Raw genomic sequence first — 65,934 nt, 5'->3', positions numbered from 1 at the left:
GTCTCTGTTCCGACATCCGGAGCTGGAAACCCTTCGGAGATCCAGGTGCAGAGGCTTGGATTCCCCTCGAGCAGTCCCAGTGGGTGGCCCTTTCCTCGAGCAGCCATGCTCGCCATCTGCACGCGGGTGACTTCCTCTCGCCCAGCCCTCGGGCAAGGGTGGACCCGGCTCCAAACGGATCCACCCACTTAAAGACTTTGCCTCCCTCCACCCCTGCACCGTACACCTGGCAACCCATCGTTCAAGCCTTGCTCCAAGGGTGTAGGGTGAATGGGGCAGGACGGGGGAGGGGGAGCCACACTCCAGGGTGGGGAGATGAGTGGGGGAGGGGGAGCTATGCTCCAGGGGTCAGGGGTGAGTGGGGCAGGACAGGGGAGGGGGAGCCGCGCTCCGGGGGTCGGGGGGGTGAGTGGGGCAGAACGGGGCAGGGAGAGCTGAGCTCCAGGGGTGGGGGGTGATTGGGATAGGATAGGGGAGATGGAGCCACGCTCCAGGGGTCAAGAGGTGAGTCGGGCAGGACGGGGGAGGGGGTGCCTTGCCCCATGGTTGGGGGTGAGAGGGGCAGGATGGGGAAGGTGGACCTGCACTCTGGGGTTGGGGGTGAGTGGGAAGGACAGGGCAGGGGAACCCACGCTCCGGGGATTGGGGGGTGAGTGGGGCAGGATGAGGGAGGGGGACCCATGCTCTGGGGGTCGGGGGCTGAGTGGGGTAGGGCCTAGGAGGGGGAGCTGCGCTCTGGGGTTGGGGGTGAGTGGGGCAGGATGGGGGAGGGGGAGCCACGCTCTGGGGGTCGGGGCCTGAGTGGGGCAGGATGGGGGAGGGGGAGCCGCGGTCGGCGGTTGGGGGTGAGTGGGAAGGACAGGGCAGGGGAACTCGTGCTCTGGGGGTCGGGGGCTGAGTGGGGTAGGGCGGGGGAGGGGGAGCTGCATTCTGGGGTTGGGGGTGAGTGGGGCAGGCTGGGGGAGGGGAAGCTGCAGTCGGGAGGTGAGTGGGACAGGATGATGGAGGGGAAGTTGCGGTCAGGGAGTGAATGGGGCAGGACGGGGGAGCCGCCAGTACCCCGCTCCCCCGTTCCCATATGCGTCTCCAGGTTTCAGCAGCTTCTGCTTGTCCTGCCCCCGGTGGCAGTGGCTGCTTATTGCAATTAACTGGACTGTCAGTGGCTAGTGAGCACGGCTGGCCGGACACTGCCAGGTTCCCTTTTCGACCGGACTTTCCGGTTGAAAACCAGACACCTGGCAACCCTTACTCAGACTGAGGCTCTTTAATGTGTCTCCTGCTGCTCTTTGCAGGACGTGATATAAAACACAGTGTGATCGAATTGTGCCCTTCTGCCAGCTGGAGTCGGCAGCCACTAGGGCCGGGTTTAATATCCACAGCCTACACCCAGTAATCTGGGAAAATCAATCTCCACGGGCGCCTGTAAGAGGCAACACTTCCCCTTTCACAAGCACTGAGTCTGTGCATGGCAGAGAAAACATTTAATAAAAATGGGGAAGGAACCCGGCATTAATTGGGGGAAACCCACAACCGTGATTCGAACACATCTGACCATGAGCAAAACTCCCACCCCAGAGGACATTGGGCCGTGTCCTTTGCCTCCGTTTTTCACTGTGGTGTGAAAGTCCAACAAACAAATGTCCCTTTAACACGCATTCCCCTCTCCGTCTGCCACACCCCACTCACAGCTGCTGTCCTTGGTCCGTGGAGACCCAGAGCCCAGCGGTGCCTTCACGTGAGTTCACACTGGGGGGGACACATCGAGCAACGCCTTCACTGCCTGCTGCTGCTGCTGTGTGTCGTTCACTCCGCTGCTGCTGTTCGTGTCACCGGTCACCGCACCGCGCCATCCTCTGTCCGTCGCCTCTGGCCCTGTGCCGTCCCCTTCTGCTGCCTCCTGCCTCTCTACTGTGACCTCAGCGGGGGAACCTCACCGCTAGTGCAGGCCGAGCCGCCTCTTCCACAGAAATGCTGTCCCGCAACAGATCTAAGCAGCCCTTGGATCTAATGGAGTCTAGGTACCTCTATCTTTAAACTGGCCTGGCCTGGCCTGGCCCTTCTCCCTCACCACTGGGCTCTGGCATCCGAACCCCCGGCTTAGTGAGCTCAGTTCAGCTGAGGGAGACCCCGTCAGTCAGGGCCGGCTAAGCACAGTTCTGCTGCCCGTTCCTCCCACAATCAGGATAAAAACATTTCAGTCCCCTGAGTTCTAAAGTGATTTGTAACCCAGCACCAGCCAAAACGGATCATGTGGGCAACGCAACTCTGTCTGCTGGATACCCAGGCCGAGCAGGTGTATCTATGTAAAGACCGTCTGGCCCTGAAACCTTCCCCCGCCCCCCGCAGCTCATCACTAGCTGCTTCAGACCTTGCTTCCATAATTATTAACCAATCTAAGTTATTAACTTACCAGGATGCTTTTACTATGTAATTAACCAATTGTAGTTGATAAAACAGTGATACTTGGTCAGTCACTGTGCTGTGAGAATACATATATGTATAAAACGGACATACTGTTTAAATATGATCACAGAGTCCTATAGTAAATGAAACAATGAATTCACCTACTGTGGCTCTCTTGGGTAATGCTGATTGCTAATTTGGCTTCTGAACCCCTGAGGTCTGAGTATCGCTGCTTCAGGTCCAGGGTTTGATCCTGACAACCCACCCGGTTATGTTATCTTTAAAACTAGCCTGGGGAGAACAGAGCTGCTCTGGGATGATGAACCAGATGGGACCTAGCAGGGCTCTTCCCTCTTTGAAGGCGTGACTCACTCAGGGTCACCACCGCCCCGCGCAGGAGGCAGGGTGATGGGTGGTGCTCTGACATTGTCCACGCAGGCTGCACCACGGGAGTACCTGAGTCACTGCGTGTATAAGACACCGCCTTATGGGGCAGGAAGCCCAGTGGGAGCTAACAGCAGAGCACACGGGGCACCCACCCAGCCCGCTACCCTTGGCCCCAAAGGGGAAGACGCCTGCACGACTGAGAGATCTGAGGGGACCCAGAGCAGATGCCCAACCCACCTGGAGAACCTCAGCAGGACCAGGAGGACCCAGGAACATGGGCTGAGGTCTGTCCCCTCTCCGTGGTGAGACAAACCAGCTCCTTTGCTGGCTGATGAGGAACCTGCTGCTCTGTGTATTGCTTGTTTCCTGTGCATGGCAATCAGTTTCCTTCCCTTTTTGCTCCTTTGTGGTCTTGGAAGAAAGTTCAAAAAGCAGTTTAGTTTTTCCTCTTTTCAAAAACAGATCAGAAATGGGGGGTCTCACCTAGCCTGCCATCCCTGGAAGCCCCGGAGGTGACTGGGGAGCTGGCAGGACTGACAGGGTCACACTGTGTGCAGGGGAAAATTCACTGCCTGGCAGGTGACGTGATTATTTTCCTCCAAAGGTTTGGAAACTACTTGACCCAACGTCTGCTCCCAGTTACACCAGTGTGAATCCTGGGTCGCACTGTTGCCTTCAGTCTAGATTTACACTGGTGTAACTGGGAGCAGAGTTTGGCCCTTTGGCTTCATCCTTTTCATGTTTGCGGATGCCCATTTAACTCAAATGCCTGAGACGCAGCGGGGAGAAAAGCTCTTTTAGCTAAAGATGCTACACACAGATCCCTGCCCCTTTAATTATTGTCAGGCTTGATTGAAATTGTGTCCCATTCAGTGCTGGGGGTGGGGGTGGGGTAAGATCTAGGGTGTGGTCAGGACAGGGTTATCAGAGCCATTTCCCCCCTTTCCAGATCGCCACTCTTACGAACCGGCAGCTGGTGATCCCCACCCTGATCATCATGGCCATCAAACTGCTCCTGATGACCCTGGTCCTCCTCTATCGTGAGTATCCACCATGACCTGGGCCCCCTACCCCCAGCAGATGAGGTCTGGTGAGGGCTAGGCACCTTCTGAGACAGCATGGACTAGTAGAGAAAGTACAGGACTAAGCCTTAGGAGACCAGTGTTCTATTCCAGCTATGTGACCTTGGGCAAGTCATAGCAATGCCCGTGCCTCAGTTTCCCCATCTATAAAATGGGGCTCATGAGCCTGACCCCCTTCGCAAAGTGCTTTGTGTGCTCTACTGATGAGAAGGGGGGAGGCATTATTATTATTAGGGTTTGAGATTCCCCCCTCCCCAAATCCTGCTCATCCCTGCACGGAGAAGGTGAGAGCCCCAATGGGCCGGGGGAGCCCCTCGCTGGGATTCCCGCCCCACCCAACTACAGAGATGACAGACCGGACTGAGAAGCTGTCAACCCACCCACTGGGAGAGGCATGTGATGTCCCTGAGGCTCACACTGGGGCTCTGCTCAGTTTCTTAGATGGTCCCATCTTCAGACATGGTCGGGGACCCCAGCCCCACAACTGAGAGGGGCCCGGCCGGTAAGATCAGGGCTGGGGGGAGGGGTAAACGGGAGGTGCTCTCTGGGCTCCTGTTGAATGTTCTTAGTCTTCCTTTCCTTCACGGCCCAGCCTGTGTACTGGGAACAGGGACGGCACCGCATGGGGCGTAGGGAGGGGGATGAGCAGCCAGCGGGAATGGGGGTTGGGAGTGCTGCAGTGTCTCCTTCCAATTTAGGGGTGTAGGGATCAGGGTGGATCAGCCTGCAGATGAGGTGGGGGAGAAAGATGCTGGAAAGTCTTGCTCTGGTTTAGGGGTGCAGGGAGGTGGGGATCAGCGGGGAGGGATAGCTCAGTGGTTTGAGCATTGGCCTGCTAAACCCAGGGTTGTGAGTTCAATCCTTGAGGGGGCCATTTAGGGAACTGGGGTAAAAATCTGTCTGGGGATTGGTCCTGCTTTGAGCAGGAGTTGGACTAGATGACCTCCTGAGGTCCCTTCCAACCCTGATATTCTATGATTCTATGATCAGGCACTAGGTAAGGTTCAGGTGTTGCAGCATCACCCTCTGGTTTAGGGGTGCAGGGAGGTGGGGTGATCAGCACCCTGCGGGGGTGGGGGGTGTATTCTATCTGAGACACACAGGCCGTGCTCAGTTTCCCAGGCTGCCCCTTCTTCCACCAAGCCAGGAGACCCTGGCCCCACAACCCAGGGGAGCAGAGCGGGGAGAATCCAAATGCAGTGTCACATTCTAGCTGGGGTGGGGGGGCCCCCCTTGTGTGGGGCTGTGGAATCTCCCATTAGTGCAGGGGGTGGGGGCTGGGAGCTGGGAATGGGGCCCTGCCACTCGCCCACTCGCCCTGTGAGAGCAGAGCCCATAAGGATGGATGGAGGGGCTGCCTGTGCCCCATGTCTCTGCCTGTAGCTTCTGCTTTCACCTGTGGCTTAGGTTTCCTGTGGAGCACCCACACCTGCTGTGGTTTGGCCTGTGCTCTGTGTGTGCAGGGGGAAGGACTGGCCCCTCAGCAGTGCATGTGGGGGGAGGGATCGGTTGCTGGTCGGCACGTGGGGAGGGTGGGATCAGGCCCTTGTCGGCACGTTGGGCGGGGGGAATTGGCCCGTCATTGCCATGTGGTGGGGAGGGATTAGGGTTACCATATTGCAGTCCTGGAAAAAGAGGACACTCCAAGGGGCCCCGCCCCCACCCCAACTCTGCCCCTTCCCCAAAGTCTCCGCCCCCTCCCCTGAACGCTCCGCCCCCTACTCTTCCCCCTCCCCTGCTTCCCACGAATCAAATGTTCGGAGAACGGAGTGGTCTCTAGTAGTCAAAGACCCTTCTTCCCTGTCCCCTCCAGTCTATGTCTATCCTATTGCTGTCTAACCCACCCCAGCTCCTCATCTGATTTCAACTGCCCCCCACTACCGCTCTGGATTCCTTGTCCCAGTTTCCTGGTCCTGTCTCACTCTCCTCTCTCCCCGCCCCCATCCCTCAGATGGGATGTTCATTCCAGATTGGCAAAATTATAAGGTTTCCCAACATTTCAACACTTCCCATTCTAAATTTTCGGTTGCTTAAATATAGGCTAGTTCTGCCTACAACAAAGCATATTCAGAACTTCTGATTAAAGGGATTATAAGTGTAGCAACCTCCATCATAACTAGTCACCAAAGATTGAACCCGAGTCATCCAGACTTAAAAGCATGAGCTTCTACTACTTGAGATCAAGATATAACGCCCTTAGCTGGTAGCTATACAGTTATCCTCTAAAAATCCACCAGAGGAGGGCACAAAACACATGTTGGACAGTGAATTACAAAAGTGCCAAATATTATTATTAGACCTGCAATACTTTTCACAATGCACATCAGCGGGGGATAAACTGGGAGTTTAAGAATATTTGGGAAACAATTTTAGAATAACATTCAGTGCTGTAGTGTAAAAGAAAAAAAAACCTGTTAAAACTCATAACTTAGCAGCATTCAGTGTTTGAAAAAAACCAACTTCTAGGAGGGATACAAGTGAAGAATGTTGAAACAGGAAGATGTTCTGCTTAGTTACCACTTGGGCAAGGCGGCGTGCTATGTAATACCTGCAAGATTTCACTGTAATGTTTTACAATATAGAGCAGCGCAATGCTGATTCCATTGATATTGTTGAGCAATTCATGCTGATTTTATTTCAGCCCACATCTTAATAGTTTGGAATACAAGATCACAATTTTCAGCTCAGTTGGTCTGAATATGCAGAGCTTTAAAATTGCTATGCTCTAAACTGTATATTAACTACAATTTTATAAACCTGCATGTCCGAGAACTGTGTGCCACTACTACTAGACAGTGGCACAAGGCAATTCAGTGTGAATCACAGCAATGTAGGACTGGAAGGGACAATAACAGGTCATCTAGTCAAACCCCTGCACTGAGGCAGGACTGAGTAATAACATTAGACCATCCTTGACAGGTGTTTGTCTAACCTCTTAAAAAACTCCAACGACTGCTATTCCATAACCTCTCTAGGTAATTTGTCCAGTGCTTAACTACCTTTACAGTTAGGAAGTTTTTCCTAAAGTCTAACCTAAATCTCCCTTGCTACAATTTAAGCCCATTGCTTCTTTTTCATGCATGTCCTGAGTGGGACGGGGGTGGGTCCAGGCAGTGGGATTGGGGGGAGGGAGGTCGAGGGAGTCGGTGGGTGTGTGGGGATGGACCGGGGGAAGCAGGGTGGAGGAACTGAGGGGGACAGGACTGGAACTGGGGGGGGGCTGAGGGGGATGGGACAGGACTGGGATGGGGGGAGTAGGGTAGGGGCTGAGGGGAGCATGAATGGGACAGGGTAGAGAGAGCTGTGTAGAGTGGGGCGGGGCGGGGGGAGACAATGGGGCTGGGCTGGGGAGGGTTGGGGAGAGGGACAGGGTCTGGAGGGGATGAGACAGAGAGGAGCAGTACTGGAATGGTGGGAAGTTGAGTGGGTGGGACAGCAGGGGGAGCGATGGGGGTGGGATGACGGGGGAGGCTGAAGAAGAGATTTGGGGTAGGGCAAGGCTGAGGGCAGTGGGTTCGGGGTGGGAGGTACAGGGGGAACTGCGGGGGAGGCTGAGGGAACAGGGTCAGGGTGGGGGCTGGGGGCAGTGGGTCGGGTGAGATGATGGGGGAGGGACTGTGGGGGAGGCAGAGGGAACAGGGTCAGGGGGGCTGAGCGCAGTGGATTGAGGGTGGGGGCACAGGGGGGACTACGGGGGAGGCTGAGGGAACAGGGTCAGGGTGGGGGCTGAGGGCAGTGGGGCTGAGGGGAGCCCCCCCAGAGGGACCTGCCAGGGGGCCAGGTGAGCCCAGCAATGCTTACCTGGAGCGGCTCCCAGGAAGCATCCAGCAGGCAGGTCCCTCCCAGTCCTTCTGGCTCCTTCCTACGGTTGGGTCGGGTCGAGGGGAGGGGGGCAGGGGCGGGGGGGGGGGTGTCTCTCTGCCCAAGTCTACAAGCCCTGCCCCGCTGCAGCATGCAGGGGAGCGAGACCGCCTCGCTGCCTCTCTGTGTGCCGGGGCAGGGGCAGGGCTGTGCTCTGCAGGCTCCTGCCAGCCGGGCGGCGGGCCCCGTGGGCTGACACCGCCACGCCGGGAGCTCTCAGCTGCGCGCTGCCCCAGGGCCCAGGGAGGAAAGGTGAGTGGCGCCGGCAGCGCCGGCTTGCCGCAGTTCCCCCAGCGCGGCTGCCCTGTCAGTGCTTTTGGGCTTTTAAATAGCCGTCCGGGGTGAAATCCCAGACATTTTTAGCTTTTTACAAATTCCCCCCAGATGGCTATTTAAAGACCCAAAAGCCGGACATGTCCGGGGAAACCCGGACATATGGTAACCCTAGGAGGGATGAGCCCTTCGTCGGCACCTGGTGGGGCAGGGATCGGCCCCCTGTCGGCACGTGAGATGAGGTAGATTGGCTCCTCATCGGCGCGTGTGAGGGAGGGATCGGCCCCGCTTCAGCACATGGGGTAGGGCCATCGGCCCCTCATGGCACGTGGGGCGGAGGGATCAGCCCCTCGTCGGCGTGTGAGAGAGGGGATTGGCCCCTCGTCAGCGAGTAACGGGGGAGGGGCTCACAGCTGTGTTGTCTCCTGCAGGCGCTCCCCGGTGCCAGTCGGGCTGGGACCAGAACCAAGGGAGGTGCTACCTTTTCTCCCGGACTAACCAGTCCTGGGAGGCAGCGAGAAAATCCTGCTTAGCCCAGAATGCTGATCTGGTGGTGATCAACGACTCAAGGGAGCAGGTACGAGCCCTCAGCCCAACCCATCCCTGGGGTGTAATGACCCCTGGGCAGAGGGCCGGCATGAGGCTTCGGCGCTGTTTGGACCTGACGGGAAGAAAGAAAGGGTGGGAGTTCCCGGTGAAGGGCTGGAGCAGGACTCCAGCAGTGATAAGGCCTAGCCCTGGCTCCCACACAGGGCTGAATTTTGCCTGGGTGGGGCAGGAGGGGCTTGGGGAAGCAGCACAGAGAAGGGACGACGTGGAGCAAACAGTGGGGAGGTTTGAGGGCTCAGAAAGCAGAGCTGCTTGGCCGATAAGAGAGGTGGTTACCCGGCAGGGTTGTCAGACTCCCTGGGGTGCTGGGAACACAAAACTATCTTGCCCGAGGAAGATTCCCACCAGATTGCAGAGCCCAGGGGTGTTCGCTGGGAGAGAAGAGCCAGGACTCTACTGTAGTGCCACAGGTGAGGACTTTAATTTTTCCAGGTGGGTGCTCCACCCCCCCTCGGCCCTGCCTCCACTCCACCCCTTCCCCCGCCTATTCTCGCCCCCGCCCCTTCCCCCAAGACCCCGCCCTTGTCCCACCTCATCCCACCCCTGCTCCGCCCCCTCCCCCAAGTACCTCCTACCGGCTGCGCAACAGCTGATCGGTGGCGGGGTGGCCAAACAAATGATGGATGGGTGGCTGGTCGATGCTGAGCACCCACTGGTTTTTCCCCCCCATGGATGCTTCAGCCCCAGGGCACCCACAGAGTCGGCACCTATAGTAGTGAATGTATTTTTTTGGTCAGTGCTTTCCAGCGCCAGGAATGGGCCAGCACCCTGGCTGGTGCACTGCAGCCCTCATTGGCGCGATCCCGGTTGACATCAGCTGGGGATCCAGCCCAAAGATCCTGCAACAGGAACTTGGGTGACAATTCTGTTGAGGCCTGAACCAGACCAGGCCCTGGCTGGCTCTGCTGGGCATATGGGAGGGAAAAGCAGGAACGACTTAGGTTAGACCCTGCAGCCAGCAGCCCTGGCTCTGATACCCACAGGGATGAGGAAGCCCGTCTGGGGGCAGGTTTTTTACAGTCACTTTCAAAGTGGAACAGCCCTTATGAAAGAGGAACTCGGACGGTGCATTCGTAACGCTCACCCTTATCTCCTGCTGGATCCTGTCATAATAACTGGCCTGACAATTTACCCTCGCTGTGAGCGCAGAGCTGTAAAAGTTTGAGCGTTCCTGAGATGGCACAATGACCGAGAGTAACCAGGGTTGATGGGAAAAGGTCCCAAACGGGAGTTAGTCCAAATGAAAGAGCCTCCTGCTGTAACTCAAGGACTGGGTTCAGATCACGCCTGGCAAACAAGAAACGCGTGGAACCAGAAAGGAGTGAATCCAGTGTTGGAGATTAAACCTACTTGGTGGCCAAAGGAACGAGGGGATGGGCTGTTCCACCCATCGCTCCCTTTTGGGGCCCTGAAAGAGACATTGGGGAGAAAAATAGACTCTGGAACGAGCTTCACCATCATGGCTCTGCCCTCCCCCGCATCTTCTGGGACCCTAGACCTTTGTCATCCTGAGCCTGAGACATCCTGACCAGACGGGGCCAGAGAGAGGGACCCAGATGATGTCACCTCTACCGGCTCCAGCTAATCCCAACCACCACCTGGGATGAAACAGGTCGGACTGTAACAACAACAGCCGCTCCAGCCTGTCTCAGCAGCAGGATGGTTGTTACCAGCTCTGATACCATCTAAGAGACAGTGCTGGGTTTCACTCAATCGTAGAACTGGAAGGAACCTTGAGAGGTCATCTAGTCCAGTCCCCTGCACTCAAGGCAGGACTAAGCGTTATCTAGACCATCCCTGACAGGTGTTTGTCCAACCTGCTCTTAAAAATCCCCAATGATGGAGATTCCACAACCTCCCTAGGCAATTTATTCCAGTGCTTAACCACCCTGACAGTTAGGAAGTTTTTCCTAATGCCCAACTTAAACCGCCCTTGCTGCAATTTAAGCCATTGATTCTTGTCCTATCCTCAGAGGTTAAGAACAATAATTTTGCTCCCTCCTCCTTGTAACAATTTTTTTTGTACTTGAAAACTGTTATGTCCCCTCTCAGTCTTCTCTTCTCCAGACTAAACAAACCCAATTTTTTCAGGTTTCAGAGTGGTAGCCATGTTAGTCTGTCTCTCACCGTGGGCCCCCTCAGGGAGTCCATTCGCTCTGGACCCCTGGGGCCTCCACTCCCAGAGGGAATAATGCAACCCTGTTCTCTAGACCGGAGCCACTCTCAGCCAGCGTAAAACAGGAGGTTTTTTTGAGCGTCTGAACACAGCATAGGAAACTCTCAGGGCCCTTGGGCCTGGCCTCCCTCAGCACAGCACATCCAAGTCTCCCCTGCATCCAGGTGGGCTCTGCCTGCTCTCCCTCTCCAGCCCAGAGCCCCCCTGCTGGGCATCTGATATCACCTCTCCCAAGCCTCCGCCTCTATCCATTGTCTTCTCTCCAGGTAAACAGGGTCGCCTGGGCCTCCTCTCATCTCCTGTCCTCTGGCCCCCTCTGGCTGGAACCGGCTGGTCAGGTCACCGTGGTCCTCTCTTCACAGCCCACTGTCTTCGCACTGGCCAGAACCGGCTGTGATTCCTAAGCTGGGTCTCCCGGTGACCACAACCCCAGGTCACCAGTCGCTGGGGTATCCATTCTCCGGTCCTCTGTAACAACAAACTCCCTCTCCCATCACCTCATTAAACCAGTAACACCCAGGGAAACTGAGTCCCACCCCCTCTGCCTGCAAATCATTGGAAAAAAACAAGGAAAAACCAAGAACCCCCCCCCCACTTCGTCACACCTGCCCCCTGTGTTCCACCCACGTTTTGCGCCAACGCCCCACCCCCACCTGGCCTCTCACTGAGGCCCTGCCTGCCACTCACTCCTCTCCGCTCCCTCCCAACTGTGCGAGCGGTGGGCGGGGCCTTGGAGGGGAAGAGGCTGAACAGGGGCGGGGCCTTGTGGCAAAGCGTGGGTGGAGCAGGGGGCGGGGCCACAGTCCAGGTGCCAGGGCTCACAAATGATTAATTTGGCCCTGCTAAGAGTCCGTCACACAAGGGGAGAGGATTCCTTCTAAAAAAATCTGCATCTCAAAGGGGACGGGACCAAGGGAGGCTGTCGGACTGAAAGCCTGGCTTAGTGCTTTACTGTTTAAAGGCTTTCCCTTGTTTTTCCGTCTTCCCTTTGTCTTTGATCAAAGGTTAAAAGGGTTTTTAAGGGAACTAAGCAGGCCGGGTTAGCGCTGTTTAATGTCGGCCAACGGCTGGGTTCTGGTAACACCTTAGGCCCGTATATTCCAGCTAAATTAATACACCAGGCCCTCCTGGACTCCCTGTGCATTACCTTCCCCTGCTGAGATGTGCCCAAGTTTGACTGCAGGGTTGGGATCTGTTTGGTGTGGTGTGTGGGTGATCTATGCCACAGCCCCCACTGCAGGACCCAATACCCTCCCCCCACCTTCCAACACCATCCATCCCCAAGGCTCGGGGCCTCCTCTCCCCACCCCAGGCTGAGACCATCGCCAACCCCTGCTCCTCCGCTGATGTCTCTCCATCTCCCCCACCCTCCACTGGAAGGAGAGGAGAATCGGGTTCCTTGCCTCCTCCTCTGACGTATGCAGCACCGAGCGCACTCGCTGATGGGCCGAGTGCCCAGGCCATCCCTTGGGGTTAGTTCCCACCACGGGAGACGACTCAGGATCTGGCTCCAGTTCTAACCACCCAATTCTCTGTGTGTCATCCTCTCTAGAATTACTTGGCTATTAAAGCTGGTTCCATTCGTCACTGGATCGGCTTCACCGACCAAGGGACTGAAGGCGTCTGGCGCTGGGTGGACAACACTCCTGCAGTATTTACGTAAGCACGGGGCAATCCTCTGCTCTCCCCTTCCTGCCCCTGGCCTTCCCCTGCAGGCACTTTATACCTCAGTAGCTCCAAGGCTGATGCCAGGGATGGATCCACTTGGGTTTGATTTAATGCCCTGAGGACTGAACGACTCGAGGCTTTATTGGTCCCCCGCAGGTCACTGGTTCAAATCTGGCCCAGGTCTGTAGTGACAAAATGGCATTGCTGCTGGGTGACCTCTGTATGAAACGAGCTTGCCGGGTCTCAGCCCAGTTCCCAGTGGGAAAAGCATCCACAGATCGCACTGGGTGCTCGTTGGCCATCACAGCCAATGGACCAAGGATGGAATGGGTCACAGGGACAGAGCGCCCCTCTCAGCTTACAGAGGGGTCTCTCCAAGGCTGGTCTGGTCTGAGACATTGTGGTGAGGGGAAGCTTGTGCTGCCATGGTGTGTGTGGGTAGCAGCCTCTACCCCTGCACCAGGGCCTTCAACAGCGCAGCCCTCCCCCACTTACGCCATTAACTGGTAGTAGGTTGTTATCCTCTAGTGGTCCAATCATGACGCCTGCCCTGTGAGCAGGTAACGCTGTCTCTGGCCCCACATTCATTTGGATACTTCAGAATAAGAGATCTGTCTCCTCTAGGGGGAATGTCACAAACCCTTGAGACTGGGGTGCAAATTGTTCAACCCCGCCACTCCCCATGCAGAGAGTATTCAGCCTGGCATCATGGGCAGCCATATTGGTCCCTCTACTTGCTTTAATCTCCGCTAGCTCTGGATTAAAGTAATGGAATGGGTGTGATGGGTTTGGTCACAGAAACCCCCTTGGGACTGTCACCTGATGTGCTGAGCCCATTTTCTCTAAGGTTGGGCCTCCAGAACCCTGCATTGTTCAGCCAGACATGCCAGTCTGCTCCAACACAGGCCCAGGGTCTGAACCACATGCCACAAAGATGCAGACTTAACTGAAAACATCTTAAGAAGAGCCCCTGTCTCCAGCACCCAGACACCCAGCTCCCAATGGGATCCAAACCCCAGATGAACTCGTTTTACTCTGTATAAAGCTTATACAGGGTAAATTCATAAATTGTCCGCTTTTATAACTCTGATAGAGAGATATGCACAGCTGTTTGCTTCCCCAGGTATGATTAATAAGCAAAAGTGATTTTCTTAAGTATAAAAAGTAGGATTTAAGTGGTTCCAAGTAATAATAGACAGAACAAAATAAGTCACCAAGCAAAATAAAACAAAACACACAAGTCTAAGCCTAAGACATTAAGAAACTGAGTAGAGATAAAATCTCAGCCTCAGAGATGTTCCAATAAAGCTTCTTTCACAGACTGGACTCTTTCCTAGTCTGGGCTAATCCTTTCCCCTGGTACAGTTCTTGTTAGCTCCAGCTCAGGTGCTAACTAGGTGATTTCTCATGACTGGAAACTCCTTTGTTCTGTTCCACTCCCTTATTTAGCTTTGGCACATGGCAGGATTCTTTTGTCTCTCTGGGACCCCAGCCCTCCTTCTAAATGGAAAAGTCCCAGGTTTAAGATGGATTCCAGTACCAGGTGACATGGTCACATGTCCTGTGAGACCCCAAGCCTTCATTCTGCCTGGCCTGACTCACAGGAAGGCTTGCAAGTAAACAGAGCCATTTACAACCAATTGTCCTAATTGATGGGAGCCATCAAGGTTCCAAACCACCATTAATGGCCCACACTTTGCATAACTACAATAGGAGCTCAGAGTTATATTTCATATTTCCAGTTTCAGGTACAAGAATGATACATTTATACAAATAGGATGACCACACTCAGTAGATTATAAGCTTTGTAATGATACCTTACAAGAGACCTTTTGCATGAAGCATATTCCAGTTACATTATATTCACTCATTAGCATATTTTCATTAAATCATATGGAGTGCAACGTCACAATGGGCCTAATACTCCATTGCTTAAGGGCCCTTTAAGCTGCTCTGGCAGCATCAAGGGATTTTGAAGGAGATTTAATCTCCTCCCCAACCCTCGCCAGGATATAAGCAGCATAAAGAGGCTGGAGAAGAGCTGGCACAACAGCCCCTGGAGCAGGGGCGGGGCTGCAGCCCTTCTGGGCTCTGGCTGTTCTAAGCTTCCCAGAACCCCACCAGGGCCTGAGCATAAGTTAAGAACCCTGAGGCTGCTCTAGGTTACACTGAGGGTGGGGCCCAGCTTACTGGGGGTGTATCTCCTCTGGGACGGGGAGTTGGCGGGCTAAGGGCTCATCTCTCTCTTCTCGTTCAGGTACTGGAATGAAGGGGAGCCCAATAACCTGCTCACAAGGAGAAACAGCACTGAGGACTGCGCCCACCTGTTGGACACCGGCCTGTGGAACGACGGACCCTGTAGTTTCTCTTACAGGTGGATCTGTGAAAGGGCCGCCACTGTGTAAACAGCCCTCTCATCCCCCGGCTCTGAACACAGGCTGAAATTCATCCCCTCGCCATGAGGCCTCGGCACGGCTCACGGCCTGCACATCAGCCTGTGGTGCTCTTGTGCTGACCCATTGCCCAGGGCTGAATCTCACACACATCCTTGCTCTGCCTGAGGTATCCTGGCCCCTCTCCCCATTTACTGCTCCCAGTGAAAACACCTTCCCCCCTGCATTTCCCGGTGCCTGGGCCAGGCCCCCTGTGACAGTCCCCTCTACTGTTATCTGGACCGGTGATCTGGTAGGTCACTCCAATCCTTGACTCTGGGAGCCAGCCTTACCCTGCTCTGCTGTAAGAATCCCCATTCCTGGGCTGTTCACGCACAGCCTCCAGCATGTAAGCGGCTTGGATTGTGCAACCAAATGACAGTAGCCAATATCTCCAATCCCAGACACAACCCTAGGAACCTCCCTCTTGCAGTGTCCAGTTATGCCCGCTGGAGGCTGCCAGCTTATATGAGTTCGTCAATTTAACAAAGAAATTGATATGTACCAGGCTTGTTATCCCCAGGGGAGTCTCTGACATGCTTCAAACCAAACACATTGCTTCAGGTAAAATAAACAAACAGATTTATTAGCTACAAAGGTAGATTTTAAGTGATTATAAGTCAAAGCACAACAAGCCGGATTTGGTCAAATTAAACAAAAGCAAAACAGATTCTAAGCTGATCTTAACACTTCCAGTGCCCTTACAAACTTAGATGCTTCTCATCACAGGCTGGCTGGTTGCCCTTCAGCCAGGCTCTCCCCTTTGATCAGCGCTTCAGTCGCTTGGTGGTGATGTCTGTAAATGGAGGTGGAAGAGAGAGGAAGAGCATGGCAACGTCTCTCCCTTGTATCATGTTCTTTCTTCCCTCTTGGCTTTGCCTCCCCCCCCCGCCCCGCCAGAGTCAGATGAACATTACCTCATCACAGTCCCAAACTAACGAAAGGAAGGGGGGTGACTCACTCGAGGGTCCAACAGATCCTTTGTTGTTGCCTAGGCCAGTCTCCTCTGTTCCTGTGAGGCTGGGCTGGGTTGAGCTGAATAAATTTGACCCTGGTGAAAGGTTGGGTTCCTGCTGGAGCGTTCAGCCAGGCTCCAGTCCCTGATGGAGCGTTCAGCCAGGCTCCAGTCCCTAATGACTGTATTGGACCGACTGTAACAAGCTCGGTGCCTCCTGCTGCTGAGAAAGGGGCCCCATTTCAGTGTCACAGCCAGGCCCCAAATCCTGGTGTGTACGGTCTGTACACAGACACGCCAGGCCGAGCTGCACACACCCGCGGCTCTGGCTAGCTTCTGGCAGCTTCAGACACACAGAACATGGTGAGCGCCACTCAAGGCTCCCAAACTAAAGCAGGGGTGGGCAAACTTTTTGGCCCAAGGGTCACATCAGGGAATAGAAATTGTATGGCGGGCCATGAGTGCTCACAAAATTGGGGTTGGGGTGTGGGAGGGGGTGAGGGCTCTGGTTGGGGCTGCAGGCTCTTGGGTGGGGCTGGTGATGAAGAGTTTGGGGTATAGGAGGATGCTGTGGGCTGGGATAGAGGGTTTCAGAGGATCAGGACTGGGGCAAGTGTGCAGGAAGGGGTGCAGGTTCTGGGGTAGAGTTGGGGATGAGAGGTTTGGGTTGCAGGAGGGTGCTCCAGGCTGGGATCGAGGGGTTTGGAGAGCGGGAGGTGGATCAGGGCTGGGGCAGGGGGTTGGGCCGTGGGGAGAGGCTGAGGGGTGCAGGCACCAAGCGGCGCTTACTTCAAGTGACTCCCGGAAACAGTGGCATGCCCCTTCTCCAGCTCCTACACAGAGTGCGGCCAGGCGGCTCTGCATGCTGCCCCATCTGCAGGCACCACCACTGAAGCTCCCATTGGAGCACCGGAGGGGGCCATTGGAGCACGTAGGAGCCGGAGTGGGGCCATGCTGCGGCTTCCGGGAGCCGTGTGGTGCGGCCCACGACCCAGCGCCCCGGCCGGAGCGGGGCCGAGCTGTGTGGTGCAGACTCCAACCCCGCCCCCCGGCAGGAGCTCGCGGGCCAGCTTAAAACGGGCTGGGTTTAAATGGGCAGTAGTTTGCCCACCCCTGATTTAAAGGGATGCGACCCAGTTCCCATACACCACGGGGAGTTTTGTTTCCAGTGTCCAGGGATCTGGCCAAAGCGAAACATGACAGAGATGACATCAGGGCCGAGACCTACAAGATCCTGGATAACGCACAGAAAGGGAACAGTGAGATGCACGCCAGCCTCGGCTCGCTCTTCATGGCAGGGGGACCATTTTCTGTTCTGCGTCTGTACAGTGCCTGGCACAACGGGGCCTGATCGGGGGGGGGGGGGGGGGGGGCTACGGTAATACAGATAATAACTGAATAATTCTCCTCCCTTCACGAACATTGGGGGCCTCCATATTCATTGAAGCCATAGGGAGTGGGCGGGTCTGTAGGGGGCGCTCTTCCCTCGCAGTGAGTGCTGACTGCAATCCCCCAGCGCGATCCTAGGGGGCGCTCTTCCCTCAGAGTTCTATGAAGGATTGTGCTGTAAGAGTCCGTTTAATGTTTCCAGCTGCTGTGACAAAGCTCCGAGCCTGTATTGGTGGGTCCCGCGCTTCCAGGTGGATTCAGTGGCCTCAGAAGCTCACTGAGGCCCTCAACATGACCTCACTTTCCCAGTTTAGCGGCAAAGGTCACCGCTTATTGAGCTACTTTCATCACAGGCCAGGATGGGAGGTGGGAAGGTGGAATACTCACAGTCTCTGTTGCTCCTTAGAGCTCAGTAGGTGCAGTTTGGCCTCCTGCCTGGGCCAAGGTCTACTTCCCCTCTCAAAGGGATCTCTGTAGAGCATGGCGGGAAGGGGGGAACCTGGGCCTGCCCTCTACTCCGGGCTCCAGCCCAGGGACCCTAATGGTAGCAGCTGTTGGTGGCTTTCCCTTCACCACTGACGCTGCTTATTCCCTGGGCCACTTCCCCATAGTTCCCTTTTCCAAGCTTCACCCTTACCTCAGGATTCAGCAATGCTTCCTTTCCTTTCCTCTCCTCTGGCTCCTTTCACCTGGGCTTCTCTGGAGAGAACTGGAAAGGAGAGCTTTTAAGCAGTATGAGTGGGACCTTAATTGGTTCCAGCTGTCTCCCTTAGCCTAACGGCCTTAACTGACCCTTTGCCAGTTAATTGAGGTCAGGTGCCGGCATTAGCCTAATGACCTTAATTGGTTAAATTGGCATCAGGTGTCTTGATTGGCCTGGAGTAGCCTTTGTTTGGCTATCCAGGGAACAGGGACCTGCTCATTCTGAGGCTGAGATACCTGCCTTCCACTACTCTCTTATATCCTTCTGGTCTGAGTCTGTCACATATCCCTCCCCCCTGCTCAACACCAAGGGGTTGGGCAACTTGGGTCGTCATACAGTGCACCCGTGACAGGCCATCTGCGTTGCCATGTCGACTTCCAGCTCTGTGCTGTATGCGGAACTGGAAGGGTTGGAGGGATAAGAACCATCTGGTCACCCTTGCATTTTTTCCTTGTTCCGCTGCATCCATTGCAGAGGGGCATGATCGGTCATGAGAACAAACGGACTCCCTAGCAGGTAGTATCACAGTGTTTCCATGGCCCACTTAACGGCGAGGCATTCCCTCTCGACCACCGCATATTTCTGTTCCCTTGGGAGGAGTTTCCTACTAAGGTAGAGGATTGGGTGTTCTTCTCCGACCATCTGGGATAGTACAGCCCCTAGTCCTACTTCACTGCTTATTAAGCAGTCTCCATCGTATCTACCCATCCATCTCTCTCTTCTCATTAGCTAAGTGTCTAAAAACCTGCTGGCAAGCTCCGAATGGAAATAGTGATTTGTTCCATCGGGAAATGACTCCGAATATCCTCCACATTTGGAAGAAGCATAAATGGGTGAATAATATTCTTCCAGCAGGGCCGGCTCCAGCTTTTTTGCTGCCCCAAGCGGCGAAGCAAAAAAATATTTAAAAAAAAAAAAAAAGATAAAGCCGCGATCGGCGGCACTTCGGCGGCAGCTCTACTGCGCTGCTTCATTCTTCGGTGGCAATTCAGCGGCGGGTCCTTCCCTCCGAGAGGGACTGAGGGACCCGCCGCCGAATTGCCACCGAAGACCTGGACATGCTGCCCCTCTCCATTGGCCGCCCCAAGCACCTGCTTCCTTCGCTGGTGCCTGGAGCCGGCCCTGTCTCCCAGTGGCCTTTCAGCTGAGCCCTTGCTGAAATGCTTTCCTGGGGAAGGGTCTGCTTGAAGGAAGCTCCCACGGTACCTGGCAGCCGCTGAAGACATTCGCTGGGTTTATCCAGGGTGGGGAGCCCCTCCTGCTCATACCTCCCTAGTCACGCGCTGGCTCTGCTGTGTTCTCTCCGACAGGCACTTCCCGGTGCCAGCCTGGCTGGGAGCAGTACTGAGGGAGGTGCTACCTTTTCTCCTCGACTGCCCAGTGCTGGCAGGTGGCCAGAAGGTCCTGTTTGGGCCAGACTGCCGACCTGGTGGGGATCAACGATCAAACAGAGCAGGTACGACCCACCGACCCCCCCCCCCCCCTTGGGTAAAATGCACCCATGCAGAGGGCCGCCATGAGGCCTAGCTTATGCTTCATTTCTAACCACCCAATCCTCTGTGTCATCCCCTCTCTAGAATTACTTGGCCATTAAAGCTGGTTCCTTTCGTCACTGGATCGGCTTCACTGACCAAGAGCCTAAAGGCGTCTGGCACTGGGTGGACAACACTGCCGCGGCATTTACGTAAGCATGGGGCGATCCTCTGCTCTCCCCTTCCTGCCCCCGGCCTTCCCCAGCTGCCCCTGCTTCCACCTCAGTAGCTCCGAGGCTGAGGCCTGGGACAGCACCACTCGGGTTTGATTTCATGTTCTGACGCCTGCCCGACTGGTGGCCCAGTGGTTAGAGCCCTGCTCTGGGACTCAGTAGTGCTGGCTTCCATTCCCAGCTGTGCTGCTGGCCTGCTGGGTGGCCTTGGGCAAGTCACTGCCCCACTCTGTGCCTCAGTTTCCCCTTCAGCAAAATGGCCAAATGATGCTTTGTAAAGTGCTTTTCTCTCCCCTGATGAAAGGTACTATCTACACGCTAGGCGTTATTGAGCCAAAGGAGCAGCTCCATTAACTGGTAGTAGGTTGTTATCCCCTAGTGGCCCAGTAACAAGGCCTGCTCTGCTGTCAGGTGACACTGTCCCCAGCCCTGCGTTCATTTGGATAATTCAAAATAAAAAATCTGTCTGGGGGGGTGCAATTTAATGAACCCTTGAGTTTTGGGGTGCAAATGCCCCAAATCCCCTTTCAGGGAGAGGGCAGCCTGCCTTCCTTGGAGTCCAAGTTGTTCACTCCTATTCCTGAGGCCCCTTCATGCAGCTCCGGTCCCATCAAGGGGCCATAAAGGGAACGTAATCTCCCACAGGCACACTTGCCCAGGCTCAAGGGCATGGAGAAGAGCAGAAAAGCCCCATACGTAGGGGTGGGGCTGGAGCATGGCTGGGCTTTGGCTATTTTTGGCTGCCCACAACGCCGCAGGGGCCTGAGCGTAAGTTAGACCAACCCTGAGGCTGCTCTAGGTTATGCTGAGGGGGGACCCGGTTACCAGGCAGTACATAGATGAGAGCATCTCAGCCGGAACCGGTGGCCCAGTGGCTTGAGGGCTCTTCTCTTCCTTCCCTTTCAGGTTTTGGGCCACAGGGGAGCCCAATAACATGTACAGTTTTCACGTCAGAGGTGAGGACTGCGCCCACCTGCACGAGGGCGGCCGGTGGAACGACGAGCCCTGCCACTTGCACTACAGGTGGATCTGCTAAAAAGCTGCTTCTGTCTAAATGGCCGGAGTCCCGCCCTTGCTCTGAGCACCGGCTGAAATGTACCCGGCCCACGAGGCCTGTGTGACGTTATTGACTTGAACTGTGACCGTATAGATCATTGTTGCAACCGAGGTCCTATAGTGGCTCCAAATCTTGTACAAAGGAGGTCTAGTAAGGTGTCTATGAAAAAGTTGTAATTTGCTGGTTATGATTATGCTGTCTGTACGTGTATCATTTTTGCATTTGAAGTTATGAATATTGGCTATGGACTTGTATCTCAATGTGTTTGATTCTAAGTAGCATCAGTGAAGCATTTGACCAGTTTATTGAGAAGAGACTCTTCAGATTAAATGCCCAATCAAGAAACACTTAACTAACAATGGACCTTGGGAGGCTCCAATCCACATATGAGTTGCCCATGTGACTCCAAACTCCACCTTGCTGCTGTGATTTTCCACAGGAAGAGAAAAGGGGTGTCCTTCCACTTGGTGGAGGATATAAAAGACCCTGGAAACCCCCTCATTTTATCTTCAATCCTGCTTCTTACTGTGACAGTCAGCAGCAACCCCCCACCCCCTTAATAGCTAGCAGCCGTTATGGCAGCCAGCGGGCATTAGGGGGAAGCAGACACCTCAAGTACACAGTAGCCTAAACTTTTCAACTGTCTTCCCTTTCAAGGCCTTGAGGTAGTTAAAGCTGGTCCCAAACTGGTTTTCACTAACCAGAGAGCAGAAGCATGGGTCTGGTAACCACCAATCAAGTGTTAACACGGCAAGGGCCTTTGTCTGAATGTGTATAAAGGATCTGTAAAATGTGTGTAAGACAAAGTTTTTTGTACCAAGGTGCAAAGCTCTCCTTTCTTCTGCAAAATAAAGCAACCTTTCCTTATCCCTGTCTGGCTGTTATTGGTTCTCAGCTAGGCGAACCCGATATTTCGGTAACATTACCTCTGGAGGAACTGTGCTACAAACTGAAGCTCTGAACAAAGGACTGAATAACCCATCCCAGCTGTGGATGTACTGTACTCCAGAGACTTGATTTGAACCTGCAGTTTATTCCATCACTGCTACAAGCCTGAATCGAGAACTTTGCCATTATTGTATGTAATTGATTACTTTGACTAATTTTAACTCTCATCTATATTTCTTTCTTTTTATGAATAAACCTTTAGATTTTAGATTCTAAAGGATTGGCAACAGCGTGATTTGTGGGTAAGATCTGATTTGTATATTGGGTCTGGGGCTTGGTCCTTTGGGATCGAGAGAACCTTTTTTCTTTTACTGGGGTATTGGTTTTCATAACCATTCATCCCCATAAGGAGCGGTGCTGCTGGTGGTACTGGGAAACTGGAGTGTCTAAGAGAATTGCTTATATGACTTCTGGTTAGCCAGTGGGGTAAAACCGAAGTCCTCTCTGTTTGGCTGGTTTGGGGTGCCTTAATAATAAAGGACACCCAGCCTTGGGTGGGACTGCCCTGCTTTAAGCAATCTGTCCTGAATTGATACTCTCCGTAGTGTCCCGCCAAAGGGCATAGTCAGCAAGATCCACAGAACCAGGTCAATTAAGCTTTGGATCAGAACCCCATTGGAATTTTGGGAATGAGAGTTTTGTTGGGTAAAGATCAGCCAAAAAGCATCAGCAGAAACAAGGACAGTGCAAGCCCTGAGACACCGCCTGCAATTTGAACATAATCAAAAACTGGCAGAAATTCAAATGAGAGAGAAGCAAGCCTTGGCCCAGCTGGAAAAAGATGCTTACAGGGGGCGTATTGAACTGCTGACTGCTGAGGAGGAGAAGGTTCACCCAGGGCCGGTGCAAGGATATTTTGCGCCCTAGGCGAAACTTCCACCTTGCGCGCCCCCCCGCCCCCCCCCCCGTAACATCAGTTCATTGAGGGGCAAATCCCAATGAGCCTTTATAGATCCCAGAGGCCAGCCTGCCCAGGGGCCAGCCGTACCGAGGGGCTGCTCCCCCGCTCCCTGCCCCCTGAACTCCCCTGGAGGGTGCACAGCCCCCCCGTGAGCCCTCCCCACTCCACCCTGGTGGCCCCCGCCCCAAGTCCACTCACTGGCTTTGCCGGGCTTGGGCCGCTGCAGCAGCTCGGCAGGGAGGAGCTGCCTTCTGGAGGCTCCTGGGGGCTCCTGCAGCAGATGCATGCTGGCAGAGGCCCCCGTGTGCCCCCCCAGCTCCCTCCTCGCCACGCTCGGGCTCTGCGGCTCCCGGGAGTGTGAGCCGCTGCTGCCCCTCCTGGAGCAGGTTCAGGGCCTCGGCGGCGGCTCACATGCCCGGGAGCCACAGAGCCCGAGCGTGGTGAGGGGGGAGCTGGGGGGCGCACGGGGGCCTCTGCCCGCATGCATCTGCTGCAGCCTGCAGGAGCCCCCCGGGGGGGTGCCAGGCCGCAGCCTTGGCAGGAGGGGCGGGGAGCGTGGCTGCTCCCTGCTAGCGGCGCTGCCGCCTTTGCAGGGCTCCTGCCCCCTTGCGCCGCGCCGGCTCCTCCATGGCTCGGGCTCGCTGCCCCGCAAGCCGATGCTCTGGCTCTCCGGTGCCTCCGTAAGGCGGCTCCTCCCTGCCGAGCCACGGCACCGCTTTTTGGCGCCCCCAGGGCTGTCCTTAGGATTTATGGGGCCCTATGCAGTAATATTAAACTGGTGCCCCTATGCCCGACGGCAGCCTGAGCTTTCAGCCTGGCGGGGGCGGGGGCAGGGGCGGATGGACAAGGCAGAAAGAATAACAAGACGCCCGGCCAGCCTCACGGTGGCAGAGAGTCACAGTTCCCCGCAGAGACCCCTGCACCCTCTCCCTCACACAGAATGGACATGCAGAAGGTGCCTAATTAAACGCACTAAACTTGGGAATAAAAAATGTCAGTCTTGGTTTTTTTTGATATGCCCTGAAGTTTGTCAGTCATTTATTTGCAAAAACTTTGTAGTAAGGGTGAGTCAGCTGTCTTGCTGAATACAACATTAAATATTATGGAATACATGATGCAGCTCTTCTCTGTTTTACATTTTCTTATTCAGTATTTCTAAGCTGATTTTATATTTTAAATGTACTCTTAAGCCTTCATAAAGTAATCATTCCAGATTACTACATATTTAACTCACTGAAACAGACATTATTTTAAATTAATCAGTCACAGAGGTTTAGTGTGTTCATAACAATGTTCATTGCTTTTAGAAAAAGGGAACACTAATTTACTGTGTGATACCTCCATAACAATAGACATGTTTATGAAATTTCACCAACTTTAAAAAATATGTTTCCAAAGATTTTAGGCATAACAAAGGATTTTATAGCTTACTAAGGTACTGATTTTGCTAGAGGGGTCTCTTAAAACTAGTTCATCAAATAGTTTGAAGTAAAGAAAGGGAAACTCGTTTGTCCAGCTATCTGGCAGGAAAGGGGTGTTGTCCCTTTAAGGGCTGTCTTCAACAGGGGGGTGAAGGGAGAAAGGGATGGACAGAAAGGAGAGGAAGACTTTGGAAGCAAGTTTTTTGTTCTATAGTCATTAAAATTAAAATGTGTATTTTAGATAAGGGGGGTCCTTTGAAGGATTTGTTTAAAAAAATATATGTCTGAAGATCCAAGTGTTTAAGGCTAAAGATGAATACTCAGCTTGTGCATCTAAAAATCTATGCAAGGATTTTTTAGAGATGTGATTTTATCATCAGCAACACACTAATGAAATATTTTTAAAGCAAATTTTAAACTAAGGTCCTTTAGATTAACATGTTCTGAGTAAATATTACAGTGATGCATAACTGTTTTTGTCAGTAAATTCAGAAACTGACGGTATATACCTGGGGGTTGGCAAATGCCTGTTAAATGGCTTCATTACCCCTTGGATGGCTCTTTAACAGTTTCAGTGTTGTGCTAATAGGTCTGGCAGGCTGGAGGCTTTTTTCACTTTTAAGTTACTAGATTCCCCTCTGGAGGAAGACTCACCAGGCTGTGGTGGGAGCCTGCAGGAAGGGTCAGAACAGGGATAAGAAGAGCCGGGAGGGTGGACACTAAGACCCAGGGGTGCCCCAAATTTTCGGGTGCCCTACACGGCGGAATAGCTCTCTGCTCTTACCTGCTGTGCTCCCCTTGGTTGTGGGGCCAGGGTCTCCTGGTTTGATGGGAGAAGGGGTGGCCTGTGAGTCTCAGAGCCATCGATAGGATGCATGTCCCCTCTATGCACATTTTGTCGGCAGAGCGCATCCTCACTAGCAGGGCTTGCATCGACTCACGGAGCGATGCACTGTGGGTAGCTATCCCAGAGTGCATGGAGCCGATTGGAATGTTGGGTTGGGCTCGCAATGCTTTATGGGATGAAAACATTTGTGCAGGTGGTCATGGGAACATGGCATCAGCATCCCATGATGCACTTACCTCCCTCCCTCCCTCTCTGAAATCAACGGCAAACAAACCAAGCCTTTTTCGTGTCTTTTTTCCTAAGCCAGGGTTACCCATGCAGATGCCATAGCACGGCAAGCATGGACCCCACTCAGCTCTACATTGTTGTTGTGAGCATTGAAAACACCTCACACCTTAACCTGCGGTATTTGCAGAGCCAAAGCAGGAGCTGCCGTGTGGAACAATGTGACACGCATCACCTCGACACTGTGGAGCACCGCTTCTGGGCCCAGGAAACAAGCACAGACTGGTGGGACCACATCGTTATGCAGCTATGGGATGACAAGCAGGGGCTGCAGAACTTTCAGATGTGTAAGGACACTTTCATGGAGCTGTGTGAAGAGCTTTCCCCAGCCCTGAAGCGCAGCAATACCAAAATGAGACCTGCTCTGACAGTTGAGAAGCGAGTGGCGATAGTTCTGTGGAAGCTTGCAACGCAAGACTGCTACCGGTCAGTGGGGAATCAATTTGGAGTGGGTAAATCTACTGTGGGGTCTGCTGTGATCCAAGTTGCCAGGGCAATCAATAGACTTCTGCTAAGAATGGTAGTGACTCTGGGAAATGTGCAGGATATAGTGGATGGTTTTGCTGCGATGGGGTTCCCTAACTGCGCTGGGGCGATAGACGGAACGCATATCCCTATCTTGGCACCAGACCACCTTGCCAAAGAGAACGTAAACCGAAAGGGATACTTCTCAAAGGTGTTCCAAGTGCTGGTGGATCACAAGGGCTGTTTCACTGACATCAATGTGGAATGGTCGGGAAAGGTACATGACACCCGCATCTTTAGGAACGCTGGTCTCTTCAGAAAGCTGCAAGCAGGAACTTTCTTTCCAGACTGCAAAATAACCATTGTTGATGTTGAAATGCCAGTCGTTGTCCTTGGAGACCCAGCCTACCCCTTGCTCCCATGGCTCATGAAGCCGTACACAGGCAGCCTGGACAGCAGTAAGGAGCAGTTCAACCACAGGCTGAGCAAGTGCAGAATGGTGGTGGAATGTGTCTTTGAACATTTAAAAGCCCGCTGGTGTAGTTTGCTTACTAGATTAGACCTCAGCGAAAGCAATATTCCCATTGTTGTTGCTGCTTGTGGTGTGCTCCATAATATCTGTGAAACAAAGGGAGAAAAGTTTCCGGCGCGTTGGGGGGTGGAGGCAGATTGCCTGGCAGCCAGACACCAGGGCAATAAGAAGAGCACATCGAGGCGCACTGCGTCTCCATGAGGCTTTAAAACTAGTTTCATCCATGACCCACAGGGATGTGAACCTTATGATGCATCTGAAGAAGTGAGGTTTTTTACCCACAAAAGCTTATGCCCAAATAAATCTGTTAGTCTTTAAGGTGCCACCGGACTCCTTGTTGGTTTTATGTGTGTTGTTCCTTACCACGCTGCCCCCTTCATTGCATGTCCCCCCCTGTAAACTACACCTCCACTCACCACAGTGTGCTGAGCGAATAAAGAGCCTTTTCTCCTCAATCCATTAACTTTTATTAGGCTCACAAGCACTGATGAGAGACAGCAAAGAAAAGTAAAGATAAACTGGGGCTGATAACACTGCGGGGTGGGGGAGAAACAAGGACAGGTTGCTTACAGTTTGTACTGCAATAACAATCAAAGCTGTGGGAATGGACACCTTCTGTTCCTTGTACCTTCCCCTGGAGTTGAGTACAAGGGATACTGGAGCTTCCCCTCCCACCTTCCCCACCCCTGCATCCTAGGATGTCTGGGGAAGAAGGATGTGGAACTTGGCAACTGGGGCAGCAGGTTCAGCATAGGGTGCAGTGGGACTCTAGCATCCAGCTGCCTTTCTTGAACCTCAACCAGATGCCTCAACTTGTCTGTTTGCTCCCTCATAATCTGCACCATCTCGTCCTGCGTATCACGCTCGTGTTCCCTGCATGGTCTCCTGTCCTCACAGCCATTGTGCATGTTCTCCAACAGTGCAATCCTCCATGCACTGAGCTGGGTCTTGTCACTCTCGGAGGCACGTATTAACTCATTGAACATGTCCTCCCGAGTCTTCTTTTTCCACCTTCTAGTCTGGGAAAGTCACTGTCCCGGTGTGGAGGATGCGCCCACGGACAAGGTTTCAGCTGCAAAGAACGCAAAGCACAAGGGTAGCATTGACAGTGCAGACATTGTTTGAGGTGCAAGGTTAAATCTTTTCATATAAGAAACAGCCCTCAATGCACTGCCCTGCAAGCCACAACATAAGCAGAACCGCTGGCTACTGCAATGTACTGCCACATGGTGGCTGCCACATGCACCAATGTCAATAATGTCTGGAGCAGTCCAGAGCACCCTCATCCCTGGGCAGGGCCCACCACGATCCCCTCCCCCCCGATGCTCTGTCCCCCGAGCAGGGCCCCCCATGACACCCTCCCTCCCTGATCCTTTCCTCTCTGGGCAGGGCCCACCATGAGACCAAGCACCTCCTCCTCCCTCCCTGGGCCCACCACAATGCCAAGACCTTCCCCTCCTCTGGGCAGGGCGGCCAAGCCCAAGGCTGCCAATTTAAGCCCTTCCCTGCACCCTCAGCAAGTTCGCAGATGACACTAATCTGAGGGGAGAGGTAGATATGCTGGCGGGTAGGGATAGGATCCAGAGTGACCTAGACAAATTGGAGGATTGGGCCAAAAGAAGTCTGATGAGGTTCAACAAGTACAAGTGCAGAGTCCTGCACTTAGGACAGAAGAATCCCATGCACGCTACAGTCTGGGGACCATCATGGAAGGCAATTAGGTTAGTCAGGCATGACTTGCCCTTGGTGAATCCATGCTGACTGTTCCTGATCACTTTCCTCTCCTCTAAGTGCTTCAGAATTGATTCCTTGAGGACCTGCTCCAGGATTTTTCCAGGGACTGAGGTGAGGCTGACTGGCCTGTAGTTTCCCGGATCCTCCTTCTTTCCTTTTTTAAAGATGGGCACTACATTAGCCTTTTTCCAGTCATCCAGGACCTCCCCGATCACCATGAGTTTTCAAAGATAATGGCCAACGGCTCTGCAATCACATCCGCCAACTCCTTTAGCACCTTCGGATGCAGCGCATCCGGCCCCATGGACTTGTGCTCGTCCAGCTCTTCTAAGTAGTCCTGAACCACTTCTTTCTCCACAGAGGGCTGGTCACCTCCTCCCCATACTGTGCTGCCCAGTGTAGCAGTCTGGGAGCTGACCTTGTTCGTGAAGACAGAGGCAAAAAAAGCATTGAGTACATTGAGTACTTTTTCCACATCCTCTGTCACTAGGTTGCGTCCCTCATTCAGTAAGGGGCCCACACTTTCCTTGACTTTCTTCTTGTTGCTAACATACCTGAAGAAACCCTTCTTGTTACTCTTAACATCTCTTGCTAGCTGCAACTCCAAGTGTGATTTGGCCTTCGTGATTTCACTCCTGCATGCCTGAGCAATATTTTTATATTCCTCCCTGGTTATTTGTCCAATCTTCCACTTCTTGTAAGCTTCTTTTTTGTGTTTAATATCAGCAAGGATTTCACTGTTAAGCCAAGCTGGTCGCCTGCCATATTTACTATTCTTTCTACACATCGGGATGGTTTGTTCCTGCAACCTCAATAAGGATTCTTTAAAATACAGCCAGCTCTCCTGGACTCCTTTCCCTCTCATGTTATTCTCCCAGGGGATCCTGCCCATCAGTTCCCTGAGGGAGTCAAAGTCTGCTTTTCTGAAGTCCAGGGTCCGTATTCTGCTGATCTCCTTTCTTCCTTGTGTCAGGATCCTGAACTCGACAATCTCATGGTCACTGCCTCCCAGGTTCCCATCCACTTTTGATTCCCCTACTAATTCTTCCCGGTTTGTGAACAGCAGGTCAAGAAGAGCTCTGCCCCTAGTTGGTTCCTCCAGCACTTGCACCAGGAAATTGTCCCCTACACTTTCCAAAAACTTCCTGGATTGTCTGTGCACCACTGTATTGTTCTCCCAGCAGATATCAGGGTGATTGAAGTCTCCCATGAGAACCAGGGCCTGTGATCTCTTACATACAATGCAGCTCCCCCACCTTTTCTGCCCTGCCATCCTTCCTGAACAGTTTATATCCATCCATGACAGTACTCCAGTCATGTGAGTTATCCCACCAAGTCTCTGTTATTCCAATTCCATCATAATTCCTTGACTGTGCCAGGACTTCCAGTTCTCCCTGCTTGTTTCCCAGGCTTCTTGCATTTGTGTATAGGCACTGTAAAGGTTATGATCTACTGAATCTATTCATCCTATTTGTATGCATGTATCATTTTTGTATTTGAAGTTATGAATATTGGCTGTGTACTTGCTTGATTTTTAAGTAGCCTTAATAAAGCATTTGGTCAGTTTCCTGAGAAAGGAATGTGCAAATTAAGTGCCCAGTCAAGAAGCACTTAATGGACAATGGATCTTGGAAGGCTCCAATCCACATAAGAAGTCTCCCTGAGGACGTTTAAGGTAGCATGTGAACCTCGGCTGCTACCTGTAGGTTCTGAGTCTTGCATGGACATGTGACTTACCCATGTGACTCCAAAACTCCATCTTGTAGCTGGAATTCTACACAGGGGGAGGGAGGGTATCCACCCACAAAAGAAAGTCTATTTAACCCCCTGGGAGACCCCTCCATTTTGTCTTCAGCTGGCTCAAGAGATAGCCTCTCCACCCTCAAGGATACCTGAAAGAAACTGGAACAAAGGACAGTAACCACAGTGGGTGTGAGTGATTGCTGGACCTAGACTAGAAGGAGACTAGTCTGTAAAAGAAACTTACTGGAACACCACTGAGGGTGAAGTTTTATCTGTATTCAGTTTTCTTACTGTATTAGGCTCAGACTTGGGTGTTATATTTTATTTTACTTGGTAATTCACTTTGTTCTGTCTGTTACTACTTGGAACCACTTAAATCTTACTTTCTGTATTTAATAAAATCACTTTTTACTTATTAATTAACCTGGAGTATGTATTAATACCTGGGGGGGGGGGGGCAAACAGCTGTGCATCTCTCTCTATCAGTGCTATAGAGGGTGAACAATTTATGAGTTTACTCTGTATAAGCTTTATCCAGGGTAAAACGGATTTATTTGGGGTTTGGACCCCATTGGGAGTTGGGCATCTCAGTGTTAAAGACAAGAACAATTCCTAACCTGTTTTCAATTAAGCCTACAGCTGTTAGGGGACGTGTTTGGACTCTCACTGTAGGAAACAGGAGCTGAGATCCCCAGGGTCAACCTGGGTTAGCCCTAAAAGACATTCAGTGCTGACAGGTTACTACAACTCTGTCACCTTTTGGAACCATAGCGTGTAATTCATTTGCGTGTGCATGCTGCCTGCTTTAACTCTCTTATTTCATTTGCCTAGTTAATAAACCTTTAGCTAGTTTATTACAGGATTGGCTACAAGCATTGTCTTTGGGGTGTGATCTAAGGTCCAGCTTGCCTGGCAAGATAGACTGGAATGCCCACAGGGACTGTGACTCCGCGGTAAGACTGTTATAGTGCTTCAGGAATTCACTCTTCTTACTGGGTTAGTGAAAGCTAATCAGAGACCATACCACCAGTTTGGGGTCTCTGTCCTGAGGTTGGTATTCAGGGTTGTGCGCAGCTCCAGACAGCCTGACAGTGACCATTTGTCTCCAATATTCTCACTCTCAATTATGGGAATCTGTTTGATGATAAACTTATTCTTGTTTTCACAACAGTAGAACCTCAGAGCGGTTAACCACACACCTCATTTGGAACCAGAAATACGCAATAAGGAAGCAAGAGAGACCATTCCTTTGTTAATGGTTGTGAGATTGCTTCAGCAGCTAGTTCCTTAGGTAGGATGAATTGCATTGAGCCCTGCCGTCTTGGATACATCTAACTCGTGTTCAGGTCTGATGAAGGTAAACAGAGTGACCAAGAGTTCAGTCAGATCATCATCCAGTCTGTCTGCAGGTGTTTTTCAGGGTCATCCTCCTCCTCTCTCAGCCTGATTTGATGTCTGTTATAACAGAAGTTAAAGTCTTTTTTACATGGTTTAAGCAAGATTTGTTTTATTTTTTTAGTGCTAAAAATTGTATCTGGATTTCATGTATATATATATATATTACCTGATTGTTATTTTTTGTTTTTATTTTTAGTAGCGTTGGGGGATCTGTGTCTCTTGTGGGATTTGCGGGATCTAAGGTTTTTACGGGTGGGAGTGGGATAAAAACGCAAGAAACCATGCGGGAGCGGGTGGGCCTGCGTATTGCAGAGCAGGACTAGAGCAGGATTAAAAAAATAGTCCCATGCAGGGCTCCCATACACACCCCAGGTCGTGCCATCCGCAGCCTTGTCCCCAATGCCTTTCCTAGGCCCAGACATACATGTCCTGCCTGACGTGTTTCAGCTCCGGAATCCTGCTGACCAGGCATCATGACCCTGGGTTCTGCAATGGGAAGGCGTCACGTGCTCCCTGGGTAGAAACAATTCTGCATTTACAGCGGATTTTCAGTTCTTTTCTTTTTCTTTTTTATTTTCATTACTGGGAAGCGAAGGGGGGGTGATATGTGGGATGGGGCTGATGTGGGGGTTGGGGACACAGTTGCTTCCTTCCCCTCCCCCGCCCCCGCTGACAGGAGCACAGAGGGCTGATGATAGGGGGTGGCTGGGATGTACAGGGCACTGTACAGGGAACAACCTTCTGAGCCAAGGACTGGTCCCTGCCTCTAGGAGGCTACAGCAGAGGGGACAGCAGCACAGAGCTGGGGGCAGCCTCCCTGGCTGGGGGTCTTCCTGGCACATGAGTCTTTGGCACAATGGGGAGGATTCTTGGGGGACAGCGTCGGGGAAGCTCAGGGCACTGGGAGAGGAGGCAAGGGCTGGGGGACAGGCAGCCATCAAGAGGGGATCACAGATCGAGCAGGGGATGTGGCGGGGGCAGGGGAAGATGTACGCAGAGACCTGAGCCATGAAGCTATGCAACGCCCGGCCCGGTTCCCCGAAGGATCCTTAGGAAAACACAAGGGACTCCCAGGAAATGGGGTTCTCTTACTGCTAGGGCAACAGGAGTGATGGAAACCTGAGATGGTGGATGGACTCTAGATATCCTGGAGACAGAGAGATTAGATAGAATGGGGATGGCTGGATGGAAATACACAAAATCATGTTCCAGTTCCTACTTGATGTCCCTCCCAATGTCTGGGTGTGAATTGCTCTGCGGTGCCCTGCGGAGTGCTGGAGCAGGGCCGAGCTGCGTGGTGTGGCCCCAGACCCAGCACCCCGGCCCGAGCGGAGCTGAGCCGCGTGGTGCGGCCCGTGACCCAGCACCCCGGCAGGTCTCAGACACCATGGGAAGGAGAAGTTTGTGCTGCCATAGCCCGTGTAGGTGGCTGCTTCTACCACTGATAACGTGACATCCTCCACTGCATGGTTGTGAACTGAGGGCCTGTAACAGTCACGTCCTGGACCAGTGGTTAGAGTCCTGCTCTGGGACTCAGTAGTGCTGGCTTCCATTCCCGACTGTGCTGCTGGCCTGCTGGGTGGCCTTGGTCAAGTCACTGCCCTGCTCTGGGACTCAGTTTTCCCTTCTGCAAAATGGCCAAATGATGCTTTGTAAAGTGCTTTTCTCTCCCCTGATGGAAGGTACTATCTACACACTAGGCGTTATTGAGCCAAAGAAGCAGCTCCATTAACTGGTAGTAGGTTATTATCCCCTAGTGGCCCAGTAACGAGGCCTGCTCTGCTAGCAGGTGACACTGTCTCCAGCCCTGTGTTCATTTGGATAATTCAAGATGTAAGCAGAGTCAGAACGAGCTCTCCCCTGACATCTGGTGGTGAGCTGTGGAAAAGGACTTCAGCGGCTGATCTCGTTTGCATGGGCACACCCACCTAGCATGATGGGACAGCTTGCCCAAATGGTCACTTTGGCTGCTGTGGGATCCCCAGTCTCTTTGTTATTGGGGCAGGAGTAATAAAGGTTTGTTTTCCTGGTTATGTGAATCAAGGACAGTAGAACTGTACTTGGCATTGTATGACTGAGGGACTCACCCTGAACTCACCAGCACTCGCTAGGCAAGGGACATGGGTTCCAAACTCCAGTGAGCTGAGGATTTGTACCAGTAGTGTGGGGGGAAATTGAGGAGTGCTGTTCTTTTTGCTATATAATAACAGCTAATTTAGAGTCAAGTAAGAGTCTTGTTACACGCAGTAGAGCTGAAATCACTGATACCTAGTTTTAAGTATTAGATTTACTCTGTAATAGTTGTTCTGTTGCAAGAAGACTATCCAGGTGTGCCAGCAGGGAGGTTCCCCCACTAACAGCTGAACTCACCAAGAGCTGTGTTAAGTATGGGGGGGCCTGAGGACATATTGGTGAACAGCCAGTAGGATGGCTACTGGAGAGGACTGGAGCAGAACCCTGCAGAGGGGTGTGACAATTGGCTGTCAAGGGCCCCAGTGGTGGAGAGTGTAAGGTGCTTCCATACTTCCCCCTCCCCCACCCTTCCACCCAGGCTGGGAGGTAGACTTCTGAACTCCGGGGCTGCACTGACCAAGGACAGCAACTGTGAGTTGGGTGACTTCTGGGTTGCTGGACTTAAGACCCTGAAGGGAAAAGAACACTGCCAAACTTACCTGGGGGTCTTTTGCTCATGGTTTGTGTTATGAATTCTGTTTGTGGTGTTTCCCCAACATAATGCCACATTGTTTCCCTCCTTTATTAAAAGGTGTTTGCTACACTCAGGGTATGTCTACACTACGAAATTAGTTCGATTTTATAGAAGTCGATCTTTAGAAAGCGATTTTATACAGTCGATCGTGTATGTCCCCACTAAGCGGAGTAGGTCGGTGGAGTGTGTCCTCAATACCGTGGCTAGCATTGACTCATGGAGTGGTGCACTGTGGGTAGCTATCTCTCAGGCCCCAATGCCTGATGGGGCAAAAACATTGTCGCGGGTGGTTTTGGGTACGTCGTCAGTCTCCCCCCTCCCTCCTTGAAAACAATAGCAAACAATCGTTTCACAACTTTTTTCCTGGGTTACCTGTGCAGATGCCATAGCACACCAAGCATGTAGCCCACTCAGGTCAGCGCTGCTGTTGTGAGCATTGTAAACACCTCGCGCATTATCCTGCAGTATGTGCAGAACCTGGCTAGGAGCCGCCAGCACGACAACGATTGTGAGGAGGACATGGACACAGACATTCCTGAAAGCACGGAATGTGACAATTGGGATATCATGGTGGCAATGGGGCAGGTTGATACAGTGGAACGCCGATTCTGGGCCCGGCAAACAAGCACAGACTGGTGGGACCGCATAGTGTTGCGGGTATGGGATGCTCCCTGCTGCCGTAGGTAGTGGGACCCCCCCACAACTGCTCAGCTGCCGTGGGGAGCGGGGGACTTTGAAGTGGGGCAGTGGCAGTGGGGGACCCCAGAGCTCCAGCAGCAGTGGGCGCTGAGCTGAATCCGCCTCCCCATTTTGTCAGTATATTTTTAGTGACAGTCAGGACAGGTCACAGGCTTCCGTGAATTGTTTATTGCCTGCGACATGGCCGTAATTTTTACTAAAAATATCTTAGCCTTATTCATGGTCAGAAGCTTTCAAATCGTGGTTGTGGGGTTTCCCAGATTACTGCCGGATTCCTTTCCCCTTTTTATTAAAAGTTCTTTGTTATACACAGACTCAGTGCTTGTGAGAGGGAATGTGTTGCCTCTTAGAGGCACCTGGGGTGGTCTGAAGTTTTCCCAGATTACTGGGTGGGGGTGTGACGGGTTAGTCACAGAGATCCCCTTGGGACTGTCACCTGATTTGCTGAAATTACCTCTGAGCCTCTTTTCCCTGCCTTGTTGAGCCAGACATGCTGGCCTGCTGCAACACAGACCCAGGGTCTGGGCCATGTCCCCATAGCTGCAGATTTTAACTAAAAAACAGCTCAGCAGGTTACCTGTCTCCAGCACCCAGACACCGATCTCCCAATGGGATCCAAACCCAAAATAAATCAGTTTTACTCTGTATAAAACGTATACAGGGTAAATTCATCATTTTTTCACCCTCTCTATCACTGATACAGAGATATGCACAGCTGTTTGCTCCCCCAGGTATTAATCACTTACTCTGGGTTTATTAATAAACAAAAGTGATTTTATTAATTAGAAAGAGTAGGATTTAAGTGGTTTCAAGTAATAACAGCCAGAACAAAGTAAGTTACACAGCAAAATAAAACAAAATACACAAGTCTCAGCCTAATACCTGTAATCAGTTTCTTAATGTAATATCTCACCCTCAAAGATGTTCCAATAAGTTTCTTTCACAGACTCCTTCCTAGTCTGGGCCCAATCCTTTCCCCTGGTATAGTCTTTGTTAGTTCCAGCAGACATCTCAGGTGGTAAGCAGGGGTTTTCTCATGACCGGCAGCGCTTTGTCCTGCTCCACGCCCTTTTATAGTTTTGGCACAAGGTGGGAATCTTTTGTCTCTCTGGGTCCCTACCCCTCCTGCTAAATGGAAAAGTACCAGATTTAAGATGGATTTTGTTATCAGGTGACATGGTCACATGTCACTGTAAGACCCCTAGTCTCCATCCCCCATTGGCTGGCCCACACGTACACAGGGAGGCTTTCAAGTAACTAAGGCCATTTACAACTGATTGTTTCTGGAGCACCCTTAATGGCCGCCACTTCGTATGTTTTTCAGTGATACAAGTTTATATCTTATTCTCCTAACTTCAGATATAGAAATACATGCAAACAAATAGGATGAACACACTTAGTAGATTGCAAGCTTTCTAAAGACACCATGCAAGGGGTATTTAGCGTAAAGCATATTCCAGTTATGTGATATTCATAAGCATATTTCGATAAAGCATATAGAGTGCAACATCACAGGGGACGCCAGCCAGTTTTGTTTTGTATTGGAACTCCTAGGTATTGAACCCGGCTCTGGTTGATGCCGACTCCGCCTGGCAGAAAAATGACAATAGGTTCCAAGGTCACTTAGAGTGTAATGGGCAGAGTGGCAGGTTGTCTCTGGGAGGCGACACAAAGCCCCTGGATCCTGACCCATAGGGATAATGGAGCCAAGGGAAATTCTTCACTGTGCTGACTGCTCACTGGGGATGATCCGTCTGCACTGACAAGGTTTCAATCCCAGGGGCAATCTGATCGATTCAGATCATTACAGTGCAAGAGCCAATGCTGGCCTAGCCCACAGTGAGTGACCCCTGGAGCTCCCAGGAGAGCCAAGGGAAGGGAACGCGGAGGTGCCAGGACAGGACATCTAGGATACCCCTTGATAGTGACCAACTCTCACTAAAACTTGCAGTGACGTTCCCAGCTGGCTCATAACCAATCCTGAGTCATTCGGGGGGCAAATCACCTTTACAGCAGTGATGAGACGCAGCTAGAGATGACTGGGTCACAGGCTGGTATTGGAACAGAGCAGAGGACCTCTTACCGTCTTGGTGCTGGTGGTGGGGACAGCAGACATGGATAGATCATAAGACTGAGATTTTGTGCTGGACGTTTGGAATCCCTTGATCCATCTCCTGTACTCCTCTCTCACCTGGAGAGTGAGGGATACGGTCACTGCACTATGTAACTAACTTGGAGAAGATCAGACATGGCCACCGCGAGGCCAGTGAAGGTGCTGGGCGCTGACGGGGCGTGGGCATTACCTGGCGATTGAGGAGACAGTGCACCAGGAAGATGAAGGCTCCCTGCAGGCTGTTGATGATGGTGAATAAATACGCCATGACCGTGGCTGCTGGGCCGACTTGGAGGAGACCAAGGCTCCATGTGCAGCCCAGAATGAAGAGCTGGGCGATGGCTTTAAAGGTCAGTAACCTGGATAAAGGCAGATGGAGAGATCCCATTACAGTAACCCTATTGAGAGCAATTGGGTCAGGAGGATCTGGGCAGAGTGGGGTGGAGCTACCGTCCCTGGCTTTCCTGTGTGGGACACGGTTACTGTCAATGCAAACACTATGGGAATTCATTCCTATGGATCCTAGATATGCTGTTCCCCTTCTGCAATCCCTCCCACCCTCCGGTGCCAAGGACCTTCCAAACCAAGGCATCTGACCCTCCAGGATTGTTTTGTGACTTCTCACCTGTGGTCTCTGAGGGTGGACACATCTGCATTGAGGGAGGAGAGTCTGTTTCTCAGGATCCACAGGGTCAGGGCAAAGAACGTTATATTTATCTGTAGGAACAGTGGGAAATATTTCCTGTAAAACATCCGATCCGGGGCCGGTGACTCCAGCTGAGGCAGAGAACGATCCCAGAGAACCGATCCGAACACTGCAGAACCAGGGACTGCTCATTTCTGGTGGGAATCATCCCCTCTCCTGTAATATCCCCTGGCAGCTCTCGGTCCCTCCCCATGCGTGGAGCTGAGAGCACAGCCAGGGCTGAGATGGATCAATGGGATCACAGAGGCCAGATGCTGCTCAGAGTTAAATATGGAGCCTCTCCAGTGGAGTCAGTAGTTAGTCTGGGTTTACACTGGTGTAACTAAGAGTAGAATCTGGCTCAGAGATTCCAGATTCTGCCTCTAGAATACTTCCTGCCACTTTCATGCTGTAAGAAATCCCCCCCCACCAAACTTCCCCAGGGGGTACGGAGGAATATTTAGGGACATTTGTTTCCCCCCCCTACAAAAACCACTGCAGAGCGTAGCCCTCTCCCTTCCTCGTTCCTTGGGTCATTAACTAGACTAGACCAAACTCTTCTGTCTTCACTTGGCAAAACTCCTACTGACGTCCACAGAGTAAAGGCTGTAGGCCAGGGGATACAGCACAGGGACTAATCCCGGGACTGACCACAGCAGATGAGCCAGGTGGGACCTAACTGGGTTTTTCCTTGTGTTTTATGGGCCACGTTCTCCTCCCTGCTTCACTGAAATCAATGGGGTCGCAGAGGTGAGAGGAGAATGGGGCCCTGTGGTTCTGTGAGGTACCCACCAGGATTATGGCACAGACTGGACCCACGAAGCTCCAATGAAAGCCGCTCTCCAGGCTGAGCCAGCAGCTAGAGGGAGGGAGGAAGAAGAAGGTGACGTTAATGGGATTATTGACCTTTTTCAGCCCTGGGGGCAAAGAGGAGGTATCACAGGGCAGCTGGCTCTCAAAAGCGAGATGGATCTCAGCCTGCCTGTGACATGGCCGACTCTCTTGCAGGCAGCAGGCAAACAGCCCTCCCCATGTACCACAGCATCTCCTGCTTTCAGCCCCCACTTCCTCTTCCAGCTCCTCAAATGACCCTTTCTGGTGGATGGGCGCAGTATTGCTGGAGGGCCAGACATGCAGCGGATGGACATTGGCCTCGCTGCACTGAAGGAAGTGGAGCTGCCCTGATTTACACCAGCTGAGGATCTCGCCTGGGGTGTCTAGAACACGCCACGCCCTGTTTTAATGGAGTCGCTCACTTTAGAGAGGGGATCCTCAGGGATCTGCACACAGGAAGAAGGTGCATTTGTTTCCTACCCACCAGCCCCACAAACCCAGTCTGGGACCTGGGCGTCAAGCTGGGATCTTTCTGGCTTGTTCTTCCGCATCATCAGTGGGGTGAGGAGTGTAGATGTCTGACCGGTGGGAAACTCAACTACAGCTCTCGGGGCAGCTTAGTGTGAGTGGGGATGGGAAGGGTTCCAGGGGGACATTCAGCTCCCTGGTGGGGTGAGCAGGGAAATCTTGGTTCAAGTCAGACCTGGGGTGAGCCGGACAACGGCATGGAAGCCACATCCCAGCTCCCCTTCGGGATGGGCGCTGCACGTACTGTGTGGAAGTTCCGTAGCCGTCAGGATTCACCGCTGCAGAAATCGCCACCACCAGGGCTGGGAAGCCGTAGCCGAACGGGTACATGAATCTCTTCTTGAACCGGCTGGCGCTGGGGTAATTCACGACCTTCAGGTTCCTGACGGTGAGGAAGAGGTGCAGCCCCTCCAGGAACATCCAGGTGAAGCAGGCCAGGAAGAGATAGTGTAGGAGCCCAGCAATGACAGCACACGCCACCTGGGGGAGACAGAGAGACACTGCGGTGGGGAAGGGAAATGCTGAGTATGGGGGAGACCTGCCGGGGGTGTGTGTGTGTGTGTCACACTGGGATTATAGTTAGCAGAGCTCTCCAGTTATAGCGCTCCGTGACCCAGAGACGGCAGGTTCCTCGGTCTATGGAGGGTTCTGCGGGTGCACATTGCTGATGCAGGAAGGGAGCAGAGATTAGTGGTTAGAGCAGGGGAGCAGGGCTCAGGGGATCCAGGTTCTGTTCCCAGCCCTGCCACAGAGTCCCTGGGTGACCATTGGCAAGTCACGTAGGAGAGGAATCGAGGCACAGGGAGAATGTGACATAGGGATAGAACTGGCTGAACTCCTGGGGTTGGGGACACTCAGACCACTGTGCCCAGTGTGAAGGGGCCTAATGGGGTGGGAAAATCTCCCCCTGGGAATCCCCCCTGTGTCCTGCACAGCCTAGAATCCAGGGATCACAAAGGGGTTCAAACCACACACCCCAGCCCTGCTGCGAGTGGAGGAACAGAGCAGGGGAGAATCAGGCCGTACCCGACTGCCGGTGCGTGTCACCGGGGTGAGGAAGAGCAGGTCGGCCAGGAAGAGGCAGAGGCAGAGCTGCAGGTGGAGGGAGGTGCTGACGTTGCGGATGGAGCGGCACAGGAGGAAGGTGAGGATGGCGAGGAAGAGGCACAGCAGGGAGAGGGTCAGTCCCACGTAGGTGATGATGGTCAGTGGGTAACTCTCCTGTAACACAGCAAAGGGACAATCACCAGTGACCCCAGCCCAGCCCCCTGGGTTCCGACTCAGCCTTTTCCCCAGCAAAGCCTACAGTCGCTCCAGGGAGAGCTTTGCCCACGGCTGAGTGCGGAGCTCAGGGTCCAGCCCTGTGATCCGAGTCTCACGGTGAGATACCGTCACTGTGGTGGGAGCCATTAGGACAGCGAAGCTGGAGAGATGGTCACAGCTGCAGGTGGTGTGAGTGCTGTTCGTGTGCACGGTGGTGCAGCCGTCCGGAGACCAGCTGCCGCTCTCGGCCACTACTTTCCAGTAGACACAGCGTGCCTCTTCCTCCTCTTTTTTGGCCTGGAAATACATCAGAATCATCCTCATCCTCATGGGACCACGGAACGTCATTTCTGTTATCACAAGTCTATAGCAAACCTGAGGCCACCTACAGCTCCACGGCTCTCCCCACGCAGCCCCCAGTGCCCACTGGGGCCATCCCTGTGACAGTAGAGAGAGAACGGAGATCCCACTGCAGGGCTTTTGGAGCACAAGCGAAATAAACCCTTGCTAGCTGTTGGCACTGTAAGGAACGTGGCACATGGCTGAGCAGTTCTGACTGCATCCAGCAGAGGGCAGTGCTGCATACACACATACATATAAGCACCTTAACCACTTCATTACTGTATCAAAGTGTTTTATGCTGATTCCCTGAACCACAGTCTCTACAGAAAGCGGCTTTCCAGTTATTCCGGCTCAAGGCTGAGCTAGGCGGAGCTGTTACCCTAGAGCACTTTGCGCAGCCATGTATCGTGATGTGACCCCCGGTAACCTCCTCCAGTAAAACAGCCCCAACTCATCAGGAATAAGGAGGCCTCCTCTTCTCAGGACCATCGGTAGCCAGAAAGGCAGCACGGTCCAAATGCCCGGCAGGAGATGGTGCCTTCTATAGGCCCCTCTGGAGCCCCAGATATGGAGCAAAGGGAAAGGCTCTTCCTTCACGCACCTGTCTGTGGTGCAGGGTGAAGTTTGCGGGTCTGGAGAGATGAATGGGTCTCCCGTCTCCGACGGCCCCACTCACCACCCTGGAGTTGAGATGACTCTTCTCCAGCTTCCCACCAGCCGGTAGATTTCCCTCGCTGAGACGTCTCGCACTGATGATGGAGTCCAGGTTGGAGTAGGAAATAAAAGCAGCAGCCCCCAAACCTGCTGGGAGAGGAGATGATCCCTTGTTAGGGAGCTGGGGACGCTATGGCAAAGAATGAGCCGGCCGGGTGCCCAGGGGTCACAGTGAGTCTGTAGCAGATCTGGGAATGGAACCCAGGATCCTGGCCATAACTCTTAAGATTTAGCCACTGGACTGTGCTACCTCCTCCCTCGGAGCCCCCAGGAACGCGTCCGGCTGGAAACGTCGAGCTGCAGGATGCAGAGATGAAGATTCAGTTTTTCTCAGCGAGACCAGGAGAGGGGCGGGCCAGGGATGAGCTTCCCCTGGTGCTGGAGGATTCGGGGCCCTGAATATGGCAGCCGAGGTACACGTTACCCTGGTCCCCACATCTCCATTTGGGGGTCTAGCTAAACTAGGGCGTCCCTGCCCTTTCTATTCTCTGGGCCCACTTCATACCAGAGACCCTCTCATGAGCCGTCTCCCCTCTGTGCCCCCAACTCCTCACTGCTCGGGGCTCAAGCTGTGGGACAGCCAGGAACGAAGGTGTCAGCTCCATGGCCCACAGCCTGAGAACCACTGGCTCAGTCAGCAAGGAGCACTCCAGAGCGAGAGACAGAGGCCAGGGCCCGGCCTGGGAATCCATGGGGAGGGAGGGAAGAACGGGGGAACCCAGACTGGGGTTCAGTGCCCAGGAACCGCTCTGTGCAGTAGTTTGGGCCCTGGGTGTCTCCATCCCCAGGATGGTACCTTGTGTGGCTGCCCCGGTGACTGTATCACAGTGCACGTCCATCGTCTCCTCGTGAGCTCTCAGCGTGAAGACCTCGCTGTCCCGGCTGCAGTTCCCTGTGACGAGCCGCGTCTGGATAGCTGTGGGGGGTAGGGGTGAGGAATGACAGAGCCCCTTGCTGTGAAACCCCTTCCCTGGGAATCTGTCCATTCTGGGCCAGTTCCACCCCCCTCCCACTCCACTTGGAGCCGGGTGACTTCAGGGCACTTCGCACTGTGGGAGGGGGAAGTTTGGAGCCCCCCCCCCCAGTTCCATTGATCACCCCCCCGTATCCCCTCCCCCCATTCTGGCTCTGTCTCCCTGGGGATGCTGCGTCCCCAGCAGGGGGAGTAGTGAGGGTGGGGGGAGGTGACTGGCTCAGCGTGGCAGCCCCTAGTGGTTGAATGCCAAATATTACATTTAAACCCTTCTCGGGCATTACTGTTGCTCCTGGGGGCACTGGCGGGGCTGGGTTATATTTCCTGGTGCAGGGGCAGTGCTGGTCTGTGTCTGTACTGAACACAGGCTCACATCCACAACGGTATATAGGCTCTAACTTCCAGTGGATTTGGGGCACAGTGTATAACCCCGTATCTCACGGCAGCCAGCAGGTGGCGCCGAGAGCCACACGTCCCCCCTCACCCATCAACTCTGTCGTCACATTCTGTGTTGTCCTCTCCGGAGACCGGAGCGCAGTGGCCAGCGCGGCCAGTTCCACGCTCTGCAGCAGGACCGTCACGGCCGACCCCACGTCCCCCTTGTCTCCGCCGTCCCAGAGGGAGGTGCTGTTCAGGAGGGCGTTGAAACGGAGAGTCACGTTCTGGGGACAGGAAAGGAAAAGCCCTGGGAGCGAGGAGTCCGGGGGTTCAGGTGCCACTTCCCGTGTGTTCCCAGTGGGCGTTGGGCATCACAGCCTCTCCCAGTTGAGGGGGCTGCAATACTCTCAGAGGGGGAGCGCTTTACAAAGGGGGTCCACTGAGGCTGAGTCGGGGCCCCACTGGCACCTGAAGCCAACTGGGGCTAGAACCCTTTGTCCTTCCTTCTTCACTCCCGCTCCCCTGTCCCTCTATTACAGATGCCAGGGAACAACATTGTCACAAGCCCACGGCTGCCTAAGCTGTCTCTATGCTGTATCCGGCAGCTGCTCAGAAATGTCTGGCAGGGCAGGGATAGAGCCCAGATCCTGCTGCCTGGAAAACTCAGGTCACTGACAGATGAGCTGAAGGATAATCCCTATTAACTGTTAGCAGTATAGCACCTCTGTTCTGAACACCAGAGGGCGCATGTGGGTGGACAAACACAAATGTGCACTCACACCAGTAGAGGGCGTGTGCACACAGACACAGACAAACACCACTAGAGGGTGCAGCCCCCTCCCCACAGCAGTGGAGGGCACAGATCTTGTCTGAAGAGTATCTACATGTCTCCCTCCCCTGCAACCCAGTGAGACTCCTAACCCAGCACAGCAGCACGCAGGGTCTGGGGCACACGCAGGGGCACTAGTCTGCAGGGCACATTTAAGAGGTGGAGCCTCTCACCTCCAGTGATAACGCCGCACTCCCGTCTCCGTACACGGACATCAAAATGTCTAATGTCGAATTAAAGAAAGAGCAAAAACTGCTGCTTCTGCTGCTCCACTTTCCCTGCAGAGAGACCCAGGGCAGAGGGTGAGTTCTGCAGGCGCTGAAGGGTGACCGACATTGGTGTTTGACTTATGCAGGGGCCAGATCCTGACACCCCTCATGGAGTGAATAAAGCTTTTATACCAGACGTGTCCAGGACATGTACGATGGTGCTGTTGCCACAGCGCGAGGTTCATGTGGCGAAAGGGAACAGTTTCTAGTAACAGCTGGAATACATCAAGGCTTGGGACTAAGCCCCTGTTTGTTCACGTCGGTGCTGGATGCATTGACAGAAAACAGCCAGAGAGTGGCCCCCGGCACATGCCTTTTGCAGATGACGTAGTGCTCGTGGGGGGAGAGAAAAGAGGAAGTTAAAGAAGATGCAGAGAGACATGGAGATGCATATTGGAAAGAAACGGCATGAAAATCAGCAGAAGAAATCAGAGTATATGGTCTGTAGATTCAGTGCTCTCCTGCAGGAAGACAATGGGCGTGTAAGTCTAGGGCCAGCCACTAGCAAAGCTACAGAAGTTTTAGAAGGTTCGATATCAATTTGTAAACACCTAGAAGATAATAAGGTGATAAGTAACAGTCAGCATGGATTTGTCAAGAACAAATCCTGTGAAATCAACCTGATAGCTTTCTTTGGCAGGGTAACAAGCCTTGTGGATGGGGGGAGAAAGTGGTAGACGTGGTATATTTTGACGTTAGTGAGGCTTTTGACACTGTCTCACGTGACCTCATAAACAAACTAGGGAAATACAACCTATATGGAGCCACTCTAAGGTAGGTGCATAACTAGTTGGAAAACCGTTCGCAGAGAGTAGTTATCAGTGGTTCACAGTCAAGGTGGAAGGGGATATCGAGTGGGGTCCCGCAGGGATCAGTGCTGGGTCTGGTTCTGTTCAATATCGTCATCAATGATTTAGATATTGGCATACAGAGTACACTTATAAAGTTTGCGGACGATACCAAGCTGGGAGGGGTTGCAAGTGCTTTGGAGGATCGGATTAAAATTCAAAATGATCTGGACAAACTGGAGAAATGGTCTGAAGTAAATAGGATGAAGTTCAATAAGGACAAATGCAAAGTACTCCACTTAGGGAGGAACAATCAATTGCACACACACAAACTGGGAAATGACTGCCTAGGAAGGAGTACTGCAGAAAGGGCTCTGGGGGTCAGAGTGGATCACAAGCTCAATAAGAGTCAACAGTGTAATGCTATTGCAAAAAAACCGAACCTCATTCTGGGATGTATTTGCACAGTAGTTCCCAAACTTTTCTAGTGCTGAACCCTTTCACATAGGAAGCCTCTGAGTGCGACCCCCTTATAAATTAAAAACACTTTTTTTTACATTTAACACCATTATAAATGCTGGAGTCAAAGCGGGGTTTGGGGTGGAGACTGACAGCTCGCGACCCCCCCATGTAATCCCCTCATGACCTCCTGAGGGGTCCCAACCCCCAGTTTGAGAACCCCTGTATTAGCAGGAGCGTTGTAAGCAAGACACGAGAAGTAATTCTTCTGCTCTACTAGAAGGATGAGGAGGATCGAGTCCCAGCGACGAAAGGAACAAACACAGAATTGCCCTGATCTTGGATGGGGTTTACAGGGGTCACCGTAATACCAACAGGAAAGGTTTTTGTCTGGGAATTTCCATATTGGTGGTACAAAACACAGGGCAAAATCCCCAACAAATGAATGATGGGTTCAAACGTACCCGCAGAGAGAAATTCCTGCACGTCTCTTTGATTCCCTCGAACTCAGCGCTGGAGTTAATGCTGGGGACTTGGAGCGATGGGAAGAGAGGAGCAGACGTTAGAGCTTTCATATCAGATTTTCATCTCAACTCACTCCTGCCTGGGGGAAAATCCCCTTCTCTTCCCAGCCCGATGGCTGCTCTCTGTCCACATGCCAGTCCTGCGCTGCCAATAGTTTAACATGCGGCTGCTACAAAACTCCCTCCCTTCCTCCCTGTCTTACTCTGTCTCTCTCTCCCCTCCATTTACACTCCACTTTGCCCCTCCCTCGTGCTCCCGTCTCCGAGGCTTCTAGACGTGTTTCCATCTACTCTGCAGAGAGACCTGCTGGGTACAGACACCTCTGCCCGCTGGGGAGAACCCACCTTTACACATGCCTTAGTCCCACTGCACTGCCGGCTGGGAGCCACCTGAGGTAAGCACCACCTGAGCCCCCTCTGGCACCCAAACTCCCTCCCAGAGCCTGTATCCCGCACCCCTCCCGCACCCCAACCCCATGCTTGAGCCCCATCCCTGAGCCAGCACCCTGCACCCCAACCCCTATGCCAGCCCTGAGCCCCCTCCCAGAGCCCAAACCCCCTCCCGGACCCTGAACCCCACACCCCCACCTGCACCCCAACCACCTTCCCCAGGTTCGGCCCGTAGCCTGCACCCTCTCTCACACCCCAACCCCCTGCCTCAGCCTGGGGAAAGTGAGTGCGGGTGGGAGAGAGCAAGCGACGGAGGGAGAGGGATGCAGTGGGTGCGGCGGGGCCACGGAGAAGGGGCGGGGAAGGGTGTTTGGGTTTGTGTGATTAGACAGTTGGCAACCCTAGGGAAGAGACACCTGGCCCCTAGCAGCCCTGCTCACCCACTCCCCGGCCTGGCTCTGGTGCAGATAAGTGTAATTCCGGCCTGGCCCTGGAGCCAGACATGGGCACGCTGGTGGCTGTGGCTCTGAGACAACCGGAAACAGCCCAGTGGATGCACAGGCTGGGCTGTGGGGAGCTCAGGGCCTTGAAGCTGAGCCCTCCCTGGCTAGGGTTGAGACCTAGAGGGACCCCGTCCATGCGGGTATGGGGGGCTGGCGCACAGTCCCAGACCAGTTCCCAGTTCGCTGTCCCCTCGGACAAGACCTCTGCCTGTGTAACCCCAGACCCTGCTTAGCCCCCCCAGCTGCCCCCTCCGTGCCCCCCACGACAGGACCCACCTTGGCACAGGGTCGTGTTCCTGTTGGAGGGGACGTAGCCGGCCCGGCACTTACACCAGTAGCTTCCGTAGGTGTTGATACACGTGGCCTTGGGGCCGCAGATATCTGGGGTCTTGCGGCACTCGTCGATGTCTGAGAGGGGAAAGGGGGGGAGGGGGGTGTCACAAACAGCACAGCTGGGGGCACACGGGGGGTGAATGACCATGGAGATCCTGGGTAAGCTCAGTGGCTGTGCATTAACAGCATCGCCAACGCCAAGCAATCAATAAAAGCCACAAACCATGAGCCAGGCTGCAAAAAAGTCATGAAATTGGCTTTGTTTTGTTTGACTCTGGTTTGGGAGCTGTCAGTCACCCCAGCGTAATGTTTGGCAGTTTTCCCTCTGCCATGTGGACCAGGCCCTAATTTTGATTTTAGCCAAAAGCGGAATCACGTGACTCTGGGAGGTGGGGCTTTAAGGCTACGCCACACATTAACAACACTGCAGAAAAGCCAGAAACATCATGCCTTTGCCACGACAGTTTCCAGCTCCCATTGTACCTGTGCAGATCTTAGACCTATCCTTTTGACTCTTCCCAAATCCCCAACTGCATTTACACATGTAACTCCCTGGCATGTTGATGCAGTTCCCTTGGGGCTCACAGATTGTGGCGTTTCGCTGGCACTCGTCAATGTCTGCAAGGAGAGAGAAAGCGCTAGGTCAGGCTGATCTAGGAGCTGTACCTTGGGCACTGGAGTGACGCTGCTGGGGGATAATCCAGGCGTCCAACATGCACCGTGCTCTGGGGAACGGGGCTGGTTAGAGCCAGGAGTTCAGTTACTGGGTCAGCGACTGGGAGCAAGTTGGCTATTGTCCGGAATGAGCCGCTCCAGCTGGGAAGGGAAAAGCAGCCCTGCCAGGACACGCGCCTGCTGCTTGCTAAAGCTACCAAGCGGATCTGGCGATGCCCAGTGCCGCAATATCAGTGCAGACGGCAATGCCTGAATGAGCCGTCTGCCCCTGGAAGGGACAAATGGGGAGCTGCTTTGGAGGAAGGGGATAGAGAATAACATGAGGGCTAGTCTAATGCCTGGTTATCAGTCAGTGATAGAAGGGGCGCCAAGTGCTCGGTTCTCAGTGGTGCGGCCAGAGCTCTCCCCTCCCTCGGGCACATGGGTGTCCCGCGGCTTCCAAACTCGCTCCGAGTTGCAGGGAGCTCTGAGATTGGGTGTCTCTAGGGGCTTAAGTACATGGGGAATTGACGGTAACAGCTCCTGTGGAATCGCTCCCCATCCGGACACTCTGGTCTGGAATAATCAGTGCGCTTCCAAAGAGAACAGCGATCGCCATCAATTCCCCCGGGGGCAAGCCCTAGGGATTCTCCCCACGGCTCCCGATACCAGCTATCCCCGGACAATCCCCGGGACGCTGGCTGAGATACCTGCGGCGCTGATTTCTTCTTGTGCCTAGACCCGCCCCAGGACACTGGCTGGGGTTATCCCACGCGGCCAGGGCTGGGCGCAGGAACGGCTGGGCGAGGTCTCTGCCAGGGGAAGCGTTTGAACCAATGAGCTCCTGAGTTCTCCCAGTTCGACGGGCCCGGTGCTCTGCCCACCAAACGGGGGTGTAGAGGGCGGTTTCCATGGGAACGGCCGGCTAGGACTTGATACAAACTCTAACTACCGGCTAAACGTCGCCAACAAGGGCCTGGAACGCCCTGGCCCCTTCTCCGGTCAGGCCACCCTGGCTGCCTACGGGGGCATAATGGCCCCCTGGGGAAACACCCTCCCATCCCGGGGGCTCCCTGTCAGTGTGGGGCTGGAAAAGGCTCTGCTCCCAGCCCTGAGGGAGGGGGCAGATTGGGGGCGTGGCCGGGGTGCCCTGCGCTGGGGCTATTCCCTGCTCCCCAAGGCCCATAGGGGGCAGAGCGCACTGTGCTGTATGTGGACCCTCCACGAGGCCCCTTCCCAGGCTCAGGGGCACTAACAGCCTCTGGTGCAGCGCCAGGCCTGGAACAAGCATTTGTGTGTGTGAGGGGGGGTCTGAGCAGGTGGGACCAGGGGAGATCTCACCCTGGCAGGTGTTCTCCCTCGCGTGCGTGAAATTGGCTTTCCCAGAGCTGGACTCGTAGCCATCGATGCAGGTGCAGGAGTAATTCCCAGGCACATTGGTGCAGTTTGCGTGGGGTCCGCAATCTGCCAGGCTCGGGCCCTGACACTCGTCAATATCTGCAGCACAAGAGGGGATGTTCTGTACAGTCCTGGCAGGGAGACGTTCCTGTATCACCCACCTGCACTGAGCTGGGTGGTGGGAACCAGGTGACCAGGCCTCTGGGAGCTTAACAATCACAGGCCTGATTCTCAGCTACACTCAGGCCACACTAGGCTGCTCCGGCAGCGGAACAGCCATTCAAGAATATGGTGTATTGAAAACTGCGTTAGCATCACAAGCTCTCACTTTACATCTGCAAAGGGCTTTCCTGAACCTGCTTGCGGGCTAGGGGAGTCGGGTGAGAAGCATATGATCTGGGGTTTTCAGCAGTGTGTCTGCCAAAGAGCCCAGCCTAGAGCAAACTGGGGTTAGTTGTGCCCGTCTGCCTTTAGGAGCAGCCTGCTTTGTCTCTCTCTGTTTGGGGTCCTTGTGTGCTAGGGTTCTGGATTCTAAGAAATAACCCTGTGTTGATCTGCAGCCTGCCAGCGAGATGATGTGATGCGTTGATTCTAACTGTGTGTGTGCCGTGAACATAACAGAGGGAAGGGGACCTTCTGACCCCTGAACAGCCACTGTGGCCTCTATGGGCCAAGCCCCAATGGGGCCAAGATTTGGGGAGATTTAGGAGTCCATGTTTGAAGCTGAGTTGCCCAAGGGGTGGGAACACTGGGACTTGGCAGAAATCCCCCTCAGGTTCCAATCAGAGAGGAACACACAGGCATTGCCAGCCTGGGTCAGCCCCAGGGCCCATCTACCCCGGTTTCCCGTCTGCAATGGGTGCTACAGAGGAAGGTGTAAGAGTCCCGCAGCAGGAGCCAGGAGATAATCTGCCCCCATGAAGGTCTCTCCTGGTCTCTAATAGTCAGAGGTTGGTTTAAGATCTGAAGTGGGAGCTTTTCCCTCCCAGAATTATTGTCCATTAACTAGCACAGCTCCAGGCATTGTCGTTCCCCATAGAAACAGCCAGTCCCTCTTTAAAACTCGACACATTCACAGCCTCCATGGCGCGGTAGCAGTGAGTTCCAGAGGATACTACTTCCCTGTGTGGAGGAGTTTTTCCTTGTATATGCTTTGAATTTGCCCCCTTTTCAATTCAATTCAATCCACAGACTGCCCGTGTGTCCCCGCGCCATGCCGCTGGAAGCCAGGGTGTCTCAGGGAAGCCTGGGGCTGGGCTGGCAATGCCAGTCCCAGCACATGCCCCCTCCCAGCGCTGCCCTGGGGGAGCGACATGGAGTTGGAGCAGAGAGAGCCTGGAGCAGGGGCCTGGTACAAGGCCCAAACCGAAGTCAGCAAAAGTGATGCTCTGAGCAAAAGTCCGGCCCTGTGGGACACTGAGCCAGAAAGGGTTAAGCAACTTGCCGGCTAAATGGCCCAAATTCTAATTTTAAAGCCATGCTAGAAAAGTAGACTGGAGCTGTTCAAGAACACTTTAGTCCAATTCCCGGGGCCACTTCCCAGGCTCCGCGGGGCACTAGCAGCTCAGATGCTCCGTGTGGGGCCAGCGAGGGGCCCCTCCCCTCTCCCCAGCGCATCTCTGCAGCACGAGGAGTTTGCTGCGTGGGTCTATTTCTAACCCCGAGGGTTTATTCCCTGTCCAAGTGCCAGGCACAGGGGTGAGCCCGGCCCCATGCTCTGCGGGAGCAGGCGAGGGTCACGTCTCATCACAGCCTCGCTGACGGCCTCGGGCCACTGCCAAAGCCAGCAGCAGCCCCGGTGCTGCGCCAGGCCTGGAACGAGCATTTGTGTGTGCGAGGGGGGGGTCTCAGCAGGTGGGGCCAGGGGAGAGCTCACCCTGGCAGGTGTTCTCACTCGCGTGCGTGAAGTTGGCTTTCCCAGAGCTGGGCTCGTAGCCATCAATGCAGCTGCAGGAGTAACTCCCAGCCACGTTGTTGCAGTTTGCGTGGCGTCCGCAGTCTGGCTTGCTCGGCCCCAGACACTCTTTAATATCTGCAACACAAGAGGGGATGTTCTGTACAGTCCTGGCAGGGAGACGTTCCTGTATCACCCACCCGCACTGAGCTGGGTGGTGGGAACCAGGCGACCAGGCCCCTGGGAGCTTAACAATCACAGACCTGATTCTCAGCTATGCTCAGGCCACACTAGATTGCTCTGGCCGTGGAACAGCTACTCGAGAATATGGTGTATTGAAAACTGTGTTAGCCTCACAAGCTCTCACTTTACATCTGCCAGGGGCTTTCCTGGAGCTGCTTGCAGGCTCGGGGGCTCGGGTGACAAGCATGTGATCTGGGGTTTTCAGCAGTGTATCTGCCAAAGAGCCCAGCCTAGAGCAAAGTGGGGTTAGTTGTGCCCATCGGCCTTCAGGAGCAGCCTGCTTTGTCTCTCTCTGTTCGGGGTCCTCGTGTGCTGGGGTTCTGGATTCTAAGAATAACCCTGTGTTGAGCTACAGCCCGCCAGCGAGAGGATGTGATGCTTTGTTTCTAACTGTGTGTGTGTGCCGTGAACATAACAGGGGGAAGGGGACCTTCCGACCCCAGAACAGCCACTGTGGCCTCTATGGGCCAAGCCCCAATGGGACCAAGATTTGGGGAGATTTAGGAGTCCATGTCTGAAGCTGAGTTGTCCAAGGGGTGGGAACACTGGGAATTGGCAGAAATCCCCCTCAGGTTCCAATCAGAGAGGAACACACAGGCATTGCCAGCCTGCGTGAGCCCCAAGGCCCATCTACCCCGGTATCCGGTCTGCGACGGGTGCTACAGAGGAAGGTGTAAGAGTCCCACAGCAGCAGCCGGGGGATAATCTGCCCCCATGAAGGTCTCCTCCTGGTCTCTAATAGTCGGAGTTCGGCTGAAGCCCTGAAGTGGGAGCTTTTCCCTCCCTCCCAGAATTATTGTCCATTAACTAGCACAGCTCCAGGCATTGTCGCTCCTCATAGAAACAGCCAGTCCCTCTTTAAAACTGACACGTTCACAGCCTCCAGGCCGCGGTAGCAGTGAGTCCCAGAGGCTACTGCTGCCCCGGGTGAAGGAGTATTTCCTTGTATCTGCTTTGAATTTGCCCCTTTTCAATTCAATTCAAACCACAGGCTGCCCCTTACTCATTGGTCTTTCTAAATCTCGTGATTTTCTAAGGTAATCTGATTTTTTTTAATGCCTGGGATTGTCGTCACGAGCTCAGCCATGCACTTGAGACCCACTGGAGCCGAGTTAAGTGCGTAGCTGGGCAGGGCTGGAGCCAAGCATGTGCTTTGCTGACTCGGGGGGCTCAGGGAGCACAGACAGGGACCAGCACAAAGTGATTTAGCAGCTGGGAGCTTCCAGCGTGCCCCAGTGGAGACACCCGCATGTGGGTATCCCCTGCCAGGGGACTGGCATTGGTGCATGCGCCAGCTTCACCAGCGCAAAGGGGTCTTCAAATCCACTGCTCTGCGAGCCCAGAGAGACCTCTCGGTCTGTGTCCTGGCCAAACTCCCTGCCCTGGGGGAGCGACGCGGAGCTGGTCAGCCCGGGTGTCCCCGTGCCATGCCGCTGGAAGCCAGGGTGTCTCAGGGAAGCCTGGGGCTGGGCTGGCAATGCCAGTCACAGCACATGCCCCTCACAGCGCTGCCCTGGGGGAGAGACATAGAGCTGGAGCAGAGATAGCCTGGAGCAGGGGCCTGGCACAAGGCCCGAACCAAAGTCAGCAGAAGTGATGCTCTGAGGAAAAGTCCGGCCCTGTGGGACACTGAGCCAGAAAAGGTTAAGCAACTTGCCGGCTGTCATAACTATGAAGGGAAGGGTAACAACCCTCCTGTGTACAATACTATAAAATCCCTCCTGGCCAGAGGCACCAAAATCCTTTTGCCTGTAAAGGGTTAAGAAGCTCAGGTAACCTGGCTGACACCTGACCCAAAGGACCAATAAGGGGACAAGATACTTTCAAATCTTGGGAAGGAGAGACTTTTGTTTGTGCTCTTTGTTTTGGGGGTTGTTCGCTCTTGGGACTGAGAGGGACCAGACATCAATCCAGGCTCTCCAAATCTTTCTGAACAAGTCTCTCATATTTCAAACTTGTAAGTAACAGCCAGGCAAGACGTGTTAGTTTATCTTTGTTTTCTCAACTTGTGATTTTTCCCTTTTCTAGAGGGAGGTTTATCTCTATTTTGTTGTAACTTCAAACTACGGCTAGAGGGGGTTCCTCTGGGTTCTTTGAATCTGATTACCCTGTAAAGTTATTTTCCATCCTTATTTTACAGATGATTTTTACCTTTTCTTTTTAATAAAATCCTTCTTTTAAGAACCTGACTGATTTTTCCATTGTCCAAAGACCCAGGGGTTTGGGTCTTTGATTACTTTGTAACCAATTGGTTAGGATATTATTCTCAAGCCTCCCCAGGAAAGGGGGTGTAAGGGCTTGGGGGGATATTTTGGGGGAAGAGGACCAAGTGGTCCTTTCCCTGTTTCTTGTTAAATCACTTCGTGGTGGCAGTGTACCAGGTTTTAACCTAAGCTGGTAGAAATTAGCTTAGGGGGCTTTCATGCGGGTCCCACATCTGTACTCTAGAGTTCAGAGTGGGGAAGGAACCCTGACACAGGCTAAATGACCCAAATTCTGCTTTTAAAGCCACACTAGAAAAGTAGCTAGGAGCTGAGTTTCTGGCTTCTGGGTGAGCAGCACGGTATCGGAGCAGCTGGTTTGTTGCTGGCTTGGTGAATCTAAATATTAGAAATAACGAGCAGTTTGGGGGATTGTCGGCCCCACTCTGCAGTTTGCCCGGATGGAGCAATCTCAGTGTGGCCCCCCCAGGCACCAGTCACACCCTGTCACAAAGCAGAGGGTTGTCTGCAAGTTCCCCGTCCGGTGCATGAACTCAGCACCGGTATTGCCGGCATTGCTACAACACAGTGACTGTGTAACCACATTCCCCTGCCTAGCACATGATAAGACGGTTTGACAGGTGGGGAATGTTTTGTCAGAAGCAGCAGGAGAAAGGCACAAGGGGGAGGGGGAGGGGAGTAACAAGCACTGGGACTTGGCAGAAATCCCCCTCAGGTTCCAATCAGAGAGGAACACACAGGCATTGCCAGCCTGGGTCAGCCCCAGGGCCCATCTACCCCGGTTTCCCGTCTGCAATGGGTGCTACAGAGGAAGGTGTAAGAGTCCCGCAGCAGGAGCCGGGAGATAATCTGCCCCCATGAAGGTCTCTCCTGGTCTCTAATAGTCAGAGGTTGGTTTAAGATCTGAAGTGGGAGCTTTTCCCTCCCAGAATTATTGTCCATTAACTAGCACAGCTCCAGGCATTGTCGTTCCCCATAGAAACAGCCAGTCCCTCTTTAAAACTCGACACATTCACAGGCTCCATGGCGCGGTAGCAGTGAGTTCCAGAGGATACTACTTCCCTGTGTGGAGGAGTTTTTCCTTGTATATGCTTTGAATTTGCCCCTTTTCAATTCAATTCAATCCACAGACTGCCCGTGTGTCCCCGTGTCATGCCGCTGGAAGCCAGGGTGTCTCAGGGAAGCCTGGGGCTGGGCTGGCAATGCCAGTCCCAGCACATGCCCCCTCCCAGCGCTGCCCTGGGGGAGCGACATGGAGTTGGAGCAGAGAGAGCCTGGAGCAGAGGCCTGGTACAAGGCCTGAACCAAAGTCAGCAAAAGTGATGCTCTGAGGAAAAGTCCGGCCCTGTGGGACACTGAGCCAGAAAGGGTTAAGCAACTTGCCGGCTAAATGACCCAAATTCTAATTTTAAAGCCATGCTAGAAAAGTAGACTGGAGCTGTTCAAGAACACTTTAGTCCAATTCCCGGGGCCACTTCCCAGCTCAGTGGGGCACTAGCAGCTCAGATGCTGCGTGTGGGGCCAGCGAGGGGCCCCTCCCCTCTCCCCAGCGCATCTCTGCAGCACGAGGAGTTTGCTCCGTGGGTCTGTTTCTAACCCCGAGGGTTTATTCCCTGTCCAAGTGCCAGGCACAGGGTGAGCCCGGCCCCAGGCTCTGCGGGAGCAGGCGAGGGCCATGTCCCATCAGAGCCTCGCTGACGGCCTCGGACCACTGCCAAAGCTGCAGCAACCCTGGTGCAGCGCCAGGCCTGGAATGAGCATTTGTGTGTGTGAGGGGGGGTCTCAGCAGGTGGGGGCCAGGGGAGAGCTCACCCTGGCAGGTGTTCTCACTCGCGTGCGTGAAGTTGGCTTTCCCAGAGCTGGGCTCGTAGCCATCAGTGCAGGTGCAGTAGTAACTCCCAGCCACATTGGCGCAGATTGCGTTGCGTCCGCAGTCTGGCGGGCTCGGCACCAGACACTCGTTAATATCTGTAATGCGAGAGGGGACGCTCTGTACAGGCCTGGCAGAGAGATGTTCACCACATCACCCCCTTCAGCTCCCCGCACTGAGCTGGGTGACGGGACCCAGGTGACCAGGGCCCTGAGCAGTTAGTGATTAAGGCCCTGAGCCTCAGTTACCCATTTCTGCTGCTGGAATGTCGGAAGCAGCCCCCCGAGCCTCCTGTCACAGGTACGGGGGGGAGGGGTGGGTTGATTCCACAAACACCAGATCCCCCATGTGAGGGGGGGTGGGGAGACGTCCCCCGGGGCTCCAGGCTCCCTGTGTGTTGGGGGGGTGACAGGCTGCCTCTCCTCTGCCCCCTCCCTCCTTGTATCCCTGCGGGCTGGGGTGGGAAGTATAGCCAGGGCTGCCCCATTCTGCTCCCGTGGGGCCCCTCTGCCCCAGACACTCAGGGGCTGATTAGGGCCCAGGCTGGGATTCAGATGGGTCAGTGTGATGGGCCCCCCCACCCTGTGCTCAATCCACGGAGCCCAAGACTCCTGGCTCCTGCTGCAGCGGCTCCTGCTGCTCACTCTGGAGGTCCCTGGTTCGATCCCCAGGAGGGCGGCCCTCACCCGTGCTGCTGCCCCCCGTCATTCCCCAGCCGGGCTGAGCCCCCCCAACAGGCCCTGGAGTCAGTGGAGTTGGCTGCTCCGGCCCTTAATGCCCTGCTCTGTCCCCGCCCCTCCCCCCCAGGACAATGTGGGAGCCCCGTTACCGTCACAGAGCTCCGTTGGGTCGGTGAAGAAGACGGGGTGATTCTCTTTTGACCCATATCCATCCAGGCAGGTGCAGTGGGTGTTGTTCACACACTTGGCGTTTGCTGGGCATAGCACATGGTTGTTGCAGTCCTCAGTGGTACCTGCAGGGGCGGGAACAGCTGGGCAGGGTCAGCCAGCGCAGAGCGGCTCTTCCCCCCCCCCCAAACACACAGCGGGATCGACTCCTTTCACATGCCCCATTTGGTGATTTTCGGCCCTCGGCGCCTGGCAAACAGCTCCGACGCCATCCACCGCCTGGCCACAAGCTGCCCTCGGCTGCACAGGGGCCTTGGCTCCCCGGGGTGCCCCTGGCACAGACAGGCCGAGCCGCCGGAGCCGGGCGTCGGTGCAAGTGAAATGTTTTTGATCTCACCCAATTTTTCTCCTTTTTGTTGCTGTCGTGGTTACTCTTGTTAGCGTCAATTTCAAATCGAAACCTCACTTCGAACCGGAAAACGGGAATTGTTCGTTTTGAAAATTATTTCATCTCCCCCCCCCCCCCCCCCCCGAGTAAAACCAAACATTCCTCTGAACCGAATTGGCATTTTCTGGCAAAAAATGGTTCCTTGGGAAATTCCTGCCCGGCTCTGCTCTGGATTGAGTGAGAGCGGAATCGGGCACGAGGCTAGTTTGGATCCTGAGCTGCCTCCCATTACCCAGATTGTGACCTGCCTACGGGGGCTCCTGGATCCTTTAGCTGCCCCGTGGTTGGGGCTCCGCTGGGATCCGTCCCTCTGGCCAGCGTGGGGGAAGGATCCCAGCGCAGCTTAGCCGGCTGCAGGGTTGGGACGGGAGCAGACGGAGCAGGGTGGGTGCAGCACTGGGGGATTCGCAGCAGAGCTGGGCTCGGGGCGCAGAGTCCTGATCCCCAAAACCCCCCAGATGGGCACGGGGGTCCCAGGTTTCAGTTCAGCCCGATTTTAGGGGAGGGGGGGCACCTACAAATGCCACTTCTAACATCTGAGCCATCAGGGGTTTGATTCGGGCTGCTCAATAACACGGCCCTTGGCTACAAAGGGGATCTGCCCCTCACTCCAGCCCCCAGTGTAGAGCCCTGGGCCCCAGTGTCTATTCTCTGCTGGCCACGGGGCTGGGAAGGGGAGGGGAGGGCTACACAGGGGCTTTCTCCTCTCCCCTGCACACACCCACCGTGCTCTACAAACCCACCCCAAGACACCCACGCCCAGGGGCTGCTCCCGGCTCGCCAGACCCCTGACTCTGCTCTCCTCCCACAAGGGAAAGGGACCGGAAGGGGCGGAGGCCGGAGACCCCGGGCAGCCGGGAGCGCTGGGGAAGGTTAGCCAGGAGGAGTCAGTCTTACCTTGTACGCCATGATTCTGGGCCACGGTGCCCCCCAGGCACAGGGCGATGCAGAGCCCTGGAAGGCAGAGACAGGGTAAGGCACCATGGGTAGGTGATAACCGCCACTCAGCTGCACACACCCCCAGCCGCCCCCGTCCTGCCAATCCTGGGCCAATGGCCAGTCAGTGCCCTGCCAATGGGGGAATTAAAAATGCAGAAACCTGGTGATCTGGGAAATCAGCCCGAGCTGGGATCTCTGCTAATATTTGTACCTGGTTCCAGTTGGGAACTGGACTTATTGGCCAGGGCAACTGGGTCTTTTATTGTGTGTATTAGCAACAAAGACCAGGAGCCCCCATTGTGAGGGCTGGATTTATACTTAGGGCGCCCCTAGGCACAGGGGCTCGGTGGTCATCCCCCCCCCGGCTTGGAGCTCCAGGGTCCCCATCACCTGGAGGCAGCCAGGAGCTGCAGGGTACCCCTCCTGCCCGGAAGCTCTTAACCGCCATGGGTGGCGGGGGAACCCCACCACTTTTAACTTTTAGGTGCCCTGCCAACCAGCACCCCGTCTGCCCACTGCGCAGCGCCCCCCACCCCCTCTCCCCAGAGCTGCCCCATGAACTCCCCCAGGGAGCCACTCTCCAAAGCCCTGCCCCCCAGCCTGCACTCACTGGCCCCCTGGGAGGTGATGCTGTCTGCCGGGTGGAGGGAGGAGCGCTCCAGCAGCAGGGCTGTGTGGGGCTGTCTCCCTCTCAGCTGGCCCTGCCCCCTGCTAGGACCTGGGAGGAGCAAAATTTGAATTTTTAGGCGCCTCATAAAATGCTGGCATCCCTAGGCATGTGCCTACTGTGCCTAATCGGAAATCTGGGCCTGCCCATTGTGCCGTGCGGCGCCCAGAGTCCACCAAAATCAGGGCCCCCATTGTGCCAGGGGCTGCCCAGAGCCGACTGAGATCAGGGCCACGTCACGCTCGGTGCTGCACAGACACACAGTGAGCCAGTCTGTGACCCAAAAGGCTCATGGCAATAGGCAAAGGGAGGATGGGGAAACTGAGGCACAGCGAGGGGTAATGACTTACCCAAGGTCACCCACTTGGAAAGGGGAAGCACCGACGGGGGGATGGGGTAAAAAGAAAACACAGGCTGCTTTTGAGCTGCTTTTCACTCAGGTATCACCCCAGATCTGCCCCCTCCTGCACGTGTTTATTTATAGCCTGTTTCTCTGAGTCATTAACCACACGTGGTGCGAAGAACCAGATGTTAAAGGACCCGGGGGCCGAGTGCCTGAGGTGATGTGAAAAGGGGAAGCACAGCGGGCTGTGGAACCGCATTGTGCTTTCCTAGGAAGGGAGCTAGAAAGGGGGCCCAGCTTTGAAATTCAGCTTCGGTCGATCTCCCCCGGGGAGACTCTGAAGGACGAGGGAGCTGGGGAGGTGACGGCATCACCGTTCCCCTGGGAGCGAAGGCCGAGCCATTAATTCAGAGATTCTAAGGCCAGGAAGGGAGCAGGCTGATCCAGCCTCTCGCACTGCATGGGGAAGAGAATGACCCAGGGATTCCTGCATCCAGCCCATAGCTGGGGATCGAGCTAGCGCAGAGCTTGACAGAGGACAGCCCATCTGTTCGACTCCATGTGATGGAAACCGCTGTTGTGTGTTCACACTGTCAGCTGTTCACATTTGCGGCATTGCAGCGATATTCGGAGCGCTGCACTCTGGGCATCTATCCTACAGAGCACCTCTTTCTCTTCTGCCACTAAGAGATATGGGAAAGCGGAGGGGGTCGCGGGGCATCCTAGGTCCTGTCCCAGTGGCCCATGATGTATTGCTTCGCATCCCAGCAATCCCTGTGCTTCTGTCTGCATTTGGCGCCATCTTTCAACGGTTTGTGTATTGAGTGGCCTGCCTCTTCGGGCTGCAGGAATGGATCCCGAACTGTTGACCAGTATGCTGCTCACTCTGACCAACACGTCACGAGTGGCAGTGGAGTTATTCCTTAAACTACAAAGGCAAGAGGAGTGCGACATTGACCTTGACACGCGTAGTAGCTACGATACGAGATTGCTTGTGGCATTCACGGAGGTGCTGATCACAGCGGAACGCTGCTTTTGGGCTCGGGAAACAAGCACTGAGTGGTGGGTTCAAATCGCTATGCACGTCTGGGACTTCCCCTCAGTGGCTGCAGAACTTTTGGATGAGGAAAGCCACATTCGCGGCGCAAAGACACGAGAATGAGAGCTGCCCTGCCGTTAGAGAAGCGCGTAACGATTGCACTGTGGAAGCTACTGCTACCGATCGGTCGCTAACAAGTTCGGAGTGGGAAAGTCAACCGTTAGACTCGTGTTGATGGAAGTCTGCAGGGCTATTAATCCCATCCCGCTCCGAAAGACCGTGACTCTGGGAAATGTGCGTGACAATGTGGATGGCTTTGCACAAATGGGCTTCCCTAACTGCGGAGGGGCGATAGATGGAATGCACATTCCAATTCTGGCACCAGACTACCTAGCCACTGAGTACATTAATGGCAAGGTGTATTTCTCAATGGTTCGTACCTAGAATTACTTATTTGAACCCCTCCCTCCCCAAAATATGTAAGTAAATTAGGAATGTTTAGCTAGACACAATTAACTTTATTTTGCTTTGTGGATCTCCTCTATGCTAACCCCAGATGCTTTTGTTCACTTTTAACATTTAAGCTGAACCCAGATGAAAGGTTTTTTGGGTGCTTAATTTTTGTAATTCTTTCTTTTAAGATCTAGCCAAAAAGCCTAAGTTCCAGATGTATTTTTTCCCTTTTTGTTTTTAATAAATTTACCTTTAAGAACAGGATTGGATTTTTGGTGTCCTAAGAGGTTTGTGCATGTTGTTTGATTAGCTGGTAGCCACAGCTAATTTCCTTTGTTTTCTTTCTCAGCTCTTCCCCAGAGGGAGTGAAAGGGCTTGAGGGTACCCCACAGGAAGGAATTCTGAAGTGCTGCTTCCTGGGTTCGAAGGGGTTTTTTTGCATTTGGGTGGTGGCAGCGTTTACCAAGCCAAGGTCAGAGAAAAGCTGTAACCTTGAGAGTGTAATACAAGCTTGGAGTGGCAAGTATTAATTTTTAAATTCCTTGCAGGCCCCCCACTTCCTGCACTCGAGGTGCCAGAGTGGGGATTCAGCCCTGACACCATCTTTGACCTCTCCACGCTCTGGTCTCATAGTGAGCCCATCTCAGATGAGCCCATCTCAGCCAGCCCCAGGAATCAGGCCCAGTAAATCTAAGGACATTTCAGTGAGTCTGGATGGAGTGTCAGTTGGTGCAAAGTGAGCACTGGAGGGAGCAGAGGAAATTGCACGTGACACCAATGTAGCGTCTGCCTAGGTGTAAATTCTAGCTCGAGGAGACATACCTGGGCTTGCTCTGACCCAGCTGGCGTGCCAAAAATTGATGTGTGGCCGCTCTTGGGCAAGTAACAGGAGAGGCTCCCTGCCCCGACTACAATCCCGTCCAAGACCACAGGTACGCACTCACGGTGGCCAGACCCTCCCAACACCATGCCGACACTTCTATTTCTAGCTAGATGAGAGCTAGCATGACTATGTCTTCTCAAGCTGGAATATTCACCTCTGAGCCCCAGTGCAGACAGACCCATGGGCCCCTCTGGACTCTCCTAGCCCCACCCGAGTTCAGCCCATGGACTTTGTTCCACTCACCCAATAGATACACATCACCTCGGGTTCCCATGGTGGTTCAGATGCTATCAGGGCAGGTCGAGTTCTGAGGATTCTGAGCTTTGCAGCCTCCTTATCTTGGAGAAATTAGACAGGAAGCCAAGTTGACTCATGTCCTGTTGCATTATATCATATCAACCGACAGCACTGCACACAGCAAAGCACTGTCTTCTCAGCGTGCCCTGCTCTCCTTCCTTCCGCCCTACCACTTCTCCCAGTCCCATAAGCATTTACTTTGCTCAGTACTTGATACCCTATGGGGGAAACTGACCACAGTGCAGAGGACCTAGCATCACTTCACAGAATCACAGAAATGTGGAGTTGAAGGGACCTCAGGAGATCAAACAATCCATCCCCATGTGCTGAGGCAGGACCGAATGCACCTAGACCATCCCTGGCAGGTGTTTGTCCAACCTGTTCTTAAACCCCCCCAATAACAGGGTTTCCTCAACCTCCCTAGGTCACCTGTTCCTGTGCTGAACCATCCTTAGAATTAGAAAGTTTTTCTTAATATCTAATTTAAATCTGCCTTGCTGCTAACTAAGCCAGCGGGATGTGGGCGGTCAGGTCTAGTGGTCAGAGCAGGACCTGGCAGCCAAGAACCAGAACCAGGGGCAGGAGTCAGGAGTCGGAACCCAGGGTCAGAGCCGAAGTTGGAGATGAGGAATCGGAGCTGAGGGTCAGAACCAGGTTACCTGGAGAGAGGCAAGGCAGGAGCCGGGCTGGACCAAGGCCGGAGCTATCATAGCTGTGGGCAAAAGCTTTGAGCAGCTACTGAACTGCTACTGCTGGGCTTAAGAGCCTGTCTGCTGGCCCTTCCCACCAATCAGAGAGCTGGATACAGGCCAGCTGCACTCATTAGGTTACCTGGAGACTGGCTCTGCTGAAAGCCCTGATTCCCGACAGATGGTCCTTGTCTATGGTCTCATAAGGCAGGTTCTTGAAGGCAGTGACTCCTCAGGACCTGGGGCTCTCCAGTCCTTCCATCCAGGTGTCCATAAGCTCAAGGTGAAGAGAGGCAAAGAAATACACTCAAGCTCCTCCTATGATCACTCGTGTGGGGTCTTCCCAGGTCCCCTTTTCTTGTGGCCCCCTCCTAGAGGAACAGCTCTGGTCCAATCAGTGTCACAAACATGCTTCCTCCAAATAGACCTTTCAACATTCCACTGAGAAAAAACACTGCACACACATGTGGGTTTTGCCCATATAAAGTCAGTTTCTGCTCAGTGACTTCCCTTTTCTCAGATGTTTCCTGGTGGTTAGCTCTGTCCTGTCTGGATTGTGGTGAGCATTGGCGTGTGTTTCACCTGACTTATTTCCTCCTCTGTCTGCTTTAGAACAACACATTACCTCTGGCTAAAGGCATTTCTTTGCTCTCCTGGTTGCCACTGGCCAGCAGAGTCTATCATGGCATGTGTGCTGGGGTCATTAACTGGGGCCCCATTATATTGTCCTGCCAACCAAGACTTCATTCTCCAAAGCTTCCTCATTCGAGTGTCTTCCTGAAGACAAGCGTAAACTCAGCTGTCCCTGCCTGAATGAGCGTCGGCAAAGCTGTTCTGAGCAGCGCCCTTAAGGGTTAGATTCACAGACACAAGTTACCAATGTAGAACTACAGATATTCCCAGATCCCCAACTGGTGCAAATCAGCATCGGTCCAAAGGCGTCCACACACCCATTTACACCAACTGAGGATCCGGCCTTATATTATGAACAGCCACCTGCTCTGGGGTGGAGTCGTGCCCAAAACTAGCCCAGGGATTAGAAATGGGGAGTTTATCGAGAATGAGGAAGCTCGTCAGAAATGACCCTACATCCACACTGAGGAAACTGAGCTCAGACTCAGTGTGGAGGCTGCTGGAACCAGACTACCAAGCCAAGGCGGGAGGCAAATCCCAGACACCAAGAGCTAGTGAGGCTCCCTGCTTACCCCGGATGAGTTACACATCCCCATACGCCACAGACTGCGCACTGCGACTTGAACTCTGCTCCCCTCCCCAGCTCAGTTCTTCCCCACCTCTAGTGGCTGTGGCTGTTTGGGGCAGTAGCTGGTTCTGTTGGCAGAGTCACTTGGCGAAGGGCTGAGCGCACATGGCTGAGGAAAGGCTGGTGTTCCTGGGGGGGCAGCGCTAAGCTTGCAGTGTGTGGCGCAGTAGCTAGGGTAACAGTGCAGCCTGCCTGGAGTGGAGACGTTGAGGGCATGTGCTGGTAGCTGGCAGAACTTTGTATTTCCTTTCTTTTGTGCGTTTCATTTCCTAAGTGTTTTTTATGTTTCACTGGAGGTTGCAGTGGGGGAGGGGGAGAAGAACAGCAGTTGATGGAGAATGCTTGATCCAGCAGCTGCACGAGCTCTTCTCTGCTGGAGGAGACACTGGCAGAAAAGCAACCCCGAATAGAGAAGATTTTTTATGCTCCCATCCCCACAATCAGGCTGGGTGAACCCGCTTCCCCCATCAATCACTCAGTGATGTTTGTGCAGCCTGGCCTCCATCGATATGGTTTCCGTGCACAGTTTCTGTTACAGCCAGTGAGAGTGAACAGGGAATAGCAACCGTGATATTTGCAATATGCCCTGCTGGTCTGAGCCTCTGACCCACTCAGCTTCCTTTGTACGGACACTGACTGCATGTCCCCGAGGGAGGGGAGGCCCCAGGAGGGTGGAGCTAGCGTATCTGGCCCCTGAGCCAGCCTCCCCTCCAGTTCCAGCATAGGAGGCAGGGCAGGGACGGACTGTAGGGACCATTATCAGCCATTGAGGGTTAAATCAGCCCCCCCGCCCCAGGCTCCTCCAGCCCCCAACCACGCTGGTGTAGTATCTGCCAATGAGGTTCCCTCAGGGCCCCATTCCCAGACGGGGCACAGCAGAGAATGGGGACCAAAGCTGGTTAATTACATTTCAGCCTGAAATTTACCAACAGTTTCAAACCTGGATAAATGCTCTAGTCGGCTCCCGAGCAACTGGGGGATGGAAACAAAGCAATAGGATGAGACATATCGATTGACCACGGGAAAATACTCACTCGGGTCTGACAAGCATCTAAGCCGTTTGTATGCAGCCGTCCATTTAGTGGGGTCCTTAGGCTTCTGGAGGGTTCCAGGGACATGGTAGAACAGTCCCACCCCCGCTCCAATAGCCTCTGTGTTATTGAGGAGGATGAAAGTCTCAGGGAAGGAGAACATCAAACCGGAACAGAGGGAAACAATCCCATAGTTGGGACCATAGAATCATAGACTATCAGGGTTGGAAGGGACCTCAGGAGATCAACTAGTCCAACCCCCTGCTCAAAGCAGGACCAATCCCCAACTAAATTATCCCAGCCAGGGCTTTGTCAAGCCTGACCTTAAAAACCTTTAAGGAAGGAGATTCCACCACCTCCCTAGGTAACGCATTCCAGTGCTTCACCACCCTCCTAGTGAAACAGTTTTTCTTAATATCCAACCTAAACCTCCCCCACTGCAACTTGAGACCATTACTCCTTGTTCTGTCATCTGCTACCACTGAGAACAGTCTAGATCCATCCTCTTTGGAACCCCCTTTCAGGTAGTTGAAAGCAGCTATCAAATCCCCCCTCATTCTTCTCTTCTGCAGACTAAACAATCCCAGTTCCCTCAGCCTCTCCTCATAAGTCATGTGCTCCAGCCCCCCAACCATTTGTGTTGCCATCCGCTGGATTCTTTCCAATTTTCCCACATCCTTCTTGTAGTGTGGGGCCCAAAACTGGACACAGTACTCCAGATGAGGCCTCACCAATGCCGAATTGAGGGGAATGATTACGTCCCTCGATCTGCTGGCAATGCCCCTACTTATACAGCCCAAAATGCCATTAGCCTTCTTGGCAACAAGAGCACTCTCACACTGAGGATACCTCTCCAGGGGAGGGAACTCCAGTTATTGATCAGAGACAGGTAATAGTAAGGGGGATTCAATCATTAGAAACAGAGATAGCTGGGTTTGCGATGACCGGGAGAACCGCGTGGTGACTTGCTTGTCTGCTGCGAAGGTTGCGGATCTCTCAAGACAGCTAGACAGACATATATGTAGTGCTGGAGAGGAGCTGGTGGTCATGATACATGTAGCTACCAGTGAGATAGGGAAGGATGGGAGGCCAAATTTAGGCTGCTAGGTTAGAGATCGAAATCTAGGACCTCCATGGTAGCATTTTTTGAAATGCTTCCAGTTCCATGCGAATGGCCAGTTAGACAGGCAGAACTGCAGGGTCTCAATGCATTGATGAGATTATGGTGTAGGGAGGAGGGGGTTAAATTTATTCAGAACTGGGGAACCTTTTGGGAAAGGGGTCTACAGGAAGGATGGGCTCCACCTTATCCAAAATGGAACCAGATTGCTGGCATTTAAAATTAAAGAGGTCATAGAGCAGTTTTTAAACTAAGGGCTAATGGAAAGCCGACATGTGAGGATGGAAGATGATAAAATAGAGGTAGAATCTGATGAGAAACAGTCAAATGAAAATGAGTCCCATTCAATTACATCATGTAATGGCAGACAGGTAAAAAGTGACAAGCTTTTAAAGTGCTCATATACCAATGCTAGACGTCTAAATAATAACATAGGTGAACTAGAGTGTATTGTATTAAATGAGGCTATGGATATAATAGGCGTCATAGAAACTTGGTGGAATGAGGATAATCCATGGGACACAGTAATACCAGGGTACAAAATATATCGGAAGGACAGAACAGATCATGCTGGTGGGGGAGTGGCACTAGAAAGCATTGAGTCATGAAGTAAAAATCTTAAATGAACCAAACTGGATGATGGAACCTCTATGGATAGTAATTCCATGCTCGAATAATAATAATAGTATAGCAGTAGGGATATACTACTGACCACCTGACCAGGATGGTGATAGGGACTGTGAAATGCTCAGGGAGGTTAGAGAGGCTATAGCAATAAAAAACTCAATAATAATGGGGGATTTCAACTAGCCCATTATTGACTGGGTACGTGTCACCTACGGCGGGAGCCAGAGATAAAGTTTCTTGACACCTTAAATGACTGTTTCTTGGAGCAGCTAGTCCTGGAACCCACCAGAGGAGAAGCAATTCTTGATTTAGTCCTAAGTGGAGCACAGGATCTGGTCCAAGAGGTGAATATAGATGAACTGCTGGTAATAGTGACCATAATATAATTACATTTACCATCCCTGGGTGGGGGGAATGCTACAGCAGACCACCACGGGAACATTTAATTTCAGAAAGGGGAACTACACAAAAATGAGGAAGTTAGTTAAGGAGAAATTAAAAGGTACAGTGCCGAAAGTGAAATCTCTGCAAGCTGCATGGAAACTTTTTAAAGACACTTTAATAGAGACTCAATTTAAAGACATACCCCAAATTAAAAAACATAGTAAGAGAACCAGCTTTAGGGCCTGGAGGCTAGAGTAGGGCTCCTTGGTCTCCAGGCTCTGTGCCCGCTTGGGCCAGTGAGCCACGTTCGTGGCTGTGC

The 65,934-nt window shown here is 53.5% G+C and overlaps 2 protein-coding genes and 1 pseudogene across 2 annotated transcripts; 2 read left to right on the top strand and 1 right to left on the bottom strand.

The window, feature by feature from the left end:
• The first annotated feature begins 477 nt into the window (after nucleotides 1–477).
• On the top strand, nucleotides 478–14,864 carry LOC135891956 (hepatic lectin-like). The gene is made up of 5 exons (XM_065419640.1): nucleotides 478–504; nucleotides 3,740–3,830; nucleotides 8,438–8,583; nucleotides 12,344–12,450; nucleotides 14,717–14,864. Exons 1-5 carry the CDS (start codon nucleotides 478–480, stop codon nucleotides 14,862–14,864), a joined length of 519 nt encoding a protein of 172 aa, XP_065275712.1.
• A 2,108-nt stretch (nucleotides 14,865–16,972) lies between these two features.
• On the top strand, nucleotides 16,973–20,697 carry LOC135891955 (C-type lectin domain family 10 member A-like; annotated as a pseudogene).
• A 15,233-nt stretch (nucleotides 20,698–35,930) lies between these two features.
• On the bottom strand, nucleotides 35,931–60,292 carry LOC135891954 (adhesion G protein-coupled receptor E3-like). Its single transcript, XM_065419639.1, has 19 exons — nucleotides 60,268–60,292; nucleotides 57,432–57,539; nucleotides 56,780–56,836; nucleotides 55,416–55,577; nucleotides 50,234–50,389; nucleotides 46,249–46,380; nucleotides 45,020–45,087; nucleotides 43,213–43,317; nucleotides 42,317–42,494; nucleotides 41,656–41,775; nucleotides 40,747–40,949; nucleotides 39,930–40,100; nucleotides 39,567–39,761; nucleotides 38,785–39,020; nucleotides 37,971–38,037; nucleotides 37,119–37,210; nucleotides 36,684–36,852; nucleotides 36,464–36,571; nucleotides 35,931–35,969 (listed from the first exon to the last, which is right to left on the bottom strand). Exons 1-19 carry the CDS (start codon nucleotides 60,290–60,292, stop codon nucleotides 35,931–35,933), a joined length of 2,391 nt encoding a protein of 796 aa, XP_065275711.1.
• Nucleotides 60,293–65,934: the final 5,642 nt, after the last annotated feature.

Source organism: Emys orbicularis, chromosome 19 (assembly GCF_028017835.1).
Source record: "Emys orbicularis isolate rEmyOrb1 chromosome 19, rEmyOrb1.hap1, whole genome shotgun sequence".
Taxonomy (NCBI): domain Eukaryota; kingdom Metazoa; phylum Chordata; order Testudines; family Emydidae; genus Emys; species Emys orbicularis.
This window is presented reverse-complemented; position numbering and strand designations above follow the sequence as displayed.

Bases quoted from the DNA above. Each gene is read 5' to 3' on its own strand.
- LOC135891954 (XM_065419639.1), bottom strand. From the start codon at position 60,292: ATGGTGTTGGGAGGGTCTGGCCACC. The intron at 46,381-50,233 runs GTGAGCTCTCCC...TTCCCCTCTCAG, and splicing joins GAGTGAGAACACCTGCCAGG to ACATCGACGAGTGCCGCAAG. The intron at 39,762-39,929 runs GTATCTCACCGT...GCTGTGTTACAG, and splicing joins TGGCTCCCACCACAGTGACG to GAGAGTTACCCACTGACCAT.
- LOC135891956 (XM_065419640.1), top strand. From the start codon at position 478: ATGGAGCCACGCTCCAGGGGTCAAGAG. The intron at 505-3,739 runs GTGAGTCGGGCA...CCCCCTTTCCAG, and splicing joins CACGCTCCAGGGGTCAAGAG to ATCGCCACTCTTACGAACCG. The intron at 3,831-8,437 runs GTGAGTATCCAC...TGTCTCCTGCAG, and splicing joins GACCCTGGTCCTCCTCTATC to GCGCTCCCCGGTGCCAGTCG.